The sequence below is a fragment of the Tachypleus tridentatus genome, chromosome 7, assembly GCF_004210375.1.
Source record: "Tachypleus tridentatus isolate NWPU-2018 chromosome 7, ASM421037v1, whole genome shotgun sequence".
Taxonomy (NCBI): Eukaryota; Metazoa; Arthropoda; class Merostomata; order Xiphosura; family Limulidae; genus Tachypleus; species Tachypleus tridentatus.
In genome coordinates this window covers 34659288-34710929 of record NC_134831.1, presented here as the reverse complement: position 1 = coordinate 34710929, position 51642 = coordinate 34659288, and the positions used below count along the sequence as shown (strand labels likewise).

At 33.9% G+C, this 51642-nt stretch overlaps 1 long non-coding RNA gene across 1 annotated transcript; it reads right to left on the bottom strand.

Annotated features, from left to right (window-relative positions):
* Positions 1-11195: 11195 nt before the first annotated feature.
* Positions 11196-49203, bottom strand: LOC143257969 (uncharacterized). Its single transcript, XR_013032058.1, has 2 exons — positions 48452-49203; positions 11196-11565 (listed from the first exon to the last, which is right to left on the bottom strand). It is a non-coding gene; the product is annotated as an uncharacterized LOC143257969 (long non-coding RNA).
* Between the last annotated feature and the right edge of the window lie 2439 nt (positions 49204-51642).

Sequence of the window (51642 nt, the reverse complement as noted above, 5' to 3'; positions counted from 1 at the left end):
GCCTTTTCTCTAGTCTTACACTGTTAGATTCGGGACGCCTAGCGCAGATAGCCTTCGAGAAGCTTTGCGCGAAATTCAAAAACAAACGAAAAAACCTAAGCCAGTATTTTCAAAATATTTGATACCCACGCCTTTCTTTAATGATAGTTTCTTATGTTTCCCCTCCTTTTTTAGAAAGAATGAATGAGTAACTTAAGTGATAAGACACAAAACACATTAAAATGCTATGTGTGTTCTAGTAATTATTTATTACTTGAAATAATGAAAAACTTAATTTTGTATTATTTCACTTTTACTTTACTCTAGTCGCTTGCGCCTCCAATAGATAATTTGTTTCCTTCTAGAGGAACTCGTCACAAACTTTGGGAAACGCTGGACTAAAGGTTAAGTCAACACAATCATGGAGCATAAAGTCGAGTTAGGGTAAGTTCAAGCAGAACATGAAAAGAAATCTGTAATGAGGTTTGAATTTTTTTAACAAATTAACTGTAATCAGGGGTTAACTTTCGTCTATTTACAAAAAAATCAAAAATAAACTGTACTAAAACATGAATAACGTTCAGTTATACTTGGAAGCCCTTAGTAGGCTTTTCTTCGTTGTTAGATACGAAGCTATACAGTGTTATATCTGTGCTGTTCCCGACATGGGTATCGAAAAACGCTTTTTAGAGTTACAAGCTTTCAGGCATGCCGCTGAACCACCGGAAGACATGCCAGATTTTACAAATATTAGACTGACATGTTAAGATTTGTGAATTTAGAACCACTATTGGACCTATTGTTATTAATGTCAAACTCTCGTATTTTGATCAAATAGTAACTATCTTCTACTTTCAACATCAAATGAAGTTGTTGTTTTTTTCAAGTTTCGGAACATATCTTCAATTTATCACTAAAACCTACAAAAAGTTTATTTAAATTATCAGACTATTATAAAATACTTACGCAGTTACCAGCTGCTTTAATTGCTTCTCACTTAAACACGCCAATTGACAGGCTGTAATACCCAGTAATTCCCACGTACTTACTGCATTTATGAGCTAGAAGTTTTAGCTGTGTTAATTCAGTAGTCATAGACATCCACATACATTGCACTCGGGAGACTTTCTTGCTACTAAAAGTTTCATCTGAATGTTTTAAACAAATTGAAATGTAAATTAATGCTTTTACAGTACATAGATATATCAGTAGAGGAATTGAAGACAATATTGAACCTGTTTTAGGAGTCGAAGTTAATATTTACGCGCTCGTCGTGAAATTCTCTCAGTTAAACACTTTTCGCTAAAACCTAAATTTCCACGCAATTCTCATTGCATCTCAACTAATTTCCATGTTTGATGTACGTCAGTCAATTAACAATATCAGTAAGGCGACTATATGTATGTGTATATATATATAAAATCAATGAACTCTTATCCTAATATGAAAGGTATGTAACAACATAAGAACAGTTCCAGGTATAAAGATAAAATATATATCTCAGTTAATATTTTATTTATACACATTACAACTTATGTATTCATTGCCTAGGTTTACGATTGTCATACAAGTAGGCTCAGAAACACATGCACTTGTGTGATCTTAATCATACAAATCTCAACATCTTTGGACCTTAAAAATGTACCGTAAGTTATCCGTTATACAAGATAATCACGCAAATTAGAAAAATGCCGAAAATTTCTTTTCAGAAATGGACTTCACGTTCGAGACAAATTAAATGCCACCTTATGGATTTTAGGAGCTGGGTTAAAGACTCCTTAGGCTCTGACATGACTATCCCTAATTTAGAACTGCTAACCATAGGGAGAGAAACTAATTAGAAACATCGCTCTTTATAACTGCTCTTAACAGGATAACAAGGACTGATTGAAACAGCTACAGCTCCTCCTACACTAAAAGTAACATGCCATGACTCAAACTTTGGATCTTCCGTCTTCAGGTTATGAATATTTGACAATCTTTTGGTTTGGTTTGAATTTCGCACTGCACAAGGGCTATATTATGTTGGTAGAGACATCACATATTAATTGAAACTTGGTTCAGCGGTAAGTAAGTATTTTTACTTTTAAATTAAAAGAACAGATCACAATACAAATACGACTTTGTAGGCATTAGTGTTGGAACAGTGGACTACAAAACAACCTGCTGCAAGACAACTGTTTTACTAACACGAGTCATAGTTTAGCGATATTACGCTTTCTCGGTCTCAGACTTTAGTAATTAAACCAAGTATTTTCAGTGATGTGTTCTACTAGACTAATACCTCACATACCAAATTATAAGACCATTTCATTAAGAAATAAATTAGACATAACATGTCTAATTTTTAGGAGTTTTTTTTTCTTTGAACCAAAACTGCGGAGACTTTATTTGATAGAAAAACATACTTAACTTTTATGGATTTTTTTCAGGTTTGGTACAGTAATAGATCTTTGCAACTAAAATTAGGAGGCTTATTTAATGTGAGTGCAAACCACATGTCCAAAGTTATTCAACAAAAACCGCTCAATTGCACGAAAATGTTTGCGCACGCCTACTCAAAAAGTCACGTGAGACACTGCTTTAATATTTTTACTACAGCTTCACCTAAAAGTAAACGTGTATCGTTTTTGGTATTTTTTTGTCATTCGGATTAAAGACGACTGACTCAGAATAACAAAACTAAGATGAAAGTACGTGCAGACACATAAGTACTGTTAAGCCATTCAAACTAGATTAACAGTTTCTAGTTCAAGTTTTCAAAAGAAACAAATAATGGGAGGTTATTATTGATTATTCACTGCCAACTTTCCAACGCAAGTTTGATCAATTTTATGATATTATCCTAACTAATTAGCATATGATATCAGCTTAAATAATTATCATGAAAAATTATGCTCAATACAGTTGCTCTGATTGCATAGATGTGATGACAAGAAAACTGTTAATCCAAATTCTATGATGTTACTATAAAGGCAACTATTAACATTGTTTTAGAGAGGTAAAACTTCCACTATATGTTTTGAAGAATTCGGTTGGTTCTGTAAAGTAAATATCTTTTCCGAATAATAGGTTGCGATCCTAATGTTGCTTACTATCGAATGACACTTTCTTATTTGGTGTGATTTATTGAGTATGTTGATAGAAGGTCATGGTAGCTAATCAAAAACATCTTAAATGTAAAAAAAAAAAAAAAAAAGATTCATCGTACGAGTTAAGGGAATGAAGTAAAAATAGGTTTTTATTAGATTGTATCTTACAGGACGACAAAAGTCGTTCTATTGACGAGCTCCTCAAATTAAATCTATTGAAATATCTCGTTGCAGAACAACTAATAATCCGTTAGCACCGAAGCTGTTATTTTCGGATATTGGCGCATGTGCACTAGTCATCCCAAATCTAAGAGGTAAGTTAAAGAAGAGGAAGTTAATCAACAACTTTCATCTCCATCTCTTGGTTTATATTTTAATTGAATAGTGGAATTTCAACGTCATTTTTAAAACGCAACCATACTGCTATTGGGGCGAGTTTGCGGCAACGGGACACGAAAGATAAACACTCTCAGTCGTAGTTCAACACACTAAGAAGTAGGTCACGTCAGGCACATGATATATAGAAAACTGTAAGTGAAACAGCTACTTTCTTAGCTTAGTTGGACTTGACTCAAGGAGATATAACAGATGGATTGTTTCCTACAATCGTGAAGCCTGCTAGAAAAATTTCACATCACTAATCGTGAAGTCTACTGTAATATGTTTTTCACCGCTAATGGATAAAGTATTGAACATTAAGCATTATGTTAAAAAGTTTTCACCGTCTCAAAGATTTTTTAAAATTTACTTACCAATTATCTACCAAAATTATGGCTAAAGATTAACCCAGTAATAAGAGAAGGGCTAATTCAAATTATCATTCTTACTAAGAGTATGAAACGCTTTAAAATAATTATAACAATATTTGCTTCATCAGTTAAGTATTCTCGCTGTTAGCACTAGGTATCAAATCATATATAGCCCCCACATGGCTGACGAAACAGGTTGTTTCATATCAGGAAAAGGAAAAATGGAAGGAAACTTTAAATAAAACAACAGATAGAGATATGAAAAAAAGAGAAAATCATATTTCTCTCACATTTTTCAGTCAAAGACAAACGTCACTTACTGATAAAATGGTAAAATTCACGATAGCATAAACCATTATGTAGATTTTTAGTTACTTTCGAAACTGAGCATTCAATTTTGTTTCGAGGTCAAGTTTTCAAAATAAAAATCATGAACTTAGTCGGTTATTGTTATGACGTTTTATGACCCTACTTCGCAGTCAGCGCGACGCTTTGAGGAATATATATTACACAAGAAAAATATATATGTACATATATACGATCCTCTTATAGCTAGCGCAGAAAAAAATTGTTTTTTTCTGCTATTTCTCATAATAATGCTGAATTGGTAAATAGCGCGAGATGACGTCAAGCAGCTTCCTAAAATCTGTCGAAAACCCGCGTAAACTCGAAGATATAAAAATTGTAACATTAAGACAACGAGGGATACTTTGTCTCATCTAGACTATCCTATCCACTAAATTACACCAAACACTAAAAAGCCCCAAATCAGCCCTCATTCAAGCTTTATGTTAAACTCCTTTAAATTAACTGGTCCTTCAACAGATATTGTAATTATTATTAATTGTGTTTTACTTTCTAAAATAAAATATCAGAATTCTTGAAAAAAAGATCATTTTTATTAGGAATGCATTCATTTAAATTTTCGGAAGATTTGAGCAAATAAAAAAAGAGTGCTTTAAACTGCCAAAGAGGTAGAAGAAAAAATATAACACTTGTTTTTCAATTATCCATCAAGAGATGGCGTTTGATCGAAGATATTACCACCAAATTTATTCCGGTTTTAATTGTGGTACAGAGTCCAAATTTTTATCGTTATAAGCATGCGACCTTCCCTTTGGATTACTAGGGTGTTTTTTATGTGGTTTTAAATGTAATGTTTGTTTATTGCAGCAAATGGTACAACTATACATTACGTAAAAGCCTATGAATTATCATCACTGTTTGTTATTACCGAAACTAATATGAAGCCACTGACTGTTACTTAATTCACTGTTCCTGCAACAATTACCTTTACAAATATAAATATTTTCATTTCTAATATTACTTCTTTTTATTCTCATGCTAATGCAGTAATTTTAACACCATTAGTAACAGGAATTATGTAATTACTACCACCATACGATTGAAATTTATGTTCTCTCTCGTGGCACTTTTCTGATTGAACAAGTTAGTGTCTGAAGTAAGAATCAAGGTATTTCATCCAAAGGAGGTAAAGTTTAATTTATATCTGGTTATTTTAAGTACAATTACTTGATTAACATTTAGAACTATACGCGAACAATTTTAGAAATAACTATGGAACTCAACCTACCATTTGATTTGTCTTTTGTCATTGAGGTCTACTGATTTTGAGTAATTACATTCGTCACCTGTTAGTCGGGCGTAGACAAAATGAGAAAAAAAGGTTTGATTTGGCTTGAATTTTGCGCAAATCTATATTAGGGTTTGGTTTGTTTTGAATTTCGTGCAAAGCTACTCGATGACTATCTGTACTAGCAGTCCCTAATTTAGCAGTGTAAGACTAGAGGGAAAGCAACTTTTCATCATCACCCATAGCCAACTCTTGAGCTACTCATTTACCAACGAATAGTTGGATTGACCGTCAAAAATGAAAAACTATTGGCTGTTGTATCGCATTGAAACTCAAATGCTATAATATTTAACTTAATATTTAATAATTAACTGTATTGATAACCAGTTAGTAAGATAATTATAATAAAAAAGTAATAGCATTTGTCCAGAAATTAGAACACTGAAATACAACTTTGAGTGGAGACTTCATTACTAAAACTTAAAAGAAAAACAAACAAACCCCTAGACAGTTAAGGCACGTGACTCCTACACCAAATTAGCAAAATCAACATAGACGTAGTTTTTCGTGTTAAGAGAGACAGGGTTCATACTAACAAATATAAAATAAGTCTAGCCACACTTGCTTATGAAGTTCATAGTAATAAGTATAAGATTAGTTGCACTCGTTAATGGAGCTCTAAACTACTAACAGATTGTGAAAGCATTGTTGGAAAAACATCACGTTATAAGTACATATTAAAGACTGAAGGAAGGAGATCAAATATAATAATTATTTTTTCTACTTTAATAACCTATTCTTACTTTCTCCAAACTAGACAAAATCACTGATGTCGTACAGATGAAGTAGCCATATTAAGTCGTAGAATACAAGGCGTACAGTAGGAACAGACAGGAGATGTACCTGAAAAAGTACAATTCACACATTAGTGAGGACATATTGTCAGAGTTTGGGACCAGATGTAGATTCTTAGTTTTTAAAGCAAATTAATAAAATGTATAAATATCTAGTACCTCACTTAATCTCCTCAATATTAACACAGGTATCGTCCAACCCCTGTGGCCATGTAAAGTTCTAGATATGATTCTTTTTAACAAAATGTAAATATTATTTGCATAAATCTAGAATTATGAGCTACATAGTATATTGTAATGCAAGAAGTAATATCTACAGTATATCATTGAAAGTCAATTGGTGGAAATGTTGTGACAATTTCCTTTATTCTTATATAACAATTATAATTTTTGTTTTGTTTGTTCTTTTCAGATTATTGTGAAAGATGGAAATGTATCTTAGTTATAGAAACTCTGTAACAGACTGGCCAAGAAATGTGCAAGAACAACAGCTGCAATGATATGAAAAAAAGCCTGAGAATTTTACGTCGTGTTCGATATCGTTGATAAGCCATAAAAACGCAGCTAGAAGCAATCAAATCAACCCAACCTTGTGAACAAGTCTCTGTAACAATCGTTTCCCTGCGATTTATTTACGTATATATCTGATGCGTTTGTTGTTCTTTTTATCATTCTTGAAATAACAATATTGAATACTAAAATAAGTTAACTGTTATATACACTGAACTTTCTCTTTCCATACCAACAGTCAGAAAAATGAAATAAAGTTGTTTACAGCACTGAACTTCAATTCTGTGTGTGTTTTTACAGTAAAGCCACTTCGCGCTACCTGCTGTGTCCACCGAAGGAATCGAGCCCCTGATTTTATAGCATAATAAGTCCGTAGACAATGCTGTCTCAGTGAAGGATGAATTTTAACTGGAGGAAAATGTTACAAAGAATGTTGCAAAACAAATTATATAAAATGGCACAATAATGATATAAGATGAATTGAGAATTTAAAGTGCTAATAACTGGTTATATTTTACAATGACTATTCGGTTGAAAGGCCATATTTATATGATAGCCATGTCTTTCGCATATTTTAATGAGTACCATTGTTTATCATTACGTCCAAAGTTTGATTGAAAATGCCCAACTGTTAGAGTACCCAAACGATAATTCAATGCACATGTTACAAGTTTGTTATCTATTGGCTTATGACGTTAATAGTTCTGATCAGTTTGCCACATAATGCTGGCTTTATTAATTTATATTCGACATTGTAGGTCTGGAATATGCAGTTAGTAGTATCAAAAACTGTTAACAAAATAAAAGTGCTTACTTTTCAAATGGTATCTTTTTTGTAACTAACACATTATAACGTAAATACAATTATATATCGCTCTTCATTTTTTTTCAAAAATAAATATTAAACGTTCAAATGTTTAAAAACTGTTGGTATACATTTATACAACATGTCAATAGAAAATAATCGAAGTGCATATAAAGTAATTTTTAAATATTACAAGTGACTTGCACAAACCTTTGCACAATAACAATTCTACAGATAAGAAAGCTGAAAAGTTAATTTTGTTGTGTTCTTTAAATAAAAATATATTTAAAGATGACTCCTTGATGTACCAAACTACTGAAGTAACAATTGCATATAATGGTGTAACACAATATCAATCTAACTTCTACGTTCTATAATTTTCAAATATTTTGTAGCCTTTAATTTAATAAATATAATTTCATCATTAAATACACTAATATCTTAAGTGTTTTTTATTAGTGTTATGAAATGGCTAATTTATGTTAGTGCTAAAGCATTTACCTCCTATTTATCATTGATTTTCAATTCACTAGAGCTTAAACTTCACAAGTTCGTCAGCTTATGTTTTACTAAATTTCAGATAAATACCATAAACATAAGTTATAGCACCTGTCCTGAAAAGCTTTAAATAGAGCTGTAAACTGATCTAGCCACGTAATAAATTTGCTACCATATTAGCAAGTACTAAATAGGTTTAGCTGCACTCATTAATGGATACATAATTTTATTTGCAAGTACCAAACAGGGTTATCGTATTCACTAACGAAGAAGAGTTCATAATTATCAAGGATAAATATACAACAATTGTACATCCTAACGGAGACGAGATTCATATTAAAAAGAAAATATCAGGGTTAACTGCACTCGTTAATAGAAACACGTTCTAAAATCTTTCGGCAGAAACGCTATTCTACCAATAGAGATAGTGAAACGAGAATTAGAAAATGCCGGAATTATGCCACATACTTTTTTATTGTTCTTTGTACATGAGCACAAAGCTACGCAAAGGATTATCTGTGCTCTGCCCATCAGTGGTATCGAAACCCAGTTTCTAATGGTAGAATTTGGAAGACATGCCGCTGTGTCAGTGAGGGACTACATTTTTTTTATTCGTATCACACAACTACGATACATAAAAAACCTTTAAAAAGACAAAAATTGTAGCCACGAATATGTTCAAAGTACAGAAATAAATAATCCTTGTAAAATATTCAAGTTACCTAACTCTGGAGTTTGTTAACCCAACTCATTTTAATGAAATGTATTTTCACATCGATTTTTTTTTTCTAATTTGGCTTTCTAATCCGTTGTTAGGGTTACACGAATCTTTAGAAAAAATAATTTATGGTAAACAAATATACATTTACACACACAGCGTGAAAAAAAATAGATAGGAATTGATATATAAATATATAAAAAATGACAATTAATAATCGTAACAAAGGAGGAAAGTGTTAGATAAAATTAAATTACAATTTACGGCGACTTGATGCCGTTTGTTCAACTGGCAATGTTCTCTTTTCCTTGAACTGAAATTGGAGGTAAATTGATGTGAACTACCTGTTGAAGCAATAATTAAAACACTCTATCTCATCTTTAGTTCTTGTTACGATTTACAGAGCATTAATAATTTCCTTCAGTGCGTTACACTGTAAAGAACCATTCATTACAATTTCGGATTATAAGATGTGAAGACGTTAAGAGTGAATCTTGTCGTCTTCTCCAGGCATTTCCAAGGCAGACTCATGATTAATGATCACACTACAACAGTCACAATAAATGTGCACGAGGCTGGAAAAGAATTATGTCTTCCGTAATTAAACTTTAATTATTCCTTTCACCAATCTGTATGCACTTCATGCTTAGTAAATTTTATGAACTTAAAATATTTTATTATATTTACTTAAATGTTATTTCGTCTTTATAAAAAGTAACAAATTACATCATGAATTTCATTACCAATTTACTAAATTTTAAGTCATTTTAATTCAACTGTAACTAGTTTTCGGTTTTAAACTTTCAAAGTGCACACCTTTAGATTAGAAATTAATAAATGATCAATGTATGAAAAATTACTGGTGGAACGGATGGACTAATTGAAGTTAAATCCCACAACTTAATATTAAACAACTGTTTATTGCTATGTTTATATATTTACCTCAAACGAAATTTATCATTTACATGGATGCAATTTGCATATCTTTCTGTGTGTCAATAATTATTCATACCGTCTACCTGTATATACAAATTTTTTTAAACTTACATTTAACCGTTTATTCTCATATAATGTTGTTCTTGTTGTATGCCTTGAGAAGTAGAACACGCAATGAATCAATTATCACAAAAGCAGTTTGTAAAGGCTCCAAGTTATTATTTGAGTGTATTAATATTATTGTAGTTTAAGCTTAAACAAAATAAACAACTCTGAGAAGTAAGTTTATTCTTAGCCACATATTTATTTCTTGCCTGCATTTTTTTATATTTATTGATTTAAACATTTATCTTAAAATTGTTCTACAAACTAGATCTTAAAAGTGTTGTATAAATTCAAAATACAGTTAAAGACAACCAGCCTTCATCTTAAACCTTAATTTCAAGCAATAAACGAAATCGGTAACACGAACTGTTTCTCTTCAGATACCAGTTCGATTCCTGTTTCTTAAACAACCAGAAACACATTTAAGCTTTACAATCCTGACTTGTAGACAGTGATATGCAACTCGGATGTTATAACGAAAACATACTTAATGTGGCAGCCGTCTTGAGCAATACATTAAAAGTCTAACAACTGAATAGAGGGTATTAAATAATTAACTAACTAATAACGTGTCCAAACCACCGAGAGAAATTAGGAAGAAATGAAAGGATAGCCATAGGGGATAAGTGGTAGAAAAAGTAAAATTATTTAAAAGAAATTATATGGAAAAATATTAAAGAACACCATTTAAAGGTAGTGATTTTTTAAAAGATATCATATAAACTTTCCTTATGAAGAATAATAAAGAAGTCGCTCAAGCATCGAGTCTGGAAAGTTTCGGACATTAAAGGAGGACCTGCACAACTTGATGGTAAAAAGAAATAATTTTGTTTGTCAATTTCGTATTATCGCGGAACAGTTACGTATTTGGTCCAGCAGCGCCATTTCTTGTTCTAATAGTTCATGTGACGAGATAGACTATTTTGAAAAAGAACATTAAAAAAAAAGCTTCATACGTAGTTATACATAGCGGACAAATATATGTGAAAAAAAAAAACAGTCGTAAGAATAATGAATTAAAAGCCCTTATTGTGTGATAATATGAAAACATATTATTGCCTATAGACGAAAAATATTTTTATTCACAAAAGATTTTGACATTTTGGAATGCATTTGTTCCATAATTCTATTTTCAGATTTTGTTGGAGATGCAATCAGTATATTTCGAAAGGTCTGAACATTTTGAAATTAAGAACTTTCTTCGCTTTATCGACCGTCTTCATCTTTATTGTTAGACTTAGTTTTCCTTATCATGTACTTTATCATTACAGAGAAAGAACATTCAACATAATCTTAGTTTGTATAGATTTAATATAGTTAAAATTTAAGTGTATGCTGGTTTAAGTAGATAGAGGTCATAGTTAAGAAAATTTAAAATACGTTGATAAAATACAATTACCTAAATTGCGAGTAAATTCAACTTTATTTAAACCGTTGGTTTCGGTAGATGCTGACTGCAGTTGTAAACGCTAAATAATACGACGGTTGTAGATAATGAGAACCACTAAGCAACATAATTTTACAAAAGAACAACCTGTATACACAATGCTTTAAAATACATCGTATTATGCACTTGTATTAATCTTTGTTTTCTACATATACTCCTAAACCCACAGCCTGATCTTCAATGTCTCCCGGTAACTCAACAGTAGGTGTTTCAGGAGTTCGATCCGGCAGACAGAACACAGTTAAGATCATGGTGCAACTTTGTGTTGAACAAACAAACTGCAAAATAATGACAATTAAATGCTTAATACAGTTTTTTTACAAATAAGTAATAACTTTATCTTAAGTTATCAGGTAAAACCGTTTATCTTTCAATTCAGTTTCGAGAGTCCAAAACAGTTTGATAAAATATAGATGAAATTTCCGTATTCAAATTACGAACGAATATGATTGGTCGCAGTAAAACGTACAAGGTGGACCAGTCAGCAAACAATATTTAGCAAGCAAGAATGTGTCGTGGTAACGTATTTCAAATCATGTCAGTTTCAAACACTAACCACATCGATGTCTACTGTCAAACGAAACCAATAAAATTATATCAACGATAAATGGGAAGACATTTCAATTTTAATAAGCAGCTCGAGTACCAATCTATTAAGAATTATAAATATTTTAGCTTTGGAATAAAAATAGGTCCAACACTTTCGGTTATTTTCAGATATTTTACTGTAACAAACAGCAATTAAAACCTAATTTTTATCGCGAAGCTTTACCCTTTTTAGCCTTTCATCAAATACTAATTAATTACACCTGCTTCCGTTGTTAGAGGGTATATTTTTTCAATTATTTTCACACACTTAAATATTTAAGTAACGTTACTTTAGGGAAAAAAAATTGAATATTTTTTTCTAAATTGTTTACTATATCAAAAAATACAATATATTCATATAAGATCAGTCACCTGAAAAAGTATTTATTTCATATCATTCACACGTTAAATATAAAAAGTATATTTATCTCAGGTCTGATAAAATATTATCAAACTAATGTTTACATGTCAATAATGCTTCTCATGTGGTACTCACTCATCTTACCAATTGGTGGATAAAAATCTGGTTTGCTAGTTATCTGAGTTATGGCACAGAAAATGAATATTTATGGCTCCAACTCCCCTGGCTTTCGTAACTGTTGTATTTTAAAGCTAAAATTTGTCCTGAACAACTCCAATGAATTATTCATTGGCGCTCTCTTCAGTCTATAGACAAGCGATATGTGCCAAATGTCACATACTTATAATATTTGTAATGTAGCTTCTAACGTATGGCAAAAAATTACAGTTTTCACGTTTATATAAAATTAGTATAAAGGGGAGATCATTGACTTAAAAATCAATGTTTCGTAATCAGCATAGATATCTTTATCCCACCTCATGTTAGCTCTGTGAACCAAGTACGATCTGAGCTAGAGGAAACGAAACATTGCCAGAAGCACCAAAATGGTACGTTTTTACTCTAACATGCACACCTTGGCCTCTCCACAAAAATACAAAAATAAACATTTTAATCAAAGTAAATTTTTTAACTGTCCTCCAGTGTATCAGGGGTAAGTTTGCAAATTTACAGTACTAAAATCTGTGTCTCGATTTACTCAATGGATACTGTGAAGATAGTCTATTGTGTAGCTTTAGACTAAGAGCTAGCTATGTATTCATATAAGAAAACATTTCAATACGCTCTACGTAACATCCCAAAACTAAGATAACGAATAACGTTCTATCTTTAAAGTTCAATAAGAATTTATTACAAAAATATACTTCATGGTCCAAATAACCGCATTCACAAAGATTGTGAAAAAAGGCTAATACCACAAATAAATAATTGGTAAAGAGTATTTGTTTTTTAATGCACGAGTTAAAATGAAAAGTGTATATATGTGTGTGCTAGGCCTTATTTAATAATAAAAAAAATACATTGAAAATTCCCAATCTTATCTAGCGAAAGACATTAATAGTATTTTTTAATCTGAGCCCTAACATTGTTTTGTTTGTTGTAACATAATAAGAATAATATCTTAATAGAGATAACCAACAGATAAGACATAACTCCCAGACTTGCTAGGAAAAGCGACAGAATAGCCATCGCTTTTGTCCATTAGAAATAACGGATTAGTGTAGCGTTTCTCATATTTATATTTTAAACACTTAACAGTTCTAACAAAGTTCCTTGAATATAATACTTTAATTTATTTTATTTAAATAATATAAAAATCTTAGGGTGTTTATTTATTTAGAATTAAGCACAAAACTACACAATGGGCCATCTGTCGAAACCTGGTTTGTAGCGATGCCACTGGGGTGGCGTTAGGGTGAATGATTTATTAAAATCTGAAACAAATCAGATATACATTAATCAAACGATGGTTCTGATAAACAACATGAGAGGTCAGTTGTAATAATTGAATACTGAGTAGATACATGTTAACCAAACGACAATACTACTAATTCTGTTAAACATTAGTATAAGTAAGTTGCAGCAATTGACAACCGAAATTCCATTTTTTCTTTCTAACATATTAAACGCCTGTAGTTTTGAACGTGCAACCCAATGTGTTGCTATATGAGAAAAAAAAACACAAAAGAAACAAACAAACAAATTTGTCTTTTCACTATATAAAGTTATAATGAAACTTTTCGGACCAAGAACCAGATCTAATATTGTACTATATTCTTTATCACAGAGTAAGACTCTTCATCATCATCAGGAAGAGACCATGAGCTCTCATTTTGAGAACCAAGCCACGGTTACCAAGGTAACTTGTTTAGTACCAGGGAACGTCTTTTACTTCGTGCGTGCCAAAGTGGTCGTTTGTTGGTCGGTGTTGAATGTAATAAAACGCAGAAAGAAAATGCGATACTTTGTCTAAATCAGACAATGGTTTTGAAAAGAAATTGGGCAGTACCTAGACTCGCTGTTTTATTATACAGAAGTCTTGAAGGAGTTCTAGAGAGTCAAAGAAATATCCAAATTTATTACTCGAACAAAAATATTTCTAGGTTAGAACATATTTTCATGCTGAATTTTAGAGGGGAATCAATATAACATCCCTCTTGTGACAATAATCAATATAACATCCCTCTTGTGACAATAATCAATATAACATCCCTCTTGTGACAATAATCAAAACGTTGCTCTTGAAGAATTTACAATCATAATTGTGAACAAAACTTTCACAAACCGTCAGTGATTCAGTAAACTGTTAGTTACGTTAAAACAAATATAGTTTCTAAGCAATATTTGAATTTCCTTTATTTGTATAATACTACCACATCCGGGTATTCCATAAATTATTCAGCGATAAATTCTACACTAGCTCATTTTCAAACTATTGTGAATATACAGCTCTGTTGAATAAATACTTTCTATCATCGATTTAACTGGGCTGATAAGAGCTGAAATATCTCGGAACTTAAGCATTCAACTGATCAATTAAGAAATTATCTAACAAGGCCAGTTATGTTTCATATCTATTAAGATAAGCAATTTTCTATTAGTAATCGAAAACGATTATGTTTCGTTGAGTAAGTATCTAATTCAAAGTTGTTATTCACATATTTGAAGAACATACACATTTTTCTCCATCATTTACGCAACGAAAGACCAATAGACTAATTTCAACACAACACTTAAGAATTACATGAGAAACTGTCATTATTTACTCTTCAAAAAAGGAAACGCAAAAGGCAAAATATGAGACAAATTGTTAACAAGTTTATTCCGGGTAGTTCTGTATGACATGTGTGAAACTTTGCACATTCACTGCTGAACATCCAAAGTCACTAGGTGAAGTTTAACGTCACTCAACGTCAATAACGAGTATGCCTCCCGTGAGCATCAATAACTGCTTGGCATCTCCTTGCCCATGGAAACGATGAGATGACGAATCACATCCTGTGGAATGGCTGTCCACTCAGCCTGCAAAGCTGCTGCAAGCTGAGGTAGAGTCTGCGGTTGAGGTTGTCGCCGTCGCAGACGTCGGTCCAACTCGTCCCAAAGATGTTCGATGGGGTTTAAATCTGGTGATCTGGAGGGCCAGAGAAGAACGTTGATGTTGTGGTGTCTCAAGAAGACAGTGGTAAGTCGGGCTGTGTGAGGACGGGCGTTGTCATGTTGAAAAACGTCGTTGACGTTCACCATGATGGATTGCACATGGGGCCTAAGAATCTCGTCGACGTATCGTTGAGCCGTAAGATTCCCTCGAATGTGCAAAAGGTCTGTTCTGGCATTGTAGGCGATGACAGCCCACATCATGACGCTGCCATCACCATATCTGTCAACATCCTGCACACAGTTTGGTGCAAAACGTTCACCTCGGCGACGGTAAACACGGGTTCTTCCACCCTGCCTACGATGCATAAAACGTGATTCATCGCTGAACCAAACATGCCTCCATCGTCGATGAGGCCATACCCGTTGTGCCCGAGTCCACTGCAGCCGTGCTTGACGATGTTGCTGAGTGAGGATGACGCCTCTGACTGGACGTCGAGGCCGGATTCCTGCATCTCGTAGACGGTTGCGTACGGTCTGATCGGAAATCCTACGCAGCCCTGGTATGGTTGAGGCAGTAGACGTCGCAGTGATGGTCCTATCCCGAAGGTGACGTAACCAGATGTAGCGATCTTTTGCGGGTGTGGTCACGCGAGGTTTGCCAGATCGTGGACGATCACTAGTTGATCCATGTTGTTGGTGACGATTCCATAGCCTTGTGATGGTGCTTGGGTAAACATTCACAGCTCTGGAAACATCTGATCGAGATTCGCCTGCTTCCAAGAGACCAATGGCGTTGTTGCGTTGTGCTTCAGTCAGTCTTGGCGTAACTGTATTGCGTGTCGGTGGCTTAACACTGAGCTATGGAAACCGAGAACCCGTTACTTTTATAGGGATTTTGCACATGTTGCACTTGCAGAATATGCAGATCTCTCAAACACATTTATTGGACACGAATGCGTTTTGGCGAAAAATCCGATGTTTTCCTCCGTTTTCAAAGTGCACAACTTTTGTTGTCATTTTGATTTGACAATCAGTGCCTTAACACGTGTAACATCACATACTCTGAGCTTGTAACGTTATTACATATATTTCTCTTTAAAATAACAAAAATATCCCATTTGCGTTTCTTGTTTTGAAGAGTATATTATTTTTTCATAAATACACTGCGTTATGTTCACTTCCAAAGTTAAACATTTTTACATTCTCCGATACAAATATGATTTGTGATAACAGCCACGTTTTCTTATTAATAAAGACAAACGACGACTTTTAACTCTTTAATAGAAACTGCTACTGAAATTTTGCAGCTAAATGAGAACTGTCGACTCCAGTAAACATCTCAACGTAATCAACTGATCATTGTATATAACAAGATAATCTGGATGAACACTGTAACTCTTACTCTAAAACTGGATTAAATTACTATGTCTATCACATATTTTATTAAAAAGTTAAATTGAAAAGGGTTGGAAGCGATAATTCATTTCATGTCGCACTCAAGTATTTTCGCAAACCTGTTTTTAACCTATTTATCTATACACGCTTAAAAAATTACGTTTACGTATGTAATCTTAAAGTTTCCTGGAAATATCCATAAAAATTAGACTAATTGGCATATAATAGGAGCAATCAAACAAATATATTTTCAGTGCAAGAAAAATAACCAATCTTTTATAGTACTTAAGGAAAGTTATTATAATAAAATGGATATAAAATTGTTTGCGTCGGATATTAATTTATTATTTAACAAGTTATATTTACTCTAAGTTATTTGTATTGAAAATAACGTAAAGTTCTAAATTTTCCGCACTTATATAGTTTAGCACACCAATATTGAGTTTTATATTAAAATGAAAATTTTGTGAGAAATATTACACAATATGAAATAATATATTCAAATACCTTTACCTTTTTCGTAACAGACTCAATCTATACATGTACTTTACCTCGTGTGTATACAAGACAAAAAGGTTACTTGAAGTCGTGTATCTAATGCTTCTTATTTAAAATACCCTCAGCAAGTTTTTCAAAATATTATTATATGCAAAGCGAGCTGCTGACCTTTCGCAACACCAGAAAAACAAAATTTGTTTTTATATTTCGGATTCAGGCGCAAGGCAAACTCTGGAATCCATACAGTAATAATATAATTAGGAGAAATGTTCATAACATTCCATTGGGTATAGAAGAAACTTTATTTATAACCGAGACGTCGGCTATCACATCTCTTTGTAAACCACTTCGAATAACTTTTTCATGTAGCAGGATTATTTTCTTATCATTTCTACAGTCTCTGAAATAACCCTATTATATAGTGAATAAATAGAGATAAGAAAGAATGAAACTTTTTTTACTTCGAGACAATAAAACTACAAGACATAACCGACTATTAATCATTGCTGTGTACCATGGTGGTTTTGTAAAAAAATTCTTTGTTTCCATTTCGTTATGAAAATAGCATCAGTATTTTCGTATATTTTATAGCAAAATATATAACGAACCAAAACACCTTGAATACAACTTTCAATCCTATATCTTTAAAAGGCTTAGAATCTCGAGTAACATTTCTTAGGACTTTAAAAATAAAGAAAATAAAACATCATGTAAGTAAGTCGCATCCGTAATGAACAGTTAAACCTGAGAGCACTGATAATAACACTAATGACTGAAATAGAGTCAAGTCAAGATGATTGAACTACACCTGAAGTAAAGAGTTAATGAGCTTAATTCTCTTTCTAGCATCTCCAGCTGTAGTTTGTTATGTTGATTACACTGGAAAACCAAGTATATATATATATATTATAACCATAATTTTTTAAGCCAAAACAAAACACATAAAAACTAAACAAAATACGCTGCATTTTTTAAAAAAAGATCGGAGGATACAAGCTACAACGTGAGATTATAAAATTAACCTAGGTTTTGGAGGTGACTGCGGAAGTAGGGCCCACATTGCAGTGGGGACATACTATCTATCAGTCGTAACCTCCAATTTGCTAGTCTCACATAAGAAGATTAAAGATTAGGAGAGCGAGTTGTGGGTGCTGAAGCCCAAAATGTCCCACATCTATATCACCCTTCACTGCCTGCAGACAGTTGTGAGAAGGCGACTGCTCACCCAAGTTAAAATAAGAATAAAAAAAGGTGAACAGAAACAGATAAAAGTAAGGAAATAAGGTACTGCTATTTTGGGGCAAATAAGATGAAACTACCTTTTCAAGTTAGCATTCCTGCCCCTAATGTGGTAGAGGCACTAATTAACACGACATTCAACCATATCAGTGTACTAAGCTTATTGTGATTGTCGTGATTTTATATGCGGCTCAAGGTGCATATAAAAAATATACTGTTTTTATACTGTTTACACCTTGTATAATGCTATAGTTCAATGTCGGGGATAGGTGTCATACCTGGGTGGAGTCTGTCCTTCACATGTTGGTCATTTGTCCGACATCAGATGAGATATGGAAAGAGGTGGCTCGCCTTTTACGTGCCCTCTTGGATCTCGGTAAAGACCATTTTGTATCACCTGCCGGTCCCTGTTCCCTGTCAACTGGCCTTTACGTTTTACTGCCCACTATTGGTGTTTAGTCAGGCTGATTTTTAGACTGTCTGTATTTTATATAATTATTGTTTATTTGTATTTTAATTTATTGTGTAATATATATTTTTTACATCCTACTTCTTTAATTTTTATTTTTGTACATATTGTATATTACACGTAATGTTCATTTGTGCAGTTTTGTTGTAACTACATCCGAATTAATTTTTAATTTTTTAAAATTTTACTTCAAAATTTGTATGCTTTATTTATCTTTGTAACTGTATTTATTCATTCATAATTTTCTATTTTCATTTTTGTAGTTTATTATATTAGGATTTTGAAAATTTAACATACCTGCATACCTTGGCAACATACCTGCATATGTTGTTCTTTCATGTATAGCTTCATTTTTGTAAAATTAATACTTAGTATATATATTTTTCAATTTTTATTTTTGTATATTTTTGTTGTATTTTCAATTTCTCATGTTAATTTACATAGTTGTATATATTGTATGTTTATGTGTTTTTGCTATTTCGTTCCATTTCATCGTTCTAAATTTTCCTATATGCTCGTGTTTTGTTTTGTTTTTGTATAATAAACTCAAAATGCCTACCATACTGGTGACAGGGATCCTAACTTCAAGATGTAAGTTTCATCTTACTTACCTCCAAATGGTAGTAACTTATTTTCCTTATTTTTTATTTATATTTTTTTCATCTTTTTATGTTTATCTTTTTCTTATTTTAACCTGAAAGAACAGTCACCTTCCCACAACTGTCTGCATGTAGTGAAGGGTGTTATAGATGTGGGACGTTTTGAGCTTGAGCATTCACATCTCGCTCTCCTAAGTTCTAATCTTCTTATGCGAGACTTGTGAATTGAAGGTTAAGACTGATAGACAGTGTATTCCCACCACAATGTGGGTCTTGTTTGTTTGTTTTTGAATTTCGCTCAAAGCTACTCAAGGATTATTTGCGCTAGTCGTCCCTAATTTAGCAGTGTTAAATTAAAGTGAAGGCAGCTAGTCATCACTACCAACCGCCAACTCTTGGGCTACTATTTTACCAACAAATAGTGGGATTGACTGTAACATTATAACGTCCTCAAGGCTGAATGGGCGAGCACGTTTGATGTGACGGTGATTCGAACCCGCGATCCTCGGATTACGAATCGAGTGCCTTAACCACCTGGCCATGTCGGGCCAATGTGGGTTTTACTTCCGCAGTCACCTCCTAAACCTAGAATACATTTTATTATCCCACGTTATAGCTTGCACCCTAGGATCTTTTTAAAAAATATACAGCGTATTTTGTTTAATTTTAATGCGGTTTATTTAGGCTCAAATTTATAGTTAATATAATTAATCAGATGTTGGGATTTGCTTTTTTTGTTGTTGTTTTGAATTAAGCACAAAGCTACTCAATAGGTTATCTGTGCTCTACCCACCACGGATATCGAAACCCGATTTTTAGCATTGTAAGTCTGCAGACATGCCGCTGTGCCACTGGGGGGCTTTCTCTTTTTAACGCAGACCTTCCGTATGATTTTGTTTACTTATTTAACTTCACTAAATCATTACACTTAAATTTCACTAAAATATATATTTGTTGACTTAACACTGAATTATCATTCTGGTGTAATTTAATAATTTTTAATCGGTAATTTTCAATTGCTCGCATTTAAAATTTATACATTATATCCCAATATCAATGTGTTTCGTAGCTGATTATTTTAATTAGTTTTTTTTTCTAATGTTGTTGATTATGACCAAGTGTTACTGCTCTATAAACAAAAGCCAAAATTAGTTTTGTTGTTCGGACAACTTGCGATTTACTGTTTCAGTTCGTATAGAAATATAAGAGGATGTTCTCAAATACTAGTTACAGTAAAGCCCGTTACGTTTTACTGTTTTAGCTCGTACAGAAATGTAACAGCTCGTTCTAAAACCGGTCCTGTTCTGCTTCGCCTACCATGCACCACGCGTTGTGTCGTTCAAATATACAAAGAACATTCCCAAAACGAAGAATACTTGTAAGTTGTAAAAAAAAACAACTGATGTATATCTGTAAATAACAATGATTTCTGTGATATTAGCACTATTCAAAAGAAAGCAGTTAATAACAGCAAGACGAAAATTTGAAAGGTGAAAACAAAGCAACAAGGCTAATTTGAGACATGTACTGACAACTTGCATGTGTGTTGCATTTGTTTTATCATATGTCCTTTCTATCTAATTTATCCCTGTGTGCCCTAACGTGAATTTACTGATGCATTAAAGCGCATGTATGTATACACACATAAAACATTGGAAAATCAAAAATAATAACCAAAGTGATAATTCAGGAGCACAATAGACATAAAAGACTCTGTGTTACCGAACATTCTGAAATGCAGCTCATCAGTTTTGAAAAGGCCACACGATGGAATAGATTAAACATCAAAATAATGAGAAATGAAACAATAAAGAGATAAAAGAAGCCGTCCACATTTACTTAAGTGATAACACATTAAATCAACCTAACACAGAGGTTCAGGAGTATCTAGATATCCTCTCCAGAAAACATTGAAATAGTTTAACCAACCTTTAATGGAGAAGACTTCATTCGACCAGTCTCTTCACTGCGGAAATCCAGGATTAAATCTCAGTCCCTACAACTACAAATAGTCCTTCTTCAGGGTTTTTCAAAGGCACATTAACAGACTTAAATTAAAATATACTTGGATGCTTATCTCATCATAGAAGTCGACGATACGTTTAACCAACGGTTTGTTACTAAGTTTGACAGTCTTGTCTGTAATTTATTGTCTGTATTATAAATACTGTATTATCCAAGTACTTCACAATTTACAGTGACTTATCAAATTATCAGGCTTAATCAAATAAATGTCAGCGAGCAAATGAAGCACCATAAAGAAATTAATATCTAGTTTGTTATTCATAATTTATGTTACTTTGCATGTATTGATTTTGATAAAAGAAATGAAAACAGCATGTAGTACTCAATACTCATCTTCCTTTATTGAGTCATTAATGTTTCCGAAAAAATGCTTTATTAGAAATTCTGATTTTTCTCTGTACAAAAAGACTTATAATGTTTACTAAAAGCTTACTAAAGTTCCTGCAAATACATAAATTGTATCGTATTGGACGATGAATCGATACAATTTTATCACGGCTACTAAAATAATTCCATTTTAACAATTAGAAACATGAATATAAAACTTTGTTTCTTCGTCCAAGAAGAAATAGGAATCAAAATTGTACAAAGGATGAACAGTAAGCAAGGATTCTCTTATTTTCAGTTCCACAAACAACAAAAGATGCTCATCATTCACGGTTTACAATGATTATACTGATGATCATTATTATTCATGGTTTACAAATGATAATATAAAACCAATGTTTCTCAATCCTTCACTAATTGCCATTATTCATGGCTTACAATGATCATATATACCAAAATTCCCCACCAATGTTTTCTGTGCCCACCCAGAGAATTTAAACCCTATTTTTAGAGTAATAAGTCCAGGGACTGTGCTGAGCCAGTAAGAGAGGGAACAATATATAAATAGTGATTCATTACATTTTAATTTGCAGAAGTGTCAGTTAGTACCTTTGGACTTTATAACTCAAAATTCTTAAAACCAACTCTTACAAGTTTGAGCAAAGCGATAATACACAAACGGCATATTTGTACTGATAAGTTAAAAAACAATTGTTTTAGTAACGAATTTATATATATATGATTGTTTTGGCAGGAAGCTAGAATAAATTAACTCATAAGTGTGTTTTACATTTTTTTTGCTCTACTGAAGGTCAGAAGAAAAAAAACAAAAACGGGATATGCTGGTTTCGAACAAGTAAATGTTTTATAATTCAGAGAAAAGTTCTACCGATATGCAAAAATATTTTGGAAGTAATTCGTCCAAAAAGAAAACAATCCACACTTGCGAAAACAGATATACCAACGACTAAATGTATGAAACTAAGCAATTGAATAGAACTGAAAGATGAAAATTTTGTTTGTTTTGAATACTTGTATAAAGCTAGGCAAGAGCCATATTTGCTCCAGCTTTACCAGATTGCGAAGTGATACACCAAAGTAAACAAAGGTAGTAAAGATCACCCACTTCCAACGTTTGAATTATTCTGACCCAAAAGTGCAATTAGACCGTCATTCTGATGAGGTACCCACAGCCCCAAAATACGAAGAGCGATTCTGTGTGAATGGGACGCGAGCATTTAACTCTCAAATAAATAGTCTGACATGCTAACCATTAGGCCACGCTCGTTTCAAACGTAAAATAAATTTGAATATTTACAAGTGTTAGTACGTTTTGTATTTTTGAGATATTTTAGCTACTACAAGAAAAAAACGACCTGTTTTTCATCATCATCCTTTCTTTCAACATTACTGCTTATGGTAAGGAGTTGTGTTACCGGAGAAAGAAAACCAATTCTAATGTTGTGCTCAAACCACAGTAAAATTACTTAACGGTCCCCCAGGCAGTTTAGACTGTATAAAACTCTAGGTCTAGTAGATATCCATTAAGTCTCAGTAGCAATTCCTTTTTATTTGAAGGAAGCGTAATATGATAGTAAATTTGTTTAACGGACCTCAGAGAATAGATTTTCTAGTTTTCTCGTGATATAAAAAATGTGCATTAGGAAACCCTAGTTGATCCGTTGTATAGAAATGTGGTGAGGTGCAATAGTATAACTTATTAAATTCACATATAGTGACACAAAAGCGATGTTCTACAATTCTAGAAAACCAAATAGAAAATTAATACAATGAGCACACCGATCTAAATTTCTCTTCTGCTCAGTAGTTGTTTGTTTATCACTAAAAATTTCGTCATTTATTGGTAATATTTGAAAACATTCTTACTCAAACCTCTGAGGAGATTGCAACTACTTGTTTGACTCTGTTCTTCGCTTCAGTCACCTCGTGTCTTTGATTCTAGTAACTGTTAGGGTTTATCCTACTCAAGTGAACAGTCCGCACGTGTTCTACGTTCCTTTTGTGATCGTACTTCTTTCTTCTTCTCAGCATCGCTAAGGTTCCCAATAGGACAAATCGTCGTTGCTTACATTCCCCGTTGAAACTACTGCTGCCGTTTTTTGTTGTCAGTGTTTAGGAGAAGCAGGTACATTTGACCTATTCCTCTCAATAGTAGATGGTAGTTGGTTTCTGAAAAGTTACAGCCTGAGGGTTAGAGAGTATCACGCACTTAAGTCTGACCCCCTTTCATGACATTATCCATTTGAGGGCAAGTCGTCGGATGCATCTTTAGGTTTACCGCCACTGTATGCAAACGCACTTTGAGTGCTTCATAGGAACTTCTCCACTGTAGCTATTCCGACTTCCAAACGTGTTTCATCTGTAACACCTTGGACGGTCATCGTGATCACATCCACACCTGCTACACCTTAGACAGCTATCGTGATCACATTCACACCTGCTACATCTGTAACACTTCTGGCATTTTGCTACTTTATTTTAGCAGGTTAACTTTGAATCCGACTCTTTCCGTTTCAACAAGAACAAAGAATTAGAGATTATGGGTTGTTGTCCCAACAGTTCTTCACACGTTTCACAAAAATGTCCAGGAATGGTAAGAGTTCCGTAAATAATGTACTAAAGCAATACCATGATTATGCCTGGATTAGAATAAAAAATTTCATCCATCTCTACTGAAATAAAAACAGTCATAACTTTTTTGGATGTTATCCAGTCATACAGTATTTGGCATACAACACAACATTCATATAGATTTTCAGACAAAATAAATGCTAAATGCTGGATATATGACTCTTACAAAGTCCTTTATTATTTCTGCTGTCTTTAAGTCCGAGATTGCCTGATAAAAAAGAAATATCTAATTTTAAAGTAAGTCTTTCATTATTCTGCAATAAATTTCTTGTAGGTTTTTGATAAAATAATTCTGTGTACTAGTCATTTTAAAACTAATGTACAAATGATAGCACGCGTCTAATATACCATAAAGGCTTATACCGTACCTACTTAACTTCTCTTAAGTTATATTTATCAATACGCTTAATATTTCAGATAAAAAAAAATGAAACTACGAAGCGTACTTTCATTTCTGTTCAATACTCGACATTTCTGGGGCAAAACATTCTATCTGTCACTGATAAGCATTACACCTAAGAAATCCTAAACTTAATTCTGTCATTACATAAAGAATTAGCGAGATTTTACACCTTCAATAACTGTATTTGAACTTTATTAGTGATAAGGTAAACATTAAATCAAAAGTTTTATTGGATGTTCTTTGCAGAAGTCCTGAATCCAGATGGTAAACAAAACTATGTAAAAATGAAAATTCATAAATATCACACGTTTTTATCTGTTTTATGATGAGACTACAAAGTACATGTGGTGAACTAATAAACGTGCACAACACGTAAAAACGATATTCCAGCTTCCTTGATGGATATCCTTGGAAGTGCGCTTCCACCATCGTCAGTTATGTTCAGTGTGACTGACATAATTAAGCACTATTGTAACGTTGTTCGGTAACATTCCTCATTCAATCTTAAACCAGATATTAACAAATTTCTACAACTTCTCTGCTGTAAACTTCCAAGACCACAATGAAAAAGCACAAAAGACTATTAGATCTCAATCGGTCTATGTGTGTTGACAGGTATGTTATCAGTTGCTAAGTGGTTTTATTATTGTTATTATCTCAGTTTCTTCATGAAAACAACTATTGACTTCAAAGTTTCTCTGTAAAATAATGAACCATCTGATTGAAATTCCAGGAAATTATTTAGGCTTAGTTCAGAGCTCTTTTGGATAGTAATGGAGGTCTGAATCTCCATCAAAATTGATGATGTAAATCAATATTTACGATAAAAGTTTAATAATTAAGTAAAGATTAAAATAAAATAATTATATTAAGTAAGTTAGTTAGTTATCACCATTAGATTCCATCTAGGAACATAGGGTCGCAATCGCTTGCGGATTCTTCAACAAGTATTTAAGTATACAGTTAGTTAGCCCACTGCACCGAGCCGTCCCTAATTTAGCAGTATAAGACTAGAGGGAAGGCAGCTAGTTATCACCAACCACCGCCAACTCTTGGGCTACTCCTTTACCATCGAATAGTAGGATTGACCGTCACATTATAACGCCCCCACGGCTGGGAGGGCGAGCATGTTTGGCGCGACGCGGGCGCGAACCCGCGAATTGCGAGTCGCACGCCTTACGCGCTTGGCCATGCCAGACCCACATAAAGTAAGTAATGTATTAATATTATTAATGAAATCCATAACGCGTAAATAAAATGGCTTACAATACGTCTTTACAGTAAACACTCGTAGCTATAAACAGGTACCTCATCATCATTAAAAATACAAGGTTTTGTTGCATCAGGCAGAGAGAATGTGGGATGTTGACTGTATGATAATTAATAAAGTTGATACAGCTGTACTGGAGACGCGAGGAAGAGAAATAAAAGCACTCAACCATGCAACGTTCTCTCTCAGTATCTTATAAGTAGCTTATGTAAATTCAGGAGTAAGTTATCGTAATTATTTCGTAGGTTTATTTGCAGGTCAGTTATGTTAGAATTCGTACCATGTAAAATCTAACTACAAATATCTTACATAGAAAAGACTGTAATAAAACATTGCTGCTGTAAGATATTGTGAGAAGCATGACTTGAAGTCGCATATTAAAAACATATACAAAAGTTAGTGTGTGAAACCCAAACAAAGCATACCTTATATGGAAGTTACCAAGAAAAGCTTGACAACTGAAAGCCTGTAATAAAACAAGGTTTATATAAAAGTTACCCGAGAGAAGCTTGACTAACTAAAGCCTTTTTCTTGGTTACTGATGGGAGAGAATTGTTTCAGAGGTAATAGTAACAATAATAAACTCTATTAAAACGTAAATACAGGCTCAATTTTCCTATTAGCAATTACAGTGGTATCTCGGTTCTCGAACAATTCGGTTTTCGAACATATTGTTCGAGAAAAAAATGTCTTGGTTCCCGAACCAAGCTGTCATGGCCCGAACCCCCAAAATAACCCGACTGATAACCCAAACGACCCTTCGACCATTTTCGGCCCACACCGCGCTTGCCCGAAACATTTTACCCTCACCTGTCGCTCAGTCCACACCTCGCTAACATTTGCTGTGAACGGTCTCGTTTATCTTTTTGGTTTTTTTCTTGTTCTTTCTCTAAATATTTTGATTAAATAAGCCACCATGGGGTCAAAGAAGGATAATGAAAGCAGCAAAGCAAAAAGAAAAGTTGTTAGAGCCACAATAGAGGTGAAAAAGATCTCATAGCGAAGTATGAGAGGTGTACGCGTGTCTGATCTTGCTACAGAGTTTGGTATGGCAAAGTCTATAGTCTGCACCATACTGAAAAATAAAGAGGTTATCAAAGGAGCTGATGTTGCAAAAGGAGTGACAGTGCTTACGAAACAAAGATCACAAACAGAGGAAGAGGTAGAAAAACTGTTGTTGATTTGGGTAAACGAAAACAGTTAGCTGGTGTTAGCATTTCTGAGACCATCATTTGTGAGAAAGCAAAGCAGTTGCATGCTGATCTCCTGAAAAACACCCCTGGAACGAGTGCTGATACAGGTGATGCCTTTAAGGCTAGTAGGGGGTGGTTTGAAAAATTTAGGAGGGAAGTGTCATACATAGTGTAGTGAGACATGGAGAGGGTGCTAGGCAGAAACAAACCTCATTAGACAAGTTTTTAGTGAGAAATAGGTCCAGTGAGTCTCAAGCAGGTTGTAGCGGTGCAAAGAGACAGAAAAGAGAAAGAACCCCAGAAGGAGAGTTACCTGACGTTTTTATGGAAGGTGACTCCCCTTCCAAACAATAATAACCCTCCTACTCTCCACGTTCCTTACCACCTTTCATTTACGCCATCAGCTCTCCTCAGCACAGGTAAAGTGCAGTTAAATTTTCATTTATTGTTTTTTTATTGTGTTTATAGTTTTTGTGGTTGACTTTATGCATGTAAGAATTATTATACAGGTATAAATAAGCAATATTATTACTTAAAATGCTTCATAATGCGTAATTTTTGGAGGTCTGTAACGGATTAATTTAATTTACAGTATTTCTTATGGGAAAAATTAATTCCGTTTTCGTACAGCCTTCTGGAACGGATTAAGTTCGAGAACTGAGGTACCACTGTATTTTAACCCTTAAACAGCGGGAATGTTTTAGGAAACAGCATCGATTGATGATAGCCACCGTTTACAATTTAATTAAAACAGTTACATCTATTGCCATTTCATCTTATTGTGTTACTTGTGTCAGTAGCAGGAGATCACAAAGTTTAATACACATTTGTACAAACGTACTCAAAATCTACATGCACTTGCTGTCCCTAATTTTGAAACGTTATGCTAGAGGGAAGGTCATTAGTTAACCTTAACTACAACCAAGCCCTGGGATACTGTAATGAAATAGTGAGATTTACAGTCATTTTTTTAATGCACCCATAATCCCAAAGTGATGTTCATGATTCTTTTGTTAAAGAAATGAGACGTGAAAGTACAGAGACTTTTGTCCTCAATGTGACATTCTGACCACCAAGTGGGGTCTGTTCCTTTCTTTACATGTGGAAATACAGATTGTAATTAATTTCTGATAGTTCTTAGTTACAATAAACATTTGTAGCTCGCAAATTAGAGTGTTTTTAAAAGAACAAACAAACTTATAATTCATATTTATTGAAAATGCAAGCTATGAAATATGTTTAAGTACTTTTCCCATTCTGTCAACCAAATGTCCATGTTAAGCTTAATTACAAATTTGTGACAGTTTAGATTGTATTAAAATACTTGATAATCACCAATTGTAACTACAGGCGAAGCTGTTGGTCTGAAAAAATTAATAGCTACCATTTGTGCAAACATGGTTAATTCAGTGTCTTTTATTCATCTGCAACGTAGTCACATGATTATTACGCTGGAAAAATGAACTAAAGATTAATTCAAACCTGATTAATTTTAAAATAAACTTTGAAATTCTTCAATTATAATATCCAACTACAAACAGAGACTCAAACGAAAGTTTTTATATCAGTGAGTATCCAGAATATATTTTTTATCCAAGCAGGCGAGGTAGGAATTCATGCTTGAAATTAGATTTTTTTTTATCTCTTACGAGCTTATGTTCACAGCTGGTTTTCTGTCTACATTCGTTATTAGTTTCGAATTATTCTTCTCAAACATTTTATCTATAACTAACGAACATTGAAGCTAACGACCAGTGTTTCAGTGTTACTCAAGTAGCATATACTCTGTTCATTATTTAATGTTGCTTTAAATATTATTCTAACAGCATTGCTTGGAATGTTTAATATATTTGGATTTATTATTTATTATCATTATACTTTTATTACAAACATAATCTTGCATTGTTAGTCAAGTATACTGATTTTGGTCTTAACTAAATATCCCTAACTGATCAAACCCCACGAGATAGTAGGCTTACGGCCGAAAATATCATTATTAGAGAAGGTATCCAACTTATGGAACAATGCATTTTGCTATTTATAAGAAAGAACATTACATTTAATTAGCATACTTAGTTTGTTGTTATTTCAGACATAAGTAGATTTATACTAAAGTTTAAGTGTAGATAAAATCGTACAAACAATGGTTTGTTTGGTTTCTAGAGCAAAGCTACATTTGGCTATTTGCTGTGTTCACCTCGGAGTATCGAACCTAGGATTTTAACATTTTAAGTCCTTAGAATTAACATTGTCCCATTGGGAACTACAAATAACGGCTTTTTCTTTTCACCAAAAGGACACACACTCACAGTATGCACTAGATTGTACGATTTCTATTTTCCTTTCAAAGCGAAATAGCAAGTCACTCAAAATTGAGAAGAAAAGAAAATTGTTTTCTGTTTAAAAACATTGCAGAGCAGTAGTTTCTTTCCATTTCATTTCATACGAATTTTATACACACGATTTTCTATTCAAAAACAAATCAATACATGTACAAACCAGGTGGGGGGCACTCAGTAAAGAGCATACACCTCACGCAGCGTTGATCATGTTCATCCCTCACAGAATACCAAAATGTGTCCATATGTTCGTTATTTTCAATATACGCGGGCCATTTGTTGATAGGACAACGAGAAATACTTCACATGGTACCAACAAGTTTCATCAAAATGCGATCATTTTTGGCCGGATAATGAAGAAAAAAAAGTATAAAATATCAGTCACCATATTAACAGGTAGTGATTTTTTTATTATTCCTAACTTTTCTATAATGTTCAGCCTCCAAAATTTTATCATTTCTAATTTGGGCCATAGGTCAAATATATTCCAACTTTTGTCCAAATTCATTCAGCCAATTTCGAAAAATATTGCTAACAAACACATAAGAGTGAAAATTTGAACACCGAATATACACGTCCGCTTTATCAAACGTAGCGTATGCGTTTCATGGAACCAACTAAAAAAAGAGAGAGAGAGAGAAAAAAAAAAAAGAGCAGCAAATTATGTTTTGTATATCTGAGAATACAAACCTATATTAGTTTGTTACGAATTTTCACGAAAAGCTACACGAAAGCTATCTGCACTATCCCTCTCTAATTTAGCAGTGCAAGATTAGAGGGAAGGCAGCTAATAATTACCTACCACTACTTCCTGGGCTACTCTTTTACCAACGAACAGTGGGATAGACTGTTATTTTATAACGTCCCCGTAGCTGAAAGGGCGAACATGTTTAATATGATGGGGTAAACATATATTAAATAGTATAATATTGTGAGCTATTAGGGTGTCGTAAATAAGTGGATTGCCTTGACACTAGATAGAATTGAGGCTTTCCCAAATGTGATCCATAGTTGAGTTTCGATCGAATAAGACCTCGATCTATCTTTACCATAGAACATCGATCCAAGTGGTGAAGAGAGCACAGGAAAGATGTCAGTACTCTTGAACATTTTACTCGTAGTTGCTTGATGTGTGGTATAAAAAGATAAAGATAACGGTCAAAAATAAGCCCCAAGAAATTTGTCTCAGGGACCACAGGCAGCACAAATTCACCGATACGGAGTTCAGGATAAGGGTGAATAACCCGTTGGCAGCAAAAGTGCATGCAAGCAATCTTAGAGAGAGAGAGAAGTAAAAACCGTTTGCTGTTGACCACTTCAGTGAACGATTGAGGGCGGTCTGTAGCTGCTGCTCAATGTACCTCATGTTCGACGACTGATATGAGATGTAAAAGTCGTGGACACAGAGTCCGTTTGCAACAGTAACAGGGAGTTGTTCAGTGATGGAATAAATCTTTATACTGAAACGTGTGATACTCAGAACACAGCCCTGAGGAACTCCAGGTTCATGTAGAAAAGTATGGGAAAGTGTCGAACCCAATACGAGTTGGAATCTCCTGTTCATTAAAAAATTAGTAAAAATGGGCAAATGGCCACGTAACCCATATATATGGTGGTCTCGCAAAATTCCATACCGCCATGTTGTATCATAAGCCTTCTCAGTGTCATAGAATAATGATACAAGATGTTGTCGTTTGAGAAAGACCTTCCTGATTAACGTTTCAAATTGAATCAGATGGTCCATGGAGGAGAGTTGTCCACAAAACCAACACTGGGTGGGTGAGAGGAGGTTGTTTGATTCAAGGAACCAAACAAGACAAGCATTAACCATCCTCTCTAAGGTCTTACAGAGACAGCTCGTCAAAGCAACTGGACTGTAATTTGAAGGAATCTTGGGATCCTTTCCAGACTTTTAGGAAAAGTAGACAATAGCTCGGCGCCAGGCATCAGGAAAAACATTCTTCTGCCAGATTCGGTCAAAAAGTAATAGGAAGAATAGCAAGAGAAGCAGGAGATAGATGACGTAACATTTCATAGTGTGCATCATCATGTCCGACAGACGTACTGCCAGACCGATGAAGAGCCAGTTTCAGTTCTACCAATGTAAAGGGACGATTGTAGTCATTGAGACAATCAGCTCAAAAGGAAAGAGGTGACCGCTCTGCTCGATCCTTGATGGCTAAAAAGGTGGGGGAAGAAGCAGAAGTGCTAGATACCAAGCCAAAGGTTTCACCTAGAGTATCGGCGATGCTCCGGGTATGAACTACTTCCTGACCTTTCGAATCTTGTCCCACATGACTTTGGAACTGGTGGTAGAAGATATGCTGGTTGTGAACTTAATCCAAGATTCCTTCTGACTTTGATGTCTTACCACCAGCCTCCTGGAAAACGAAGCGAGAGTGTGGGATACTTACAAAATGTATTCCAGGCCCGTTTTTGAGCCTTCCATGCCATGTGACAGGCAGGATTTCACTACGGACGAGGATAACGTGGAAAACGTGTCGAGGTTTTAGGAATACACTGAGCAGCTGCCTGTTTTATACAGTCTGTTACTGCTGCCATACAGTTGTCTATTGAAAAAAGGTTCAGTTTATTGATTCAGCTTTCACCAGGGCATGAAGGTCGGGTGGCATCGACCACGGCCAGTCTCTCTCAAAATTATAGGAAAATGATTACTGCCTCGTGGATTGTTATAAACCCTCCATTGAAAATAGGAGAATAGAAAAGGGGAGCAAAGTAAGAAGTCAATAGCAGTAAATGACTGATTAGGTGCATTAAAATAAGTTTAAGAACTGCTATTGAAAAGAGAAAGGTTGTGATCACAGTGCATACGCTTTACGGAGCGATTCCTCCCATCAATATCACCACTTCCTCAGAGGGGATGATGTCCATTATAGCACCATACAATTAAAAAGGGAGATGGCAACTGTTCAATGAGAGCATGTTGGTCTGATTCATTATGGTATGGTCCCTCCAGGCGACAGATAGAGAGAACAAATAATGATTGTATGATCCAAGGAAACATGGATGGCTACAGCCTTCAAATGTGTGTTCAGTAGCAAAGGCAGGGTGGACACATGCTGATGAACCAACATTGCTACCCTCCATCACTCATCCATCACACAGCCTGCCATTTCTGTACAAAGAAAACCGTCGAAAGGTGACTGTATCGACAGGTTTTAGAAATGTTTTCTGTAAGAAAAAACATACAGGATGGTAGGAAGCAATCAGTGTTTTGATGTCATCTACATTAGAACGTAAACCTCGACAGTTTCATTGTATGAAGGTGGCCATTTTTATTTATGTGTAGATGAATTAGGTGGATCAACTTCGGTTTACGACCACGTTTCTTTCATTACTTCTCTTATTCTAGGGAGGTCTATCGACCTCCATTGATCCTGCCATGAGTCGATTAGATAGGTTTTTTTTGGTGGAAGAGGATTCCAACGATTGAGAACGTGAACGAATGATCATTTTGCATCTTGGGATGGGGAAGAAAATGTAATCGAGGAAATACCCGTACACGGAACTAAAGTAAGTGGATCTTGGGATTTGTTGGAATGTATCTTAGGGATAAAGATGGGTGTTGAAGTTGATTCATCAACTTTTTTAACCATGGAGGTTAAAAGACTTTTCATTCAATTTGAGAACAATTCTTTTGGAGGAACAAAGAGATCCATCTGCACTTCCATTGTAGTAGTGGAATGAAGAGCAGCAGCATATGTCCGAGATGAAGTGGTGCACAGCAACTTTCGAGCTTTAGGATAAGTAATGTTTTGAATCGTTTCCAAATGTCAAACATCTTTTTCTTCTAAACATTTATGGTAAGAACGAAACTAGAAATGGTGAGAGCCATTGCAATTAACGCAATCAGGGTCCGTTTCACACTCATTAGCATCGTGGTTCTTGCCATCACAATGAACACACGTTAAGGAACCACGACATCTGAGAGGGTTTGGAATGTATGGCCGAACCCTGCAGTTAAGACAAATTGTTTTGATGGTGGCAGGTTAACGTGCTGATGCAAATATCAGAATGAGGATATTGGTCAGCGTTATAATTCTATCTTTAGAAATGGAAATACGCCTCACCGCAGAAACACCTTGGATGGAGAAACAAGCGAGAATCTCTGACTCGGGGATGTTCTTCAAATCCATCTCAACAATAACGTATTCTATGATGAATTAAAAGTAGTATGAGGTGTAACCTCTATAGGTATATCCCCAATCACCTTTGAATGCAAGAGGAGTTCACTGTGTTGAGATGTGGATGTTTCCACCAATGTGTCACCAGAGCGAAGTTTCTTTACTGACTTTGGAGAACCAGCAAGTCCCTTTAGTCTCTTCTGAATGATAAAGGGAGACACCTGCCCTAAAGGTTTGTCTGAAAGAGAATGTAGTATAAGTAAATGGGGTAAACAGGTGTCACACATATGTTTAAGGTTGCTGCTCAGAATCTTCAAGACGTGGTCGTTTAACTGTGGACTGTTTTCTCACTATTTTATTTTTACGTTTTTATTCGGAGGATCCATAATAAAGAATATTTTGGTGTCCACTAACCCCACCCACCAGGGAGCTCTACGAGAGGATGCACAACAATGTCAAACAAAGACATTATTTCGTGAGCACTATATCCAAACACCAACGTCAGATACAATGTCCACAACACCTGTTGAGAACATCCAACACTGGTACTTACTTGGTTGACCCAAGCCAAAGTGGATCAGCTGATTGACTCAAGGAGGGCCACCCCAAGTCCGCCCGTCTACAGGAATTCAAGGCCAAAGTGGTGTGTTAGGGTTTGTCCTCTCAACCACCAAGATCCTCTTTTCCCTTCACGGGTCACCACGCACGACAGTTTCGTGGGTGGATGTTTAGATTCCAGGAGGAAAACTGAAAGAACAGAACCTTCCCTGCGAGGTCCACTTACTATCTACAGGAATCCACAACGAGGGGCTAAGATAAGAAATAGTGCTCAATAGTGTATTTAGGTAAGAGGTAGATGGGGCTCAGCCCCAGGGACTCATGGTCTTAACGAAGGTCTATTAATTATTTTATTCTGTGAAACATTAGAGGGGTTTTGTAGGGCCCACAATCATTATTAGTCCCTGGGCCCACACAACGTTAAATCCACCATTGATACTGCTTCTTCACTAAAACCTGAAGTAGAATTTAATAACCTAGCCCTTTCAAAATAATCGGATACAAGCCTTCATCTATCATCTCTCAAGGGTTCTCTTCCCATCCTAACATTTTATTTACCCGTAAAAACCTTACTGTTAGTTTTTGTTTTAGCGAACATTTTCATACATCCTTTTGGATGTCTTAATGTCCTGTTTGACTATCTCTCTTCTCTTCCTATGATCTTCTCAATCCACTCTACCATTCAATTTTAATTTCTTACATTTCTTTAATTTTATCTCTCATACCTTTTGAGAGCCAACTTTTTTTTACTTGCAGGCACCATTTTCTTTCCGTAAGAAATATATTTGTTTTGATTACTGAAGAAAAATGTTACTTTAAAATTTTGTACATTTGCTAAGTATTTTCAAATAACTAAGCTACCCAATTCACAGCAGGTAATTTTTCTGCATTCCTTTAATTTGATTATTTGAAATTTGGAATCCAAATATCATTATTTCCAATTTCTATATGCAGCAAAGCATCAAACCAATATAATAATGATGGATTGCACCCAAATGTTCCCTAATTCCACCACCCTCAATTATTTCAATATTAAAATCGAAAATAAATATAGAATAGCATTATTTCTTATAAGTTTCTTGACGAATTGGTGAAAAAATCCATCTTGAATAGTTTCCAGAAACCTTCCTCCCTCATATTTAACGATAGCATTTCCCAATCAATGTACAGAATTAAAATCACCTATAACTGTGACTTCATTAACAGCTAACACTAAAGTTTCTCGAATTTCATCAGTTTCATCTGGTGGTCTGTAACTAGCTCCCACAATGATCGTTTTCACTTGATATCCATTAAGATAAACTTAATAGATTATTAAATATCGTTGCTATTATCCTTAGTATTCTCAACTTCAACTTTACTGAAAGAGCGATTCCTTCCTCTCTCTTTACTGTTCCGTCCCAATTACATAACCTATAATCGTGTGCTTCAAAGAATTTTCTGTCACCTGTGTTATCTGTATTTAACCATGTTTTAGTTGTTCTCTTTCTATCAAAATATTCTATTCCTTACAATGTCTTAAAGAATATAATAGGTTTTTATGAGTGCAGCCCACAGCATAGGGTACGGTGTATCAAAGAATACAGTTAGCCTCTATGTCATATTTATATTTACAATATTAAGTTTAGTACAAGAAAAAATTGTAATATAGCTATTTATTAATTCAAAAAGGAAGGTACATTCGCAGAAAATGTCAAGATACCATACACAAAATTGACAAATTTTGACAATATTGTCAAAACAGTATATAGAATCATTAATGAAAGATCTCGGTCAAAATGTTAAATATTTTGGGAGAGAGGCTTTTAATTTTAACAAATCCCTTATTTACACATTTCAAATGGTTTAATGTTATATGAATAACAAACGCAAATGATACTTTGTTCTTATATTGCGCTAAATATATTGTTTGTTTGTTTTTGAATTTCGCACAAAGCTACTCGAGGGCTATCTGTGCTAGCCGTCCCTAATTTAGCAGTGTAAGACTTGAGAGAAGGCAGCTAGTCATCACCACCCACCGCCAACTCTTGGGCTACACTTTTACTAACGAATAGTGGGATTGACCGTCACATTATAACGCCCCCACGGCTGAAAGGGCGAGCATGTTTAGCGCGACGGGGATGAGAACCTGCGACCCTCAAATTACGAGTCGCACGCCTTAACACGCTTGGCCATGCCAGGCCCCTAAATATATTAGTGTATGCATATATATTAGTGAAAATAATTACATTTCAATGAAGTTAAATAGTGAAATAAGTAAAATCATAAGGAAAGACTGCGTTAAAAAAAGGAAATCCAAACCTCCGACTAATTATATAATTTATTTAAACTCAAAAACAAACCAAAAAAACAAATTAAACAAAAAATGCTGTATCAACTGAAAAAATCCCAGGGCCCAAGCTACAATGTAGGATTATAAAATGTACCTTAGGTTTTAAAGGTGACTGCGGAGGTACCATAAATTTGTTCAAACCAGAAATGCTAAGTGTCGCTGTGAACCGTAAGTAAATTTGCCAAAAATAATAAGTAGGAACTGTAGCACTGTATGGAAAACATTTCGTAACTTAAATAGAGCGTATATTTGGTGTAGTTTAATGTTCACATTAAACACACACAGATTTGATTACACATTTTGTGCAATAAAATTTATCGTGAGAACAACGTGTTCCACCATTCTTCGAATTCAAATCTGTTAAAGATACGAGGGCTGTTCAAAAAATACGCGGACTGTTTGAATTGCGCGGCTCCAGTTGGTTCCAGGGGAATCCGCTTGGTGTCGCTAGGTTCGCACAGATCAGCTGATTACGACGCCATTTTTCGATTGCAGATATCTTCATTTGTGTATTAGCTACGCGGTTTCAAGTGAAGTGCGATTTTTTCGTTTGGCGGATTTCAGAATGAATGACCTGAAGGAGCAACGACCTGCTGTGAAATTTTGTGTTAAACTTGGAAAATCTGCGACAGAAACTTTTGCTATGCTTAACACGGCTTACGGTGATGTTGCTATGAAGCGTACGGCATGTTTCAAGTAACATGAACGTTTTAAGGATGGTCGACAGTCCATTGAAGATGATGAGCGTCCTGGACGTCCTTCCACGTCAACTGACGACCCACACGTCGACAAAAGCAACACCTTATTGCGGGCAAATCGACGTCTGACTGTCAGGGAGCTTGCTGAAGAGTGTGGGATATCAGTTGGATCTTGTTACGAGATTTTGACCGAAAAATTGAAGATGCTACGCGTTGCTGTGAAATTCGTGCCTCAGAACTCGTGAGTTTTTGGCCAAACATTCGATCACTCTTCTTCCCCATCCCCCTACTCACCTGACCTTGCTCCTTGCGATTTTTTCTTGTTCCCCAAACTCAAAAGACCCTTGAAAGGAAGAAGATTTGAGACGATTCCCGAGATTAAGGCAAATGCGACGAATGAGCTGGAGGACATTACAAAAGAAGCGTACCAGGACTGTTTCAACAAGTGGAAACACCGTTGGGATAAGTGTGTGCGTTGGAGAGGAGAGTACTTTGAAGGCGTCCCAGACCTGTAACTTCTAAATAAAGTACATTTTGTTTTATGACGTCAGTCCGCGTATTTTTTGAACAGTCCTCGTATTAAAATTCGAGCACACCTAGCTGTGTTTAAAGTTCTGATCTGACGGTACGAATAATTTTACACAACTACAAATTTGATAATACCTAATTTAGGTGCTAGTACAAGAACACGAAGAGCACCAGAACATAATAAATGGATTATTCGGATTAAAAATGCGTGTCGCTTTCAGGCCTAACTCAATTGCTTTACTAAACCAGTGCAGCTGTTCAATTATGAAAGATGCGATAGATTTAAGCATCTAACATACAACGAACTGCTCAACCTCATGCAAAAGCATCAGGTAAGTACAGTTTAAATACCACTAAACATCTCGCCCCCTCCTCTTTGCCATAAACAACAGTGATTGTGGACCCATCATCAAAACAAAAGTAGTTCCTCTGGTTTTAATCGCAAGCTAGTGAAGCCTCACCCCTTCTCCTCCCAATGCGCAGCGAAGTACACAGAAAAAGACAAGCATCGACATCCTTTGCAACGTTTTCTGCAAAAAGTGAATAAAAGAAATTTCACATTCGCGTTCTATACGTTGACAAATAGAACTCACTTCCCAAATTGAAAACTAAGATGACAAAACAAAGCAACTGCACCAGAAAAATTCAAAAATATTCGTTTTTAACACCTCCTTGCTTACAATCAATGGCTCAAGTGCAACCTACACCAAAGGAGATTGAACATGTTACGTTGAGACAATTTTGGAGCCTCACCATGTCATTTCAGTCCACTCAGCTAGTTCAGTCGTACTTTACCTAATGATTGTGCTATTTATAATAGCTTTGCAAAGTGGTCATCAATGTAAACCGTTCAGTTCTAAAGACTGCCATGTTCAAAGCACACCCATGCTCCCTGTATGCTTTATGTAATCCACTTAGTGTACTAGTGTAACGGTTTTTCTGGGCTCTAATAAAAAATCCGATTACCTAGGTTTTGCGACTTTACAGGAACATCTTCGAATATAATAACATGAATACCAGTTTCTTTCTGCAGTTGTTGAAAGTATGCACTGGTTGACCTAGATTTATGGAAATAACCTGTGTGCACGTGAACTGTGTAGCCTTTCCAAACAGAAATACTTCTTGATTATCTTGTGTAACATCGCCAGGGACACGTGGCCGTATCTGTGTTTTTTACAACTGTTACAATACTTTGCGTATCATAAATGGAGTACTAGTTCTTGAGGTTTTCTTCCGAGAGGGTACTGGTTGCAAACATTTATCCATATTACTTTCTTTAAGTATACCATTAAATAAGAGACATACATCTTTCTCGGAAATTATAAATCTACGATTGAGCACTTTTATGAACTAAATGTATGAATATTTTGCTTCGGAAAGGCTATTATATGCCCTTCAGAATAAATTATAAAAGAAAAGAACTATATTAGTATGACGTGCAATTCCACCGCAACTTTATATTGATTGGGCGCTTCTACCTAGCTTTACTTGGAAAGACTGCAAGTCCAATATATTAAATATATTTTAAGCCTTTTTTAAATTTACACAAGTTATGAGAAACGCCTATAAACAATTAATTTTTAAGTTTGTTTTTTGCATTGAAAGGTTGAAGATGCGTAGAAAAATAGATTATGTGTATAAATAATGTTTAAGTTCATTAGACTATAAGAAGTTATTATGCTAGGCAAAGTAAACAAAAAACGAACTAATTGTCTTTAAATAACAGAAATCATTATTTTATAAAAATCTGTGTATGTCTGCTTATAATTTGCTAACTGCAGGTCCGATGTCACGAAACCTGCTGCATCTTCTTAGAATCCCTATTCCGGATAGAAGTGATCAGTGTTCTAATCAGACCCTCTTGTTTTTCTCAACCACACTTAAGTGTTATACGCAAGTCGAAGAGACTAACAAAACTGTAAAAATATGGATTGCAGAGAAATTACTGTCAAAACGATGTGTCTGTAGCAATTCTCTCACTTTCTTTAAAAAATGTCTAATCAATAAACCACAAAACTAACTTTCCAGACTAAAAATCAACTAGATTCCAAGCATATGCCAATATAAAATTGATGTCGCTAGACAAAATCATAAATGTACATTTTGTCTGAATTAACATAAAAACAAAAGTAAGTCAAGAATCTTCACAGCTAAGACCGGTTGATGTCAAATAGTTTTACAGCCACCACCAAAAAATCGGTTTTTCCATAAGGTGGAATATAAAGTTGCAAAATCCGAAAATGGCTGAGAAGATGCGATAGATTTATTACCCTTGTGCTAAGATAAGAACAGTATATGAAAATTAACTGAAATCAGATTGTTGTTATTATACTCTCGAAGATCTTAATTGCAAATATCACCTGTAATTATCCAATATAACGTATAGTCTGTGAATATGTGAAATAGGATAATTTTAGAAATCTTAATCGATTAAAGTAATTGGTAACAGCCAAGACGTTTGGCGCTCAACTGGATACAGAAATGTAAACAGTGGCCGATCCAGTTGCCACAGAGCACAAAGTAAGAGGCAACAGCGAAAGTTAATAATGTCCGAAAGAAACATTTTTATTCGTTACGAAACTCTTCCATGCTGCAACAGAAAGCCATATTTTACACTATGTGCAGTAATTTGCTTTCAAAAGAAAACCAGCCTGACCAGTTGTAATTACAACACTAACTCTGTCTTCCAGAGGAAGACCAACCTCGCTGGTTACGATAACAACAATCATTCTTGATGACGAGAAAACCACTTGAAATAAAAATGTATATCAGACTGATAACAACTATCATCTATACTACAAAACAGTAGATTTCTAATACTTCAGAAAAATAAATGACAAGGAATCAATAGCTTAGGGTAAGAAAAACATCAATATAGTACAAACATCAATATAATACACAACAAACAAACAAACAAAACAAGGTCGGACATGATGCACTGTTTTGTTGCGAAAACATTAGCATTTTCTGATCACTATAAAACATTCTAAAAAAGTGCACTTTGAGTTAGCATCAAAAAATAAATTTAACACCTGCATGTCGTATTTCAATACAATGTACAACATTGCCAATCACGTCGGATGTGATTAAAATGAAGCTTTGGTAAGACAGTCACTTAAACATTAAAAGCGCGACTGCTTTCTAAATATTTTCCCAATTACTTTTAAGTTTCTAAATTATATCATAATGGGGAAAACGGAAGTGTAATAAATGAACTTTATCTTACACATGCTATTATATACAACAATAAAAGGTATACACAGACAAGAAACATTAGTTATAAATTATCTAGACTGCTTCAGCTAACATACCTTTAAGCGTAATAATAGATATAAAAGAAGATAACTGTAGTAGTCCCTGATATTAGATCGCAAAGTAAAACTTTCAAGACTGATATTTTTTCATGTAAAAGGAAAAGCGTGGTATGTGGAAAGTTTAGTTTCTACATTTGTGAGAAAATTAGAATGGAAAATGTACCTAAAGCACCGCCACGTGAAATCTATGCATTATGTTTTATGGAACGTCGTTTCTTTCATATTCACTTTTACTCCTAACATGTACATATTTGTTAGCGTCAATCTTGTTGCAATAGCCAAAAGAGCGTTTATATGGTATACATTTTCAATGTTTATATTGTATACATTTTTAACTACGTGTTGTCCATAAACCAAATACAACGTAACGTTTTTAAGGCTCCATTATAAAAAACAAAAATTTCAAACTATTAAAATAATATTTTCAACAATCTAAGTGGTCAACGTTTATACATATAGAAGAGTATCAGGTATCCGTAATGCAGTCCATACACAGATGTAGGCTACTTACTTGGCTCGATATTTTTACAATAAAAACTTAACTTATCTCTAAGGAAATAACTTGGAAGGAATAATTTTACAACCGGCATATAATTTGGAGATTTACTTCGTAATTAAAACAAATATACGCTGAACTTGTGCAACATGTTCCCATTTACTTCATACTATATCCCTAACTGATCCCTAATCATTTCAAGTTAAATAACATTACCTTGTATCATCTTTCATGACAGGTGGTGTTTTGCATCATGTAAATATACATCTACAACATTATAAAAAATTCTAATTAAATGTTTCAATATTGAGTCAATCACTTTCTCTAAAATTATTAAGATCGTCTTTTTTTTGTGATTCTCATTAAATCTTGTGGGTAGACGTTACTTTATTTTTTTACGTTTCTTATCCCAAGTCAGCATGTAATAATCTGGTATAGCTTATATTCCTGTATAAATACTTTATTCTTTCATCCACCGATAGAAAAAAAATCAATAATAGCAAAGACTCGTAAACATTTGTTACCAAATATTTATCTTTATTGGAACAGTACTTTTTTAAAAATACAGGTTTTCTAGACTAATACAAAATAGTTCTCATCGCAGACACCGAAACTTTCAAGTGTACTTCTCTAATATTAGTTAAGTCTTTATTAAGCACGGCCTATATTCGATAGAGATAAATTAAGAAACTTGTGCACGCTTTTGTAACTTTAGGATTAAACTTTATAGTACTTAATAAATTAACTTATGTTATTTTATGACCTAACGTTAATTTTTTTTAATATTTTTCAATTTTTAATATATTATCATACAAAATGTCTAGGGAAGTGTATTTGCATCCAGTTTTGTTTACATCCGTTGAAATGTAGCAAGCGAGCAAGCGCGTATTTTTATAACATACAAAAAACTGATTATAATAGATCATCTGTGAAACAGATTGTTTTGTAATATATTTTATCCTCTCCACAGATTAGTCGTAAATCCTTTTATAGTACTTACAATTACAAATCATTGCATAACTACACCAAAATCAAATATTTCTTACAACATTATGAGAAATATTGAAACTTTTTCAGTCTCGTCTCTATCAGTCACATAGCTGCACATGATGACATCATTAAATAAACCATAATTAGGAGAAGAATTACTACACTAAATGAAATAGGCGTTTATATTGAGGGTTTTATTGAAATTTAGATAGGTGTCTAACATAGTGATATTAATAAAAACATTTATTCTGTAAAGATACACTGCCAATGACGTTACTTGTAGTTTCTATTTATGGCAAAGCTACCGAGGATATCTGTCACAGCCCCTAATTTTCAACTACTGTCCAAAGGAAAAGCATCCATCAATAGCAAGCACCCTACCACTCTTCATCTACGGTAAGTAATTGTCTCTCACTATTATAACACGCACACACAGTTAAAGTGGGAAGACCACTTTATGATATCGAATAAGATCCATTTAACATTCGAAGTTTTATCACTGGGTCAACTCACCCCCCAAAGTGTCGTTAAATTTGTCGGTTTTTTTTTATTACTTTTCATATGCTACTTCTATGGCATCATCATCTTCAAAAATGCAGACCACTTCCTTGTTGTATGATGAAAATGATATACTATGTTTAGTAACTACTTTCACATATAAAGCTTCATCACAAAGTACTTATTTCAAGTGGTGACGATCAAATAGGAATCGTCGTCGTGGCTGTCAGCCTAGAGATCACTTAAGTACTATTATTAGTTATTTCTTACTACCAGCGTAAAGATCACTTAAGTACTATTAATAACTAATTTTGTTTATTAACATATAGTAATTACTAACTAGGTTCAATCCAAGGTCTTTCTGATACACTCATTTGGCTACTACTACCAAAAATGAATATCAGACTAATAAGTCTGATCAATCAAAAAGAGATATGGTGTCAGAAGTTCCAACTGACACAAGGAATGGGAGAAACGTTGTTAAAGTTCAAAACAATTCGTTCAGGTTTTTTCAGGTTTATATGAATATAAGAGGAAAGGGAAGTTGTTGAAAGTGCTAATATTTTTTCTTATCTGATTTCAATTAAAACAAACACTTATGGTACGATATTTAACTTTATAATGAGTAATCGATAATTTAAGCATTGCTAACCAGCAGGTTTTGATATATTTCATATTTTCATTTCGTCATAATCAAACAGTTCTTCTTGCATTATTTACATGGATTCCCGCTCACCTATCTTAAGCTTCCAGTAAATCTTCAAATACATTTATTTGTAAAATTTAATAGAAATTCTTGAACTCATCGATTTTAGAATCCTTGCAATAAAATTTCACAGAAGTCATTATTTACGATAAAAGAAGAATTTTCCAATTTGAACAGAACTAAAGAAAACATCATTTACGTGTGGATAAAACAGGATCGTAAGCTGAGTGAAGATAATAGGATTATCAATGATCTCCTACATTGGTTTAGGATAAAACTTATTACCTTTATCTACAAGGATACATGACATGCAAGTTCAACATCTCTTTTGTAAGCAATCTTCCCAAAAACATTGGTTTGGGAGTTTTTGTAACCCTTCAATATTTCACAATAAAACTATCCCTTTTCTTAACAAATAAGGAAATGCTAACAATATTGGTTTAGACTCATTTCTCAAACCTTTATTATTTAATACCATCTCAGTTAGTTAATGGTATTTCAAGCATCTCGTTTCGATTTTACTCTAAGTCGAACCTTTCGATTTTTCAGCCTATGCTTATAACGCAAAAAGTGAGGTGGGATATCTGCAAGGAATACAACGAATATAACACATTATGCGTAAGCACAGAGAAACAAACAAACCTAAATATCAAGCCAACAATCTATTAAACAAACAAACAATACCCTAAGACCAACTCACAAGTTATGTGTTTGTAGTGTCGTAGGTTTCCTTTACTAAATTTGCTTCCTTAAAGATAAGGATATCCTATTTCAGATATAGAAATGAGTATGTGAAAAAAACGTTATATCAGTTGCATATTAAACAGATAACACCCAGCACTAAGGTATTTAAAGGTCCTTAAAAATTCATTTCCTCCTACACAAAGACACGTCATTACTGCACTAGGAAAATCCAGAAACCCACAAAGAAAATGATCCCCCAAAAAAAGGGCATTGTATTATTAAAGTTCTAACTTGTACAAGAACTAGAATGATTTATATCATTAAAATGTATACAAAAAATCTCAACAAAACACACTCTTACAAGTATTTCAAGAAAAATATTTTATAGTTCTCATGACGAGATAGCGAAATTATTTCTAAAATTCTAGAATTGGCATTTGTGCAACAGATTAACCATAGGAATTAGAATATCAAGACTAGTTTTGTTTGCTGTTTCCTCCATTATAAGGAAGGTTTTAATAAGATTCTGAATGGCTAGTCTCAGTGTCACCGAATTACACAGTTACTCCAACGGAACTGATTCTATTGAATTGACACGAGTATCAGTTCTTGTTATAATAAACAAAATATTTTTTCCTTTTTTACTAATACAGTATAACTTGTGAAGTCAGTAAATTAATATAAAAGCTTTCCATCAGACCAGTCCGGGTAACTGGCTATCATCTAATTGCGTTTTAAAACAATCATTCTAGAAGTAACAAATACTTTTTTTTTTACTTCCTTTTCAGTAGTTTCAAACAGCGTTTAATGTTGTTTTTTGCAGTAGTTTCAAACAGCGTTTAGTGATTTTTACTCGCAAAGGTCGGTCAGTCCTATAAAAGTGTTCAATATAAAATTAAGGAAATGGTCTAAACGAGGTTTTGCAGATATTTACTAATATCTCTGCAAGTATATCAGTTGCTTTAGCTATCCCATTTCTGACACCTATAGCCATATTATCTTTTAACTGTACCCATATATAAAGGTAAGGACCAAATCTTGAATGAGGTGAATTTGGAAAGTTAAAATTAAGGAAGTTTAATAAAAATATAAATGAGCAGAAAATGTATTTGGAGTGCTAGATCATCACGTAGAATTACCTCGAATACCGGGAATGGAATGGAACATGTTGAAACACAAGGTCCAATAATGCTTACCTTTGCTTATTATTACCGGTCAAAAACATATTTGGTAACAATGATGACTTTATGAAAAGATTTCTTTTTCCCAAATATTCTCGTATCGAGTGACATAAGAACAAAGAGACACGGAGGGAAAAATACGAGTCTAATAGTAAAACTTCTACACTAACCAGTGTTCTTTTGTTTGGGTTATTTTAAATCAGTGATGTCGAGAAAACTCACTTGTAGAGAAAAATGTATTTGTAAAAACGGCTCGTTTGGGTTGAGAATTTTTTTTTTTACGTAGAGAAGCGAACAACGTTTCGACCTTCTCAACCCAAACGAGTCGTTTTTACAAATATATTTTGGAGTATTTTGTTATTATCGACCAGTTTTTGTTTCCCGATGTGCACAACTGCAAACGTAATCAGGTTTCGTATAAATATTAAGCTCTGTGGGTGTAGATCTTAGGATCAAAGAAGTATTTATGCATTTCATAATTGTCGTTAGTTGTGTAAAGTTTATTTTGATTGCTACTATTTTTACACCTACAGCGATTATTCTTTTATGAATTAATGTATGAATTTAGGATAAACTAAAACTCCTCAACTAGTTAAACTGTGCAAGATATTACGATCGAAAACATAATTAACAGTTAAAGCACCCACCTAGTGAAACGATGTATTCCTATGACATTTTACTTCAATTTACAAATACTTTTCAATTCTTTTTTTTTTTTACGTAGAATTAGAATTAAGTTCAGTTTTCCGAGTTATTTAGTTAACCAGCCTTTCATCAGAATATTGATAATAAAAAATATTTAAACGTATTTCAAATTACTGTTTAATATTGTTCTTCTTCCACTCTTTCTGTTCAACTGAAAGTCGATCTATAACTTAGCATCTTCAGATCGTTTGCTTTTTAAAAACAAAACTGTATAGTGGTGTAGTCATGTTGTGCCCCTAAGAAGCGATAAAACTGTTTTAACACTACAGTTTTTCAATCTTACCCCAGGTCTATCAAGGGAAAGGGTACTCAAATCTATCATTTAAACATTAAACTAGCCTCCTAGAAGTACATCAATAAGCCTGAGGGCTTAAAATGCTAAACCCTGGATTCGATATTCTATGTGAGAAGAGCCGAGTAACTTATTATGTAATTTTACACTGCATAACAAAAAGCAAAATCAAACAAAAGTTTTTATAGCCGGTAGTCGAATTAATACAACACACACACGAGCCTCAAATGTACTAGTCTATAAGTCCGCAATGCATCACATGTCTGAACTAAAATGAGTTGCTTCTTCAAATTCTGGTTGAAATTGAAGAATCTCCGAGATCTTTTTGAAAGGCATTAATATTAAATATTAATTAATATTAATATTAAAATATATTTAATCTGTTTAAAACTCCGCTTGACAATAGTGAACTGTGTGTATATACCAACACTTTTCTTTATGTAAATCAATGTTTAATTCGGAGCTTATCATTAGTTAACACAATCAACAAATTGAGTAAGTGTCTCTCAACTGCTTATTTCATGTCACCATTGCAAATGTATGCACAGAGGAACTAAACTGACAATTTAAATTCTTAGGAATATATTTGTAGATGATAACATAGCACCAAAGAAATATTTTTATGTTGCGTTTCGTAATAAAGAAAGAATCTATGCTGAAATGCTCCTGATAACGGCAAGTCTGAAGGCTCATAACTTTAACAATTGGATTTCTATATTCGCTGTAGACAGTACAGGAAACCCATCGTCTTATTTGGTGCTAACAAACAAACAAGCAATACTGGAACAAAATGGTGATTTTTAAAATTTATTTTTGAGTACGCCGCTGAATATATTCGTGCATATAAAATATTTGATCGGACTCGTTACTTGGTTTCGTAAAATTAAACAATATAAATTTATGAGACTATAAAACAATAATTCAAAACATTTTTCAGGACCAAAGTTAAAGAAAATCTTTCTCTTAATCCTCAATATTACTTTAATAAATAAAAACAGCTTAAACGTAAATGTAAGGCTTAATTTATCTCCAGTTTACACGTCCCTAAGCTACCGAGAGAGAAAACTAAAATATCCCTAAACAGCCAAGAAATTAAGGCTGAGCACCTTGAAAAACGTTAAGTTCTCTCCTTAATGTTCCTAAACATCTGAGACAAAAGGCTAAGGTGAGCATAACCACAACTGTCCGAATTAATGGTTCTGTACAATGCAGCAGCAATCAGAAGTTCCATTCTTCTAACATTTAGGCGTCGAGATACATATTTAGATTGATCAAAATTACGCTTATAAAATTAGTTGATTAAATTGATAAATTATCCTCATTATAGTGGACTTTTACCTATTCACACAGCTTATCTGTGCATTTTAAGTATTACAGACATTCATTTTATCGAAAGTTTTGTGTATTTTATGTAACCATGAATAAATAACACTAATTAAGAAGCAGATAGCCTTTTATGTAGCTTTGTAATTAATAACAAAAATAAAACTATTCCACAACTCTCCTCAATAATATAGCTAAAAAAAACGATGTTACCATACTCTACACATTATTATATAACAACTAGCTAGTTTCACACATACTTTCGATATCAAATTAACTTCACCATTCCTTCGCATATGACTTGTATTATTTTCTGACAGCACGTTTCACCGTTACTTCCGACACCAATTAACTTCACCGTTACTTCCAATATAACCCACATTATTATCTGACAGCTAGTTACCATTACTTCCGATACTGAGTTAACTTCATCATTACTTCCGATAGTAAAGAAGCCACAACTGTACGTTGAATCGACATCGATATTTCTGTACAGTGTTATGTGTTTAGTCTTCCAACTTCAACTTTACTCTCTTCCTGTTAGAAGACCTCCAGTGGACAATAACCAGTAAAAGATGTCTAAGAAATCGACAATCTAGTTTTATCTTTAGTTTATTCGGTGGTTTTCCTAAAACGTTTTTATCGGAAGGAAGATAATCATATTAATGTTCTCTTTACTTTTAGATAAGAAAAAAATATCTCCTTACCCTAGTATTTATAGTCAAACTTATCCAGAAAAGTTATTTTATTTATATATACTCCCCATATTGGTGATAAACAAAGTTTGTATTGCATACTGCGAGCATCTAATATTTCACCGTCATGTACAAAGAGAAATGTGTGGGTAAATTACTATTTCAAATTTACCATTTATAAAAATTTCTTATCAAATTAAACTTTATCTACTATTGCTTTATCCAACTTAACAGATTCTAAAATAAGAAAATTCAATGACAACTATTAGGCACGCCGTATAGTATCGCTAAAAAAGGGTGGGTAGATAAAAAGTATTTTCCTTTCTTCTAATTTCAGCTTCCTCTCTTGCGTATTATTTAAGTTAGTCTAAAGCTATATCATAATGTTTTGAACTACGCTTAATTACCAGAAATACCAGTACAATGTATTCTACTTCCAGCAAGGAATTTAATTTCAGACTTCTTGCAATACATGAAACATGTATTATATTGCCTGGCAACTGAATAAAAAAAACAATTTATCTTACTGTACTGAATTTATTGAATAGAGTAAACAAAGATGTAATCAACAGTTACAATTGAAAATCTTAAAACATGGCGGGCTCTGCTGATTGCAGGGTCACTAACAACGAATCCCATTTGTAAAGTACAAAGAAGCACCTTCGTTCTTAAGCCGTTTTAGACGGGTGTAACGAGTGTGGTGAATATGGTAGGGTAAAAGAAATCCTATAAAAATGTTTCCCGAGAAATAAGCATTTTTCTTTCTCTATGTAATCCGTTTCTATTCACCTAATTTAAGTATTTTATTATCCTAGGCTAAATTACATAATAATAGGCAGTACAATTTCGTCACGTTATGTTAGATCATCGAGGGAAGTTTGGAAAAACAATTACAGAGACACCAAGGAAAAGAAAACATTCCTTAGAAATAAATCAATCTCTCTATGATGGAAGATTTTTCTTCCTATATAATATCAGTATAATAGTAAACACTTTTGATCACGATACAAAAGTAGTTTTCTGTTAAAATGGGCCCAAGCCATCACCTTGAGAGCTACATCGGCCACCTCGTTAGCTTTACTTATTTGAGAAATGCGCAGATAGCTTAGTTGCTTTGCACCAGTAAAAGCCAAACTTCGAGAAGCACTCGGTATAAACTCTAGAAAGCAGGCTGAAAATTTCAAGTTTATTAAGGGATTCCCAAGATCTGAACATTTAATTGAGGCCTTAAAAACCCACTTGCTGGCAATTCTATTCATTGTTTCTAAAAAAGGTAGTGCTCACTCATTTATCTCAAAGTTCATTATTTCTCGATTATTTACTGGTAAGCAAAAACTGCACAATTAACCTTGTACTGTAAGAATCGAACCACGAATTTTAACGTTTAAGCCTTCAAGCTTACTATTGAGTTGACGGAAAAGGTTTTTACTCTTTTTTTTCGAAAATGTTCGTAATTCATGTTTCTCTAGGCGATGACGTTTTAAAAAGATTTGATAATAGCACGCTGTTTAATATTAGTAATTAAACTGGACGAAGGTTTGGCCCTGCCAGGTTATGAAAATACAACGACATTGTGACAGAATCCAGAGAGAGAGTATTTCGTTTGTTTAAAACTAAACCATACCTAACGTCGCCCAATGTTTAGATTACTAGCAGGAAACGATTCTTTGTTTGGCTTGTTCGTTTTTTTTTAATTTCGCGCAAAGCAACACGAGGACTATCTTTGCTAGCCGTCCCTAATTTAGCGGTGTAAGACTAGAAGGAAGGCAGCTAGTCATCACCACCTACCACAAACTCTTTGGATACTTTTTTACCAACGAATAGTGGGATTGATCGTTACATTATAACGCCTCCGCGGCTGAAAGGGAAAGCATACTTGGTATGACAGGGATTCGAACTCGCGACTCTTAAGTTACGAGTCGAATGCCTTAACCACCTGGCCATATCGGGCCAACACGCATTGAGACACCAAACATTAAAAAAATAATTAAAGGAACAAATAGTTCGTCTACGGTCTTAAGACACACTAACGATCCTCAGAGGCAATTTTATGTTTTAAGCATCTCTACTTTGGTCTTATGTGAAATCAAAATGTAGTTTGAACACGGACTTTCTTTTCCTAAATTAAGAAATCAATTTCTTACGACGACAGTTTTTTTAATGACAGTTTACATCTAAATTATGAGCACAAACAAGCATTAAAGAAATAAGACAGTGGTTATAGCAGAAAATAAGTTTCTTGTTTCTGTGAAGAAATCTGAAAAGAAAACCTTTGTTATATTGCAGCGATTTGTTGAAGTATTTCACCGAGATTGAATGGGTTATTTTTTGATATAAAATAAAAAGAATAATGCAGTATAAATTAACCCGAGATATGGAAGAATTTTCCTTCAAAAATTACTTTCTAGTAGTACGAAGTACTAAAATAAACAAACTGACAGCAACAATAACAGTTAACTCTCGATGGAGAGAGAATAAACAGATCAGCAAAAATGAAGTCTCGAAAGAAATATTTATCATATTAAAACAGATATTTTACAAAATACTAAGAATGAAGAACAAGGAACCACAGTAACCACGTTTTTGCACATCTTATTACGGATGAGTCTGGGGCGTTAATCAGGTTTCCACTAAAATTAGGGCCTGTCGTTCAAGAAATACATGTTCCTACTAAAGTACTAAGTCTCGAGTCAAATGAGCTTATTTTGAATAAAGCCTATAGAATTTTTTTTAACCTATTTGAATTATGTCATGGA